This window comes from Camelus dromedarius, chromosome 17 (assembly GCF_036321535.1).
Source record: "Camelus dromedarius isolate mCamDro1 chromosome 17, mCamDro1.pat, whole genome shotgun sequence".
NCBI lineage: Eukaryota > Metazoa > Chordata > Mammalia > Artiodactyla > Camelidae > Camelus > Camelus dromedarius.
In genome coordinates, this window is record NC_087452.1 from 10131823 (window position 1) to 10203911 (window position 72089).

Sequence of the window (72089 nt, forward strand, 5' to 3'; positions counted from 1 at the left end):
TATTCCTTTTTATGGCTGAATAGTATTCCATTGTATAAATATACCAAAACTTCTTTATCCAGTCATCTGTTGATGGACATTTAGGTTGCTTCCATGTCTTGGCTATTGAAATTGGGCTGCTGTGAACATCGTGATGCATGCATCTTTTCAAATTAGAGCTCCCTCTGGATATATGTCCAGGAGTTGGATTGCTGGATCATATGGTAAGTCTATTTTTAGTTTTTTGAGGCATCTCCATACTGTTTTCCATAATGGATGTAGCAAACTACATTCCCAACAACAATGTCAAGGGGTTCCCTTTTCCAAGAGCTTATATATTGGGTCTATGCGTCTCATTCATTTTTTGTCTCATTGAAGCATGAAGGAAATTTCAGGTTTGTTCTCGAGTCTGCTTTGATCTTGAATCCTCGATGATATTAATTTGTTTTCAAGGGTGTACATGATAGGCTGAGTAGGGAGCAAGTTTAATCTTTTTAAAGCCTTGTAAACATGATTAGATGGGGGTAGGGAATGGGGAGTGATGGTAATGATGATCAAGAGTGTTATTTCCTTCTTGGAAGATGTCAGATTACATAGAGGCCTCAGACTTTGCATGTTCAGCCTACAGCTTAAAATGAAATGCGGATCTGCATCAATGTAGACATTTACTTTTCTTTTTTAACACCTCCCTCCCCGCCTTTTTTTTTAAACATTTTTTATTGAGTTATAGTCATTTTACAATGTTGTGTCAAATTCCAGTGTAGAGCACAGTTTTTCAGTTACACATGATCATACATACATTTATTGTCACATTTTTTTTCGCTGTGGGCTACCACAAGATCTTGTATATGTTTCCCTGTCTTTTTTTTTTTTTTTTAAATGGAGCATCTCTGTTGTCTATAGGACAAGAAAAAAAAGAAATGGAAGATGCTGTGTATTTTAATGACTGTTGATTTGGGCTAGGGTCTGGTGGGGTAGTGGCTCCAAACTAACGTGTTGGTAAATTCTGTTTTCCATGGATTATCTTCACTGAGAATTGTCTTATTGACATAATATAAGACAATGGACCTTTCATCCATGAGAATCTCATGTTTTCAAGCTACACATAGAATTGTTGTATATGATAAAATCCATAGTTGACTTAGTGAAAGGAGTATTTTGAAAACAAAACAAGACACCATGGAAAAGTGTTTTCTGTTCTGAGGTGTCAGGAATTTCATACAAGAGGCTAGTGTGGGATTTATTTTTTCTGTATACAATAATATTTTGCATGCATTTCTTCCTCCTTCCTTCCAGCACATACTAACCTTACCATTGCCAGTATTTCTCATCAGGGAGTTAACATGCAGGCTGGGTATTAGGAAGTAATTAGGTTTCTTTATGTATTCTTAATTAATTTTTTATTTTATTTTTTAGTGTAGGTACTGGAGATTGAACCCAGGACCTTGAGCATGCTGAGCTGTACCCTCCCCGCAGCTGTTAGGAGGAAGGCAGGCGGTGCAGATCCTGGCTCTGGTGGGAACACGGACCAGGCGAGAGGCAGGCTGAGTGTGAGTGACGCCCATTCTGCAGGCGCCGCCTCCGCCCTGCTCTCCCATGGCTGCCACGCGGAAGTGCGGGCCCAGACTTGCTTGGTCGCCTGGTTTCTGAGGGTAGCTGGCTATCAGCATCTTCATGTGAAGTCTTCTGAGTCTTCTGAGTTTTTAATATTGGCAACCCATTCAGATTAAAAAAAGCAAACACCATGAAGACCTAATAAATTGCTTCAGTAGCCAGATTCAGCCCATGAGGCGCCACTTTTCAACCCAGTATTATGAAAAGTTGATTCATTTCATGGAGCGCAAAATCTCATGTCTTTCTTTCTGAAAAGTGACTGAGTAGGTAACGTACCAGTCAGAAATGTCCAAGTGGGAGGAAGGGCAGCAGCTTGCGCACAGGCATCATCCTACCCAGAAATGCCTTAGGAGAGTCATCTCCTCCCACCTAAAATCACCTAAAATCATGTCACAGCCATAGGTCGTCTCAGCTGTGCTGTAAGCAGTTTATTTCCCCTAACTTTGGCACTGATTACTAAGTTTGAAGATTAATACCAGAGAATTGCATAAATGTCAGTTTCCTGATGGTTGGTTTCATTTATTTATTAAGACTTCATTCTCTGTAATACAAACCACCCCAGATTAGGCCTCATGTTTATAGGTTCTGCCAGAATCGGTCATGCCATTAGTGAAAGCTGGCCTTTGTTGTTTCAAATGCTTAAAAACACCATGGAAATTATTAACTCCAAGAGCCTCAGAGGGGCCCTGGCAGCAGGCCACAGCTCATTCCTTCCTTCAACTCTTGTGTTTAGACCATTAAAGCAGGAATTTAATTAATTTTTTGATTAAGCAAAATCATTACAGATAATATTCAGGTAGGTTGTAAAGTGAGAAAGGGCTCTTTACTGAAACTTGCCCTATTTAAGATCAGAAAGTTGAAGGGATTAGCACCAAGGGGTGGGATTTTTCAGGTTCGGATCAGATTTGAATCTACCCCCAAATGGTAATCGACGCCAGAGTCATCATTATGAGAAGGCTGGTTGGGCCTTTGGAATTCGTCACTGTTGTCAGGCAGGAAGGTGATTCCATTTCACAGTAATTGAAGGTCGGATAGGATTCTTTCCCACCCCTGGGTCTGGGCCACAGTTGACAAGCTCCTTGTTTTCTTTGCTGAGGAAATGGAAGAGCCATCAGCGCAACCCTCTTCCAGCACGTCAATTTGGCACCTCAACAGGGTAACATTAGAAGCTCTGAATCAACACTTAGCGGGAAAGTGAAACCAGCTAGCAGTCAGTCCAGGGAACTGAGATAAGCCCTTCCTTATCTGGTGGCCCTGATAAAAGCTTCACCTGCGTTTAGTTTGATGCCTGTGAAGAAGGGCCCTTTGTGGTAGCTTTTTTGGAAGCCCACAGTTTTTCTCTGCTCCAGACACTTGCCAAATAAAATTTTATTTATTTACTTTTCAATGGCATGGAAGGATGCCCCTTTAACCTCTTTTGTTATCTTCTTTAAAAGAAAGTTTAGCATCCTGTGAAGAGAGAGCTGGAATGAGATGATCTGGGATGTTTCCCTGCTTCTCCGCCTACTTACCTTGCGCCCTTTAGGCAAGTAACGTCCTCTCAGGTAAATTGCGGGGAATAATAGTACCTGCCTTTTGGGGTTGTGGGGAGATTTGAGATACTGCAAAAATAAAGAGTTGAGCACAAACTACTTGGGTAAGTGCTTACTAGGTGCTTGTTTCTGTTATGAGTATGATTGTTATGAGCAGAACGTACAACCAGACAGTCCTGTTCAGTCATGGGGTTCGGCTTAGAACACACAGCAGAGTGGGCTAAGAGGGAGAAAGGACAAAGAGGCTGAATTTAAAAGCAGAACTTGACCTCTGGCTCAAACAGAAAAAAAGAAATAACAACAACCAAAAAAATACCTGGTGTGATTGATCCCCAAACCTCTGTTAATACTTGAATTTGAAAATATGCTGATGCTATGTGTTCCATCGTTCCCACCAAGTTCTCTCTAAAGGAGAAAATTAGACCTGGTTATTGCTACGTATATTGTATCATTCTGAAGCTTCTCCTCTTCTGTCTACCTCACACAGAACCCCTGGCAGGTTTAATACCAATGAAAATGTCATTCGCGGGCATAACAATAATTAAAAAGAGAGAAAACAGAAGAGGGAGCACAGTCTGCTGGCCCATAATATGTGGATCAGCCTGTTAATGTTTTCTGTGGTGTTTTCAGTGCTAATTTGCGTTTCAGTTTTAGAAAGTCGTTGTTTAGGTAATTCTGCTAAATCATTTAAATAACTTCTTATTTAATTCTTCTCTGAGCTTATTGGTCCAGGATCTAGAGTCTAACTTGTAAATTAGTGGATTTAAAACTTAAAATGATATCCAGAAAGAATCATTTAGCACCTGGCAGCACTCAGAGGGACTGGTGTAATGGTTTTTGAGACAAGCAATTCTCAAAGTGTGGTCTGCAGACCCCATTCAGGGGGTTGAGTCAAAACTATTTTCATAATAATATTAAGATGTGATTTGCCTTTTTCATTCTCATTATCTCATGAGCATGTGGTGGGATTTTTCCAGAGGCTATGGGATATGCAGCCTGACACAGAATTTGAGCTTGTATATTTTTATATTTTAACATTTTTCAAGTCTTACTTTTTAAGATGCTAAATGTTAGCTATAACCCACATTACAAAAGCTATCTGGGGTCTTCAATAAGTTGTAGGCATGTAAAGGGGTCCTGAGAGCATAAAGTTTGGGGGCTGCTGATTTAGGAGTTTGATGGTGACTGAGCCCATCTTGGGAATAATGAGCAGCCCTTCTCCATCTCTTCAGAAGACAGTCAGGAAGAATTGAGTTTAGATGACCGCAGGAGAAAGTAAAATGATCCGTTAAGCATTTCCTTCCTGTTTGTTCTGGGAGACCTATTAAATGCCGCGGTGAATTTCCTTCCCTGGCCCCAAGAAGACCCGCCATTAATTTAGTTGAGGCAGTCACCGGGGAGGGTCAGAGAGAGGAGCCCTGGGGAGCCCTGGAGAGCAGCACAGGCAGGTGGCCCCGCCGTGGGTTGTCACGTTTCTCACAGAGGTAGTGATAGTGGAGTTGGGTCCTCTGAGAAACAGTTCTGCGCACGGACTGCCCTCAACAATCCTGTCTTTGGAGTCACTCCGATATAGAAGGACACCCCAGAAGGGCTTTGTACTATTAGGTACCATGGTGTAAGCTCCCGCACTGTTGCAGCCTGTGCTTGAGGTGGTGACCCTGCGTGTCCACTGTCTGCCCCCTCAGATGGTGGTTGTATCATAAAGCGAGTGAGAAAGGTCAAAGAGAAAGCTCACTTCCTCCTGGTGGAATTCGTCCTCATTGTGCTGTAAATTGCCATTGCTCCCTCTTTCTCTTTTCTGGTTTGTCTTCCAGTCAATAGCCTGAGGTACCCCCTAGCCAGACCCTATGCTGAATGCTTTATGTACATGATCTCATTTAATCTATAGGCATTCTTGTAAGGAACTGGTTATTTTTGGTTAGTGTTCCCAGTGTACACTCAGGAAACCAGGACTCCATGTTTGCAGGTGTCCAGGTGCCACAGCTGAATGAGGCAGAACCAGGACTCACACCATTTTTGTGACTTCTGTTCTCTCCACTGCATCACTAGATCCGCAGTTTTATTGTGGGTTTGGAGTGGGAGAGGTGGATTGAAGAGAGGAGAGTACTGGGGCAAGAGGTAGCCTCAAGGGAAATAAAAGGCAGAGAGCGAGGAGGTGGAATGGATTAGTGGTTGTGAACAGGGATTCTGGTGTCAGACCGACTCGGTTTAAATTCTTGTCCTACCACTTGCTTTGATGTTTGACTTTGGGCAAGTTACTTAATCAATTTGTTATTCAGATTTTGAAAGTTAAGTGGAATTACTTTCAGAAAAGGTAGAGCCAAGGCAGGAAAGTTACACTTGTATAGGGTGATCTGGGTATATCTGTTCTGTATTGTTCTCAGTGTGGCACTCAGATATCCAAGATTAGGATGACGCATTTTCAAAAGGTGTGTTTCATCCTTTTTTCCCCCCAGAAAGTGCCACTTCTTTTTACAAAACGGTCATGTTTCCATAAAGAAGTGATTTTTTTTTAAGGGATGAGGTGGGAGAAGGCTGTGTATATGGGAAACACTCATCTGCTGGAAATAATGATCAAAAGGTACATTATCAGTTCATCCATACTAGCACAAATTCATGAAAAAATTGCAGCTGGTAAGACAACTGAGGTCATGTGTGAGGAATGAAAGGAAAAGTGTCTTGCTTGTTGAATAGGGCTCTGAGAAAGCATGTGGGGGGTCTTTCTTGATAAAAGAGTAAATCCCCTGGTCTTCATAAAACTGGCTGAATTCTGTTTCTCGCTACCGCTCACTCTGCCGCGGGACTGCAAACTGGGCTTTGTTTCTTAAGATGCGGTTTCCAAAGAGCTTCCAACTCCACATCTGCCTCTGAGTATTTGTAAATACTCAGGTTGGTGGGGTGGGAAAAACCTCACTAATATGGGAACTGCATTCACATTTGTAATTTTATATTTATTAATGACATTTTTTGCTCCAGGAAATATTAGGCAAACCTAAGGGTGAATCATATTGATTACTGCTTGTGGGCTGTTAGCTTTGGACAGTTTCTTGGAACCAGCCCATGTACCTCCATCTGTGGCAACTTGTAGTGGTTTTATATGTAATGTTCTCCCTCTAGTGGTCAGATTGGTTCTGTTTTTTGCTGTTTTTGTACAAATGGTCTCCAGAGTTGGTAAACCTTTCATTCAGGGGCACTGTGGATTTGGGATGGCTAGGGGGAGGGGATGAATAAGGGGTTGCGTACCTTTATTCCATAGGAAAAATTGTTCTGAAGTATTTGTCTGTTCCAATATCTAGCTTTTTAAAGAGGAGATGGCGATGGAGACTGACCTGCAGAAGGGAGGAGGGGTTCTGGAATGATCTCTCATCTTTTTACTTGGATTATTTTCTGAATTTCTTCTGCCTTTATTAATAATTATCTTGTTAATAACTCTCCCTCAAGTTCCTTTAGAAAAATCTTTATTATTTTTTAATTATATGAGCAATTAAATATATAGGGTAAAACTAGAAACTCTAAAAAATATGCCAAGTGTCTTTAGAAGCCCTTCATTCTGTGAATTCTGGTCTTCTTCCAAATCTGTGCCAGTAGGTAACTCCTATCAACAGTAAGTGTATCTTTCCAGACTTTTTTTCTAGGCTCTTATAAACATATTCTGCGTTTGTCTGTTGGTATTATTGAATACAGATGATTTATCTATTTATGCACACAGAAATCATACACAATGTGTTCAACTTATATTTGGTTTATATGAAACCAAATGGAATCATACTATAAAAACTAGTCATTGAATACATTTTGTGCACCCCATGAAAGTACTATATAGGTCTAGCTCTTTTTAAGATAGCTGAATTAATTAAATTCACTTATTTAAGCATTCTCCTGTTGATGAATATTTGGGTTATTTTCAATTTTTATTGTTAAAAAATGTTCCAGTAAACCTATTTGTAGCTCCTTGTGTCTCTGCCAGCTTGTGCAGGTATTTTTCTGTACGATAAATTCCTGGGAGTCTAACTGCTATATCAGAGCTTATGGTTATTTTAAATTGTGATCGGTATTGACAGCTCTCCAAAAAGGCTGTACCAATTTATATTTCCACACAGAGAGAGAGAGAGAGGGAGAGAGAGATCCTTAATCCTAACACGAATCTGAGAACAACTAAGGTAGCTCCATGTAGGAAAATTCTTCTGTAGGAGATGGATGAAGTCACTCTGAGGTCTTCATCTGGCCTTCGGCCCTGGAGCATGCCTTGCTCCCTGTGGCTGAAATACAACCCTGGGGTATGCTAAGTGGTCCAATTTTGATTGCAAGTGACTCCAGTCTGCAAAAGTGATTCACTGTTAATGAAATCAGGCTTGAGGAGTAAATGGTTTCCACTCCCCACCCCTGCCCACAATCCCCAGTGACCCCTTCACTGCATGTAATTACCATGTTATTTTTCTCCCTGTGGTTTGGTGATCTGGATCCCCTTTCTGAGCTAATAGTTCTGACCTTTCCTGTGTATGGCTTGGTCGGGGAGGCTTCAGACCTCATGGCCCCTGAAAGTTAAGAAATCATAGTCTGAAGGTCAGAAACCTTGCATGTACTCTAGTCTCATCAGCTGCTTCTTCCCCTCTTCCTACTCCATCTGATCTCAGAGCTGGTCCCTGGGCCACGCCTGGCTTGTTGTGTTAGAAGTACTTGGGGGAGCTGTCACGCATGCACTTTCCTGAGCCCTCCCCCAGAAGACTGAGTGAATGGGGCTAAAAGGAGGCCTGGGATGTGCTACTTCCCAGTGTCCCCATTCTCACCCCCTAAGCTCTGGGCCTCTTACCCCTTGCGAGATTTAGTTGCATTATCTGTAAGATGAGGACTTGATTTATATCATACTCTCCTTTAAGGGGGAGGAGGAGAGGAACGTTGTCAGGAAAATTCTGCCCGAGACTTTAGGTTAGAATTGCTCCAGGGAGTCACTGGCGTGTCCATCTTTGTGGAAACATTGGCGGATGCTGCTTCTGCTGTGGGCTGTGTTTCGTGGCTTCCTTCTGGAATGACATAAACCAGTTGGAAGGCAAGACTGAAAAAATGTGTGCATAGAACCGTGGTAGACCCCTCATTTTTACAATCTTTAAGGACCCTACACTCTTGAATTCTGTGACTGGGGTACCTGGTGAAGTAAACCCAAAGGCGAGGCCAGCTGCACGAATCTAAGCAGCAGCTTTTGCTTTACAGGCCTTTAGAGAACAGCAGCAGAAGGCTTTCCGTGGTACCGAAGCAGGAGGAGGAAAGCTGGTGTGTAGCCAGTGCTTTGTAAACGTTTATGAATGAAAAGAGAGCTAGATGACCTGAGTTTTTGGTATTAGCCAGAATTGAGGGTGTCAAGCCAGCCTGCTAGCGTCTTCTCGATGGTGTGTGGGCTTTTGGTTACCCTTGGCACATGCTTTCTTTGTTGGGACCTGTGGGTTTGGCAGTATAAACCTGGAGCTTTGGCACATTTATGTCCCATAATGTCTGTAAGACTCTTATAATTAAGTTGGCTTTGTGAGAAGGGATAAATTATTACTTACTGCCTTGTATGTCCTCAGAGTGGCACTATTTATAAATGAAAAAGCTGAAACTTCTGTTGGAGAATTCCAACTGAATTTCTTCTTAGTTTAAAAAAAAAAGTGTGAATAGCATTTGGTATCACCCTAGATATTTTGTGGGAGTGTTGGGGGAGGTGGGCAAGGTGTCTAACCAGCCACAAAAGTATAGATGTATTGGGGGAAAAAAAAGAAAGAAAAAAAAGAGAATCTTTATAAAGGAAAATAAATAAATAAATAAAGTGAAGAGATCCATTTGATCTCTATCCAGTAACAAATGCCTAATGAAACCTATGTCTTAAGTCATTTCAAATGATCGGTGCCAAAAAGTCTCCCTTGCTTGGAGCCTTATAAATCTCCTAAATTAAGAAAAGATCCCTATTTTTTATCTGGCATCATAATAAAAAAAAGAAACAAAAGCTATATATTCATTCATAGCAGAGCAAGAAAGAGGCTCCTAAATCTTATAAGATAAAGTCTAGGGTTGGAAGATGAGTAAGTTCTGGGGATCTAATGCACAGCACTGTGATTACAGTCAACGATACTGTCTTATATACGTCAATGTTGCTAGGAGACTAGATCTTAAATGTGCTCACCACAGAGAAGAACTGGTAATTCTGTGACGTGACGGAGGTGTCCGCAGGCACTATGGTGGTAGTCATACTGCAGTACACAGATGTGTCAAATCAACACATTGTGCATCTAAAATTATCAATGCTACATGTCACATATATCTCAATTTTTTAAAAAAGGTAGAAAGAGGGAGAAAAGCGTAGATCTAAAAGGTCCTGCAGGATGTTACCCATGTTTTTGAAGTGAACACAAAGTTAACATGAGGCACATTCATTTTCTACAACCTTCTCATGTTAAAATATACTCCACAAAATACTAAACATTAAGTATTAAAATTATTTAAAGATACACTCTAAAAAAATAGTAAAAACTAATTTAAACGGGAAGAATCATAAAAACTGATTTAAGTGGTAAAAACTTTTAAAAATTTTATTATTGTTTTTTTGGTGGGGGGGGGTGGTAATTAGGTTTACTTATGCATTTATTCTTGGAGGAAATACTGGGGATTGAACCCAGGACCTCATGTAGGCTAAGCGTGTGCTCTACCACTTGAGCTATACCATCCCTGCTAAGTGGGAAAAACTTTTAAAACACCAAGATGCCCTTAATGTGCCAGAAGAATCATTATTCTAAGCACCTCTGCGTTGTGGTAGGAGGTAGCTTGGGTTGAACCACAATGTCTATATGATTCAATCATATTTTCCTTTATGTCACCCCTCCTGTTAGCCTCTCTCATATGTTGTCATCAGAATGGCCAGAGCACGTGTCTGAGGTGGGGGAACATCTTTGGCAGGATGCCGAGGTGCTTTCTGGTAACAGCGCCAGCCCATGCGATGTTCTTTGTTGCTGCTTTTGAATACAGCACTTCAGAACAAGGTGTTCTCTTATGAGACTTTAAATTGGTTTTTGATGGTCAAATAATCAAAGAAGCATTCCTAAAGAGAAAGGCTGCATCACATCTGTCCCCTTACACTGGGAATATTGTATGGAAAACTCATTTTTATATATTTATGTATATATTTTATATATTTATATATATATGTGGAAGAAGACAAAAAAAGAAGCATCTTAGTGAGTTTTTTTAAGCATGTGCAATTTTGGGAAATAAACAAACCCTCCATATTTGTAGAAGTTGTGTGTGTGAGAGCCTTGGCCCTGCATGCTGTTTCTCTTGTAGTGTTTAGGAAATGGTGCCTCAGTACATCCAGTTGCATATCCCAGAAACTGCACTGTCATTCTTTTTTTTTTTAATTTTAATTTAAAAATTTTTTTAATTATTTATTTTTGTATATATATATTTTTTATTGAAGTCTAGTCCGTTTACAATGTTGTGTCACTTTCTGGTGTACAGCATAATGCTTCAGCCATACATGAACATACACATACTCATTTTCATATTTTTCACCATAAGTTACTACAAGATATTGAATATAGTTCCCTGTGCTATACAGTATGAACTTGTTTATCTATTTTATATATATTAGTTAGTATCTGCAATCTTGAACTCCCAGTTTATCCCTTCCCACCCTCTTCTTCCCCTGCAGTGTCATTGTTGACCTCTCCCTGTCTCTCATCTCTCACGTCTAGACCCTCTCCAGCTCCTGTCATTTCTACCTCCTAAATATCCCTCTAATCTATTTTCCCCCATCTTCAGTAGTCCAAACTGCATATCTCCCCTGGACAACTCTAAACCGTCTCCTAAGTGGTCCACCTGAATCCTCTCTCAGAACACCCCTCCGTCCTCCAACCCAAGTCACTTCTCCCCATTACAGCCATTTCTTTTTGAAATATAAGTAATTCTGCTCACACTCTGCCAGTGGCTTTCCATTTACTTTCAGGAAGAATATTATCTTAGTCAGCTCAGGCTGCTCTAACAAAACACCACAGACTGGGTGGCTTAAACAACAGGGATGTCTCACAGTTCCGGAGGCCGGGAAGCCCCAGGTCAGGGTGCCCGCTGGTCAGTGCCTGCTGAGGCTCTCTTCCTGGCTTAATGGACAGTCGTCTTCCCTCTGTGTGTTCACATGGCCTTTCTGTGGTGTGTGCAGGTGGAGAGGGAGAGATGTGGATAGAGAGGGAGGGGGGGAGGAAGAGGGAGAGAGGAAGAGAGGGAGACAGAGAGAGAGAAATTCCTCTACGTATAAGGGCACTAATTCCATCCTGAGTGTCCCCCCCTTTGACCTTGTCTAAACCTAATTACCTCCCAAAGGGCTCCACTTCTAAATACCATCACGTTGGGACTTAAGGCTTTGATGTATGAATTTTTTTTGGGTGGGGGCATATTCAGTCCGTAATAAACATAAACAATAATATGGTCTTTAGAACTTGGTGTTCCCAAAAGGATGAGACTCAAAAAGATGACATGCAGAAATCACATAGCACAAGGCAGCAAGTGGAAAGAGCAGCGTGAATGGTCAGAAGTTATCTGGGTCACGGCTTTATGTGGTTACAGTGTGTTGTGTCGTGATCCTCAAAGTGTGGTCCCCAGCTTAGCATCACCAGCATCACCTGGAAACTTCTTAGAAATGCAGATTTTCAAGCCCTATCCTAGATCTACTAAATCAAAGACTCTGGGATTTGGGCCAAGCAATCTGTGTTTTAATAAGTCCTCTGGATAATTCTGATTGGTGCTGAAATTTGGGAATACTAGTGAATGCTGTGCATTCTGCCCACACCCCTCTGAAGGAGTGAAGAAGTTATTCCTCCAGCTGCTCAGAGTGCTGTCAGCCCTCTCACCCGGGACCATGCCCCTTTCCAGAGGCAGGTGGCATCCAGTGACTGGCTGATGCAGAACTATTAAGGCTCTACTTCTCACCACAACTAGTAGAGGCAACCCTGCAAGACCACCTCGGCTTCAGAGCTCTTCGTGGGTTGGCTGTGGTCTTTGTTGAGATTTCATTACAGCCCAAGTTCTCCTTTGCCTGGTCTGCTTTCTTTCCTTCCTTTCCGCAGGTGTTAATCCCAACAGCACCCTCTCTTAATCTCCCTGACTCCGACCTTCCTGAATCTCCTCCCAAGGAACCTAAACACATGCCTCCCAGGGGAAGAGGGGCTTGTGTTGAGACTTGAAAGAAGGATGGGAAAGAAGTCATTAAGCAATGAAGGGAGGGGTGGAAGTGTTGGAGGTGGGAGATGTCCTGAGGGAGGAAAGCAGCTTGAGCAGAACTTACCCTGAGGCCTGATTAGGAAGTGGGGAGCTAGCAGATTAGTCTTTGAGCCATTCTTGATTTCCACCCTCGAAAGAGTTGAGAATGCATTCTGATGAGTGTACAACTGGGGGTGGTATGGAAGAGGTAGGCTTGTTACTGGAGAGAAAAAGGGGAAGAGGTTGTTTTCAAGAGATGGGGAAGGCAGGAGAAACAGACTGGCAAGCAAGCAAACACTTCCAAAATAAACTACAAAAGCAAACCCATTTTGCCTTGAGGGTAAAAGGAAGCCCTGACTAAGGGGCTTCAATTATGTTCAAATACAGGGTAGGAGAAATACGTCTTAGCTTTGTTTGGAAGCACTTTACTGTGTCCACCTACTATGCACAAATGCTTTGAGGTGATGGTAGGTTAGAAAAAGAAGACAGAAGTGGTCCAAGGGTGGAGGAGGGAGGGTGGAGTGTGGGCTGGTCAGAGGGGGACATGGTGAGCAGAGGCCGTGGGACATGTTGGGCTGCAGTTAGTTGCATCAGCACTTTGTAACTGGCTCCCCTTATAAACAGGAAGCGCTGAGTATGCCTGGACCAGACGACTCACCTAAGTTAGCAAAGCAGTACACAGCAGGGATGGTATTACAGCATATCGAGTAATTTGTATTCTCCCAGTTCAACCATGGAGATTTGGCAGTGAGGGCTGGGCTGGGCAGGTGGCTGCAGGGAGATGAATGACAAGGAGACAGCAAGCTGATGGAAGTGATGGCCAGCCAGCTAGCAGCAAACAGAAACAGGAGAAGGAGGGAAGGAAGGAAGAAGAGACAGGGAAATAAAATAAGGTGTATTGCTGGCTCTCTTGTTATTTTAGCTGCCTAGTAGCCATGTAAACAAGCAGGTAGGAGATGGAGTGTAAGAATGCCTTAACATCCAAAAAGAAAATCCAGAGTATTCTGCAAAGAAGGCAAGGGTAAGAACAGTTTAAAATCACACACACACACACACACACACACACACACACACACACACCCCATCTTTTCTGGGGGGGGGGTGTTTAACAGCGTTTTATTGGGAGTCCTGTAGAATTACAGAAGTATTTTAGTGATGTTAATTTACACAACTTCTACCGACCATCAGATCTTTCCTTAAAACAAGATGAAGAGTTATGATTTGGGTCATAAAATAGAACCATATAAAATTGCCAGTATCTGACCATTTTGGACACACTGAACTGGAAATTTCTGTAATATTCACTTTAATGCAAATGAGTGCTTATTTGCACACACACACATCTTCTAATGCTCCCTGAAGGCAAAGTTAAGCAACCTGCTTCTTTAAGCTTCTTGCAGAAGGAAACACCTTTGTAAAGGTAAGGGTGAGAGAGTGGCTTTTCAAGCTGGAGTCAGAGTGAGAAGATGAGTGAGAGATGAAGTGGAGAGGTAGACGGGGCCTTCAGGTCATATTGAGAAGTTTGGGCTCCATCCTGAGTGTGATGAGCAGTGACTGAAGGGTATAAAGGCAGACGATGCTCTGTGGGGGTGGTGAGGCTAGATGTAGAGAAGCTGCTGCAGGGAAGAAATGATGGAAGCATGGTATAAAACAATAATGGGGCAAAATGAAAAAGATTTGAGAGATGTGTAGGGCAGGGAATTTATAGCAGTTGGTGACTAGTTATGGGAAGGAGGAGGAAGAGTCACAGATGACTCGTAGCTTTGGGCAGTGAGGCAAAAAGTAATGCAGTTAACTGAGTAACAAATGTAAAAATAGCAAGGATTGTTATCCCAGGGAAATCCCAAATGTTATAAAGTAGAAGGGACCTCTGAGGATGTTCTTCAGATTCTGCTTATAATCTGGCTCTAATTAAATCATCAAAGACAGGTGTCCTTTTATTTAAATGACTAACAGACCTCCTTTGGGAGCTTATTCTATTACTTCCATGACACTTACCACCAAGAAAAACTTATTATATGGAATCTAAATGAATCTTGATGTAACCAAAGACAACCTCTGTAATAATACAACATGTGTGTGTTCTGTTCTGGGTAGCACAGTGCAAACCGAGAAATATGCCTGTAATGATAACTAAATTTATATAGTACTTTAATAAATCCATTATTTTATGTGAGTCCCATAAGAGCCTTGCTAGGGAAGTTAGTTTCCTCCCTTATAAGCGTTGAGGCCAGGACAGCTTGTGGGAGAGCCGCAGGCAATATGTAGAAATATTTAAAAGTTATAAATCAAGTTCGACAAAAATGTCTTCACAACCACAAGAATGGAAAACATGTATAAAGTTACGGCTTTAAATGACTGATGTTGGCAAAATATCAAATATGATTAATTTAGTTATCCTTGCTCATTCCTGGGCATCCAGCTGAGTTGGCAATGTTTGGATGAATGATAAAATCATGACTTTTGTGAGTCATACTTTTTTACATATTTATTACAAAAAATCAATTTTTCTTATCTTTATTTCAGTAAAATCATAAATTGTGCTGTTGTAAACAAGATTTTCACATAGTTGGTGTTCTGTTCACAAAGCTCCCAAGTGAGACCATCTTTTTTGAGTCAGTGTAGCTTTCTGACATTTTTTATTAATTTCAATTTGAGAAAGCTTTACTGTGCTGAGACAGAGTTGAAAATAAATCATGAAATTTACTTATCATGTCCAAACATTGTAATGGGATCATATCCAATGAATTATTGCAGAAAATGTTAATTTCATCACATAAACTACTCACTTACATTGTCATTTTAACTATCTCTTAAATGTAGTGTAATGAGAACCAAGCAGTGTGAACTAACCAATATCAAACTTCTAGACCCACACATCTACAAATTTAAAAGTGATATGAATTGCTTAATATTGCAACATATTTCTGTCTCCATGGGCAATTGTAATGAATACTGTGCTAACTCAGGAGCACCTCTGGAAACACAAACTCCATCAGAAAGAGAAGCAAGAAAGTTGATATTCACTACGACAAGGAAACTGTACCTTGTTATTTAAGAATTGCATTCATGCTGAGAGGAAGGATCTGATAGATTAATTCAGCTATGTTCTTACCAGACTAAGCACTCCTCCTCTCACTGCCCTCCGAGGCAGGGTCCACCTCTGACCGTGATAATGGCTGCAAAAAAAATCACAGCATTAGGCGCGGTCATGTTTTGCTTTGAGGACGTAAAGCAAGTGGAGAAGCATTTCCCTGGGACCTGAGAGTGTTTATTCCTGAGAGGAATGTTCAGAGTTACAGGTTACCAGTTTCCAAGTGAGAGGCACCTGTATCTTCTTCTTATGACAGCTTTATGGAGATGTAATTCACATAACATAAAACTCACCTCTTGGAAGTAGTTTTTAGTATATTTACCCTAAAATGAATCTCCGAACCCATTAGCAATCACTATACCTCCCTCTCCACCAGGCCCTGGCAACCATGAATCTACTTTATGTCTCTCTGGAATTGCCTACTCTGGACATTGCACATAAATGGGATCATACAACATGCGCCTGTTTGTGCTGGCTTCTTTCATTTAACGTAATATTTTCAAGGTTCATTCATGTTGTGGCAGGTGTCAGTACTTCATTCCTTTTTATTAATGGCTGAATAACATCGTGTGATATGGCTACTACATTTGTTTATTCATCCATCTGTCGACGGACACTTGGGTTGTGTCTGCTTTTGGCTGTTATGAATAATTCCATTATGGATGTTTACATACAAGTTTTTGTGGGACATGTTTTCATTTCTCTTGGGTCTATACCTAGGGATGGAGTTACTGGGACATGGCCTACTGTGTGTATAACGTTTTAAGGAACTAACCAAATGGCTCTACAAAGTAGATGTGCAGTTTTACAGCTTCACCAGCAGTTTATGAAGGTTCCAGTTTCTCCACATCCTTCTCAACACTGGTAAGTTGTCTTTTTGATTCTTTCTCTCTTAATGCATGTCATTGTTTAAACCCTCTACAAAAGTTAGCTCATTTGATCCTCCCAATAATGCTATATCCAGAAAAGGGGATTCAGAGTCAGACAGGTTCTGTAACTTGCTGAATACTAACACACTGGAGAGTAGCAGAGCTGTAATAAGGAATGTATTACACAAAGAAAACACTATTTGAACACTCAAGGGAATGAAAACAATTTAGGGAGATACCCTTTTTAATGAGATCTTTCTGAGATTCCATACCCCCTCCCCTTTTTAATGAGATCTTTCTGAGTTTATGATAAAATCCTCTGTTCTGTGCAAGTTAGTCTCCTATTGATATAGTTAATCCACTCTCTGCCTTATACTTTAGAGCTAGCCAGTATTGGGGCTTAATATTGGAAACCAGAGGGAGAAAGAAATAATCTCTGAATATTCCTCTCAATTAAGGCAAAATTTTCCATTTAGCCAAGAATAAAATCTATCAGCCACTGATAGTTTGTGAATATTAATTTGAAATTTAAAAAAATAATTTTTTTAAAAAGCAGATTTGAAAAGCTTTGTTCTCCAAGTATGATCTTTATTATTCTTGGGCCAAAACAGTTTCTGAAGTACACATTTCCAGATTCTTAGTGAAGTCAGTGGAAACTGAATTCAGAGCTATTTTCTATGAATGTCTTAATTCCATGAAGACACATGATACCTTTTAAAATTCTAATTTTACAGTAATTTATAATTATAAAATTTTATGTATTTTTTATATTAGGATAATAGTCAAGCAGTAGTATATCTTTTAATGTTTGCTCTCAAAAGTAGAAGTGTCAGCTTTCTTAGGAACACAGCAAGAAACTAAATGCGGTTAACTCAGTGCCTAGAAAAGACTTGGAACAGAGTCTTCAGCTCTTACTTTAGGAGTCTGATTTCCAGGATTTCATGCGATTTAAGAATGAACTTGTGCATAAGTACCAAACAATCCTAAGGGTCAGTGAGTTCTCTCTCTGGAAGAGACGCTGCTCTTGTCCTCACTGGAGTGTCTCTGATTCACAGACGGTGACACTCAGTAGGCAAAGGGCTGAAGAAGGAAGGCGTATCTGCAGAATCCAGCAGTGAGCCTCTCATTTGCCTTCTGATCATTTCCTTATTGCTTCTGAAAGAACTCAGTTACTAGAAAAGCTTGAGAGGAGGAGAAAGGCCATTTTATTTTATTATTTTTTAAAAATTTTTTTAAAAGTTTTTTTATTGAGTTATAGTCATTTTACAATTTGTGTCAAGTTCCAGTGTAGAGCACAATTTTTCAGTTATACATGAACATACATATATTCATTGTCACATTTTTTTTTCACTGTGAGCTACCACAAGATCTTGTATATATTTCCCTGTGCTATACAGTATAATCTTGTTTATCTAGTCTATATATGCCTGTAAGTTATCTACAAATTTTGAACTCCCAGTCTGTCCCTTCCCACCCCCCCCACCAGCAACCACAAGTTTGTATTCTATGTCTATGAGTCTGTTTCTGTTTTGTATTTATGTTTTTTTTTCTTTTTTTTAGATTCCACATATGAGCGATGTCATATGGTATTTTTCTTTCTCTTTCTGGCTTACTTCATTTAGAATGACATTCTCCAGGAACATCCATGTTGCTGCAAATGGCGGTCAGTTTTTATGGCTGAATAGTATTCCATTGTATAAATATACCACATCTTCTTTATCCAGTCATCTGTTGATGGACATTTAGGCTGCTTCCATGTCTTGGCTATTGTAAATAGTGCTGCTATGAACACTGAGGTGCAGGTGTCTTTTTGAAGTAGGGTTCCTTCTGGATATATGCCTAGGAGTGGGATTCCTGGGTCATATGATAAGTCTATTCCTAGTCTTTTGAGGAATCTCTGTACTGTTTTCCATAGTGGCTGCACCAAACTGCATTCCCACCGGCAGTGTAGGAGGGTTCCCTTTTCTCCACAGCCTCTCCAGCATTTGTCATTTGTGGACTTTTGAATGATGGGAGAAAGGCCATTTTAAAATGAGGGATACAAGCTGCATCAAAAAAAGCAGGACTGCTTCAGAGGAATCAAAGTTAGAGAGGAAGGTTGGCAGGGAGGAATGATTAGTGTGGGGGAAAATCTGTTCTGTTTTAGATGTTGCACATTTGTAGCTTGGGGCACTTTTCTGTGTACTCTAGTATCACCTATTCACATGGAGCCATTCCTGATAATGTTATGTGAACACGCAAACCCTAACATACTTATTATTTTAACAGCTTTGGTGAGCTGTAATTCACACACCATACATTTCTTTCACTTGCAGGGTACAACTATCCTACTTAGGGTATCAGACAGGAATAGAGTGTTATCTATATAGTATGGGTCCCTGTAACTTTTTTTTTTAGTTTTTTTTTAATGGGGGGAGGTAATTAGGTTTATATTTATTTATTTTTGTAATGTAGGCACTGGGAATTGAACCCAGGACCTCATGCATTCTAGGCATGCATTCAACCACTGAGCTGTACCCTCCCCACTTGGGTCCCTGTACTTTTAAAGTGCAGAATCTCCTGGTGGTAGAGTTTAAATGTACTAGAAAAGAAATTATAGGGCCTAAGAAATAATAAGGCCTAAAGTAATTACTTTAGCTTTGAAAAAGTCTAATAAACTTCCACAGTAAGTTTGTTTTTGCAACATCCTTGCTTTGAGGAGGGAAGTTAGAGGTCTTTGCCTCTCCAGAAGTTTAAATAGAATTACAAAACTTCCACTCCCTTTGGTGATGCTCATAGGGTTATTTTCATGTTGTTAATAAAAGAAGTGAGGCTCTTTGATGTTTTGAAGCATAACCTCACAAGCCTTGGAGTACAGCCAAATATATAGCAAAAATTTTATAGTTTGTTTCTTTTTATGATTTTTGCTTATATACATGGAAGTCATTCTCATGGTTAAATTTTTCACTATTGGTGGTAATTATTAGGGTTTTACCAGGTGATAATTAATCATGCCCTTTTCCTTGATTCGTGTTTAGAAACAAGTGAGAAATAAAACGCAGGAGTCAGACAGAAATGAAAATATAAGCTTTATTCCTGATAAAGCTGATTGGAAAGCAAGACTTAGGTATACAGACACAAGGCTTTCCTTGGATCATTGATGAGGTTTGGTGCTAGTACTAGAAAATTCAAAATAATAGTGGCATAAGTGAGGAAGGGACTATTTCTCACCTAAAAGTCCAGACATGTCAGATCAGGGCTGCTAGAGTAGTCCACATATACAGCCCCAGACTCCTTTCCATTTTTTGCATTTGCTGTGCATGGTTTCCTTTTCCAAGGTTTTTCTGGGGTCTAGTATGGACCAGCTCTAGTTATCATGTGTACATTCCAGCCAAGAGGAAAAAAGAGGGGTTAAGGGAAGGATATCTCCATTTAAGGACACATCATTTTCCATTATGTCCCACGAGCTACAACACAGTCACTTAGCCACATCTAAGTAGGAAAAGTGAGTATTCTGGGCTGCCATGTAGCCAGCTAAAACCTGAGAATTCTCTGATAGAAGGGGAGTGAGAGTAACTGCTGGACGACCTGCCGTCTCTGCCACATTCCTGAGTTAAACTTACACAGCCAGGCAGCAGTAGAAGCTAGACCACCACTGGCGTCCCCTCTAGTGAGGGGCAAGCTGCTTACCACAGAGCAGAGACTCACCTCGAGGGTAAGCTGCTTGGAAGAGGGGAACCCAAAGAGGGCTGAGCCCAACATGCTCCATCCCTTCTCATTCTCTTCCACTGAGAGGTCAGACGTGTTTCTCCTATACACTTCCTTCCTCACTCACATCTGGCTTTTCTAAGGGACAATACAGTGAACTGTCATAAGGCAGGAACGCAGCACATGATTTGGCACCGCAATAACAAGGTTTCCTGAATTTCCTGTCTTCTAGCCTTTCTTTGTCTTCACAATCCACTAGATTAAGAAATCTTCCTGAATAGTCATAAGAGAGTTCTTCTTCTGGCAGAATGTCTCTGGCTGCAAAAAGTGCCAACTTTGGTACCATCGAATCAATTCGGACAGGAATCATCAACAGATTTGGCTCACAAGAGTGGTTAAGGAATCTTCCAATATTTCCTATAGAGGTAGGATCAATAAATGTTTCCATTACCTGCCCATTACAGACATGTTCCCTGATGGCTATGATGTAATTCGAATCGTGTATTGTTTGTAACTGAACTCTTCTCTGTACTTCAGAGAACCCTAAAACCTCGCCAGCATATTCACAGACAAACCGTCCTTTTGGTATAAAGTCCAAGGTGCGAAGTCCCCAGCCTTTCTGATCCGTCTTGAACACCTGGAGGTGGAACTGCAGACCCCGCTGGACCACTCTGTTCCTGCAGCGGTCACTGCACCGACACAGGACATTGCATTCGAAAACGGGCTCAGCATACTTTGCTTCCGATCCTGCATCTCGGAGGCATAAATCATCATCATAGTTCTTCTCACGACGGAGGCAGGAACAAGTACCAGGGAGGCAGGGGGTTTTGAGACAAATGCATCCGGGAAAGGTTATTTGAGTGGGATCAATGTCTGCTCCAGGTCCGGCTACATGGTCAGGAGTATACTACAAAAATAGAAATACTGTAAGTCAGCACCGCATGCCATATACTTCATCTGTATTTCAGCAGCTTTTGGCTGAGACACTTCTTAATTCTAACAAATGGAACAAGACAAAAATGACAGGATACATTAAAATATTTTCTAAAAATATCTCCCTCCAATTTGAAAAATAAATTCTTAGATTTAAAATTTGGTGGTTTCCTTTTAGGTATTGGAGTAACAGTAAGAAAAATTTATATACTTTTCCTCTTGTCAGATAACTGAAAATTTTGTAACCCATTTTGTTTCCCTCTTAGCTTTAGATGTCAGGACAATCAGTGATGAATTTCATTTTCAAATGAAGTTAAGTGTCTTCTCCTTGGCTTTTGACCTCTTATCTGATTATACAAATGCATATGTGTTTTTATCATGAGTTACCTCAGATCCTTTTTGGGAATAAGAAAGTCATAAATGACAAATCAATGAAAAATGGCCTTTGGGAGAGAGTCTTCCGTTGATTTTTTTTTACAGAATTTTTTAATTTGAAGATTATCTAAATTTTTATTCTCTCATGTTTTTAAAAAATGCTGCTACCTGATAGTTCTGTTTGAGTCTTCACAATGTTAAAAGCAGAAATTTGGCAAAAAAAAAAACCTTGCAGACAGAATTCTAAAACTTGTATTTATTACATATATTAATAGATACTTAAATTTATTGTAGATATACTATATACATGTAAAGAAATCCTGTTCTTATTAAATGAGAAAGGGATAATACCAAAAGGTTTCTCTGTCTTTTAAAGATACCTGTATTTTCAAAATGTCACATTAACAAAATCTTATGAAAAGTAAGTCCTAAGTCTAAAAAATCTATGTTATTTCCTGACCTCTGGTTATTTCCTCACTGGAAAAATAAAGCACATTCTCATACCCTGAAGATTAAACTCTCTCTCTTGCTTATATGGAACCTAATTCATTTATTTACACTCGCTTTGTTCCAAAAAAGGATTTAATGAGGCTTACAGAGAGGTAAGAGAAATGAAAAATAGGTAAGGTGAAGGGAAAAATAAGATCCAACTAGTTGAGCGAGCTTAGCCACACTGAATGTGTAGCAGAAGTGGATCTGGCTCTGCCTGAGAGCAGCCACATCTAAGTGGTTAATATGATTACATGAAGGGCTTGCACTCTCTGCAAGGAGCAATCTCACTGCTTAGAGGCGCTGACTTTTTCCAACATGGAGACGGGAGAGAAACTTCACCAAAGAGTCTGTCTAAACCGTTCTCTTCCAGGAAAGAGTTTCACTGGCTGTTTTTCACTTCGTTCATCCTGCCCCTCAGTAAAGGCTGTTGGCATGCTGCTGCAGTGAGTCAGTACGAGCAGTTCTGAAAGAGACCAGTCACAGAGCTTTGCTACAGAGATAGATTTTAGTGCATTTAGAGGAGCCTTTGAGCTGCGTATCTCCATTAATACTGTGTCTCCAGGCCAAACTTCAGGAAAAATACTGAGCAGCGGGTAGTTGTACTCCCTGTGGCGGCCTCGGTGGAGCTATGCAGTTAGGTGCAAAATCCTGTACTTTTAAAAACGCTGAGCTGGGGGGAAGGAATGACATTCTCCTGTGAAAGATGAGGATGGTGAGTGGGCGTACCTGCGGGGGAAGACCAATACTGCTTAAAAGGTGATTTGGGGGTGGACAGCAGAAATAGCTTCTCCTGTTTGTGTCAGTTCTTACAGCTTTAGCTTAGCAGAGATGTCCTAAAAGGATAAAGGATGGCTTGGTAAATGATGCTCCATCAGTCAAATTCCATGACTGCTGTCTTATATGGAAACTACTTCCAGATTTTAAGAGGCAACGTTGAAATGGTTACGGAGACATTTTAAGTACTTGCAAAATGAAGATTTTACTATCACTTTGTTAAACTTTTCATGAAGAATTCTTTTCAATTGATTTGTTCTTAAAGGTGCATATATTTTTAATGTACTACAGAAATCACTAAATTCTAAGGTGATTTTTTTTTTTAATGCTGAAAACATCTTTTAAAATCAAGTCTGACTTAACTACAGTTTTCTAACCAGGAGAGCATATTATTCCTTGTTGAACTTATTTGCATATGGATAAGTACTTTTTGGAAAAAATACTATTATTTGCTTATTTTTACTTATACATTTAAAATAAGATTTTGGAGAATCTAGCAATACATTTTTTAAAATTCTGCAATTTAAACTTTTTGCACAATCTAAGATCCTTTAAAGGCCTAGATTACAAATGGTAGCTGACTCCAAATAAGCTGAAAATACTTTCCGAAGGATAACAGAGACTTCTAGATAAACTTCCTGTTTAAATAGAATATATATATATATATATATATTTCCCTTTATGGATGTAATCATTGACCCTGATACTGATAATCATCACAAATTATTTTATCTCCATATGTTTCCATTTTCTCCTCGATAAAAGGTTGGTTAAATGCCATTACAGGATATTTTACCTGATTTAGAAAAATTGGCTATACTCAAGAAGTCTTTTGAAAACGGTAGTCTAGTTGAACATATCATTATGTAATTATCCATCTTTTCAGGTATCTGACTACATATTGAAAAGTTATTCTTTTCAGAAATAAACTGGTATCATTGGTCTGACATTTTATTCAAATATTTATAAGCCATGCAAATTGAAATTTTGAGTATCAGAAAGCTAATAATGTTAAATGTGTTACAAACTGGGAATGAGCTGACATGAGTTTAAATGCTCCCAATTTGTAACACTCTTTCCATAGTCTGTACCCTACTCCCTGGGACACAGCCCAGGACCAAACTGATCCAAAAGGGTGTCACCCTGAGGGTTTTTGTGCTTACCCTAAGCCAAGGAGAGACCAGAGCTTGTGGGATGTGGCCATACAGGACATATGTTTTTATGCATGCAGCATCCATTCTTTTTTTTCTGATAAAAGCACCTTGAGTCTTCCCAGGGGAACCCCGCTCACTATTGTCTTAATGCTTTGGATGGGGGTCCAGGTTGGGCAGGGGCCTAAACCTGGCTAATCAGAATATCACTTGCTCTTTTCAATAGTATTTGGTTCACGGATGGACATAGGACCTAAGCTAGATCAGTGGGATATAGTTCTGGGACTCCTGCTGAAACAACTAGGGAGGAGGCATTCTTTCTCCACTGGGGTGCTAAGCTGTAGTGTATCCACCAGGCCTCCCAAGTTCTACTGCACACGTAAGGCCTGAGTGTGCGACCGGGGATGTGAAGTGGGGAGATGGGAGACAGAAACATCTGATGACACCTTGAGAGTTCTTTGATCCAGACACACCTACAGTTACCACCCCTGGATTTTGCTGTTATGTGAGGCAATTACTTCCTTTTTTTTTTTTGGCCTGAGTCCGATTGTGTTGCATTTATGTTTCCCACAAACAAATGAGTCTTGACTGACAGACCCAGGGTGGAAGCTGAGAAATGGTTCCAGGAAATGGCTGGAAAATTTAGTCAAAGATAGAAATGGCTAATGAGCAATGAGGTCTCCAACTGGGAGGTGAGAATAGAGCAAAGTGTGCAGGAGGCCAGACAGAAAAACTGTGACCGTGTCCTGGAACCCTGGGCAAGCAGGTGAGAACTTCTTAATGCAGAGCATGGGATGTCCTAGAGGAGACACATACAGGACCAGGCTCTTGTTAGCACTGTGACTCACAGCAGGTGAGTTACTAATCTTTGGGTTAGAACTGTAAAACAAGGCCAAAACCTGTATCTGAGGCAGGGAAGATTCTTAAGAGATTTAATTAACGTAACACTGTACTGTGTCAGCCACTTTATACTTTTAAAATAGTTACTTCCTTAAATTATTCTAGATATTATTTGTAGACTTCATATTTAAAACATCATCTATTTCTGGCACATTACTTAAGCTTTCTAAATATTCTCTTTCTGTCTATCTTACAGGTTGCTGTGAAGGAAAAAATGAGAGGAAACCATGGAAAGAGCTGACTCCAGTGGCTGGCACATAAGTGTTCAGAATGAATTACACAGGCTGTCTAGTAGGGTGGTGGAAAAATCACGTTATGGAGTTAAACTTTCCAGGTTTAAACATACTCAAACCAAAATTATGTCTGGGAAACCATATGATTATATTCCTACCTCCATTACTTATCCATCTTGGGGGGGGGGGGGAACCAAGAGCTGACCCAGAAGATTGCTTTCATTCATCAGTAAACACTGCCTTATTGCCTATTGTATGCACATGCTGGGATTTAGAAAGAACCACTGAGAAAAACACAAAAGAGGACATGCAGAACGGGATTTTTTACCTTTCTGTGGTTGTTGCCATAACATACATTTTACTTTTTCCTGGTATGTATTGTAGTGCAAAATCGATCACACAAGAGTTGGCAATAAATAAAAAACTAACTGATCAGTGCAAAATGCATTAGAAACCAGATACTTGAAGAACTGGGTAGAGATTTCAACTTTTTTTGACAGAAAACTGGAATTTTTTTTTAATCAACGGTCACCCGAGAAGCCAAAATGTAAACAGGAGACATCCTCATACACAATTTCTCCCTTCTCTGGACTAGACCTGCACTTACTAACAGTATGAACTTTGGGGTCTAAGTGGCAGAGATTGTAGGGTTCTCTAGCTGTACTAATGTGTAGGTCTTACCTTTCCAACAAATGTACGTCTCAAGGAAAGGCATGGGCATGAGGTTTGGGGTGTGGACTGGTGGTGGGGGCTGGGGTCCTATCCATAGTACTAGGCACAGAGCACATAGCTCAGGAAATATTATTTGACTTTTAGTCTTAATATGAACAGTCTTAATAACTTTTGATTGGAAAACTTGACTTTTCTGAGTCACATTCTGTATCGAAGCCCCAGAAACTGAAACGTGACACCTCACAATATTCTGGGCTTAAAACCTAGGCCTTGATTCTGAATTTTAAGGAAGTGCTATGAAAGTCCTCACTCCTTTTTTGGTTGTTTTGCAACACCAGCTACAAGAATCTTTGTACTTGGCCTGTAGCCCCACGGGTTTGTTTTTGCTCCAAGCAGCTATTAGGAGACTGTGAGCCAGATAATTCCTGTCAAGGCCAAGTTGAGATCTTAAAAAGGATATTTTAAGCTGGTTTCAGAAACCTGAGAAAATGCCTAGATCCAACTCTTATTTCAGGAAAATCAGTTTATTTTCTACTTGGCTTTCAACACCGATGGCATTATGATGTGGTTGATTCCAATCTGAACATTTGAATGTTCTTTTTGCCTTTTCCAACAGTACTGCAAAGTAAACTAGATAAAATAATTCCTACCTTGAGTTTCCTTATGTGTGCATATGTCTGTGAAGGCAGGGTTTGGGGCAACCAAGCTATTTTGACCTTTTGTAAGAATGGTTTTGTGCTCCACAAATATATGGAAGCAAACTAGTTGAAGGCACTTTTCGGCTCATAATTTAAATGTTTCAAGGATGTTTTATCTTCTTGGTAAAACTATAAGCTCTTTAAGGAAGGGATCTTGTCTTCTTTCTGTAACTCTACCCAGAGCTGTGAATACAGCCAGGATGCTAGAATACTATGGGATTGAGTCTTAGCCTCCTGATTTCCATCAACTGTAGGTATAAGGACCAGTCACAACGCTTCCTCCATCACCACCTGCCTCTTTTGTAGCAACCAAGTGCTTTCTATCTGCTCTTGTAAGCTCAAGGGCAGGAATTATACTGTCACCGTTTTATCTTCTATACCTAGCCTAACACTGTGCCAGGCACATTTTAGGCACCCAATTATTTGTTGAAGAAAGAGAACGTATGTTTTTGACCAGGCATCCAGCAATGTTTGGTCTTGAACACGCTTTTAGGGATCAGTGTTTTAATATGGTGCTAGCCAACTGTATTATTAACCATAAACTGCCTGATGTACTTTGAGGAAAAATAACCATTTCTGACATTAATATCTTGCTCTTCCCTTTGAAAACATCTACTGAATTTTTTATCTTACTTGATTCTCACAACGTGCCTAGGAAGGACAGATGGAGTTTGATAATGATAATGGATGCGAAAAGGGCTATAAATTTTTAATTATTTTCATTGTGCAGATGAAAAATCTCAGGCTGTGAGAAGTGGCTAAGGTGGCTGAGCCCTGAACATAGCTCTCCTACCACCGAGTCCAGTGCTCCTTTCCGCTCCAACATCCTGATTTTTTTGTTTTTTGTTTTGTCATTTCTTGTTCCTTAGGCAGGCCAAGCTCAGAGGGGTGAGAAAGTTGGAGGAGAAAGGACTTTGAGGTAATAACTGTAGTGAACATTTATTGAGTTCTTTCAGCAACAGGAACTGTATTTTACTTGTAATTCTCAAAGCAGTCTGGAGAGAGGTACTATTATTTTAACTGCACAGGGGAGGACTCTAAGGCTTAGCTGAGGCTAGTTGATATTTGCCAGAACGCTCACATGAGGGAAACCTCAACTAAGTCTGACTCTAGGGGCTGAGTTTTTCATCATGTCACCAGGCTAAGATCCGTTAATAGGTCCCATGCCTTATTTTAGAGACACCTGAGACCAGAGAGGCAAGTGATTTGTCCTGGATCTCAGCGAGTTCTGGGGACAGAACCAGGACAAAGAACAAGATTCTCACGCCTCTTTCCAAGGGACCTCACGAAACCTCTGGTTTTGCCTTCAAGGAAATAACTGCTAGTTAAGGGCAGAAAAGAGAATACTCAAAGTTAAGGTCACTGCGGAACGCTAAGATAAAGATCGAAATCTGTGAATTTAAGAGTTATGCTCGAGCGCAAACAGCTGTGCAACTAGGTAAGAAAAAAGGTCGGGAAGTCTGGAACAACGTGACGCACGATAATCAACCGCGGATCTACGACCACGTAACCTAACCTCGCAACCACCTAGCCCCACACTCCCCCAGGAAGGACACCAGCCCCGCCCTCGGGGCTGCGCGCGCAGCGACCGCGACCGCGACCGCCCAGCCCCGCCTCGTGCAAAACGGCGCCGGCCACGACCCCTCCGGGGCCGCGCGCAGCCTCCGGGCCGGCCGAGCCCCGCCCCCTACCTGGAAGGGCTCTGGCCCCGCCTCTGGGGGCCACGCGCTCACAGGCAGATTCTCCAGGCCGCGCGCGACATCTAGCTGCTCTGTCAGGGGCTCAGGCTCCTCCTCAGTCGCTGCCATCCCGCAGGGCCACCTCTCCACGGCTTTAGTGTACGTTTCTCCCCGACGCGAGGCGCCTACCGCCTAGACTATCTTGAGCCTCGCAGAGGAAGCTGGGAGTCGTGGGTCCTGGGGCCCCACTGCCTCATGGGAGTCTTAGTTTTTCTCTCACAAGTGGCCTGTGAGGGCGTCTGCTCCCTCGACCCTCAGCGTTTCTTGACTTTTCGGTCTGGCTCGCTTTTTGTTTTGAGCCACACGCAACACAAAAAATAGAAAACCTTGTAAGGTACGGACAAAGCTTTGGGAACACACCACGGAGTGCTTGAATTTTTCTTGTGAGCCCAGGGAGGGCTTCTGAGGCGAGCGCGTTTGTCCGGGTCTCTGAGGGCGTGGGGGGAGGGGCGCGCTCTTACCCGAGGTGGGGGGTCACACTGGGGTTTCTGAAGATCTGGAACTTGCGGGGACGTTGGGTGGCGTGTGGTAGGGTTTCCGCGGCGGCGGCGGAGGAATAGCCCTACGGGGCGTGGGAAGGCTGTGTGTCGGCTGCGCGCCGGCTGCGCGCGCGCTCTCTGACTGGCCTCACGGTTCCCTGTCGGCTTCTCTGTCTCCGAGGAAACCACACCCCGCACCGGCAAAGGATTCTGAGAATCTCGAGATGGTAGAATCCAGTGGAACGTTTCCAACCTTCCCAAAGCTCTCTGACTCGATTGTCCTGCTGCTTCTACGTGAAACCCTGCCCCCTCGCAGCCTGTGGGGCCCCTGTCCCGGGTGCGTTTGAGTTGCGCAGACCGTCCTCTCCTCGCCACCTGTCCTTCTCTGGCTTGACTCTGAAACTGGGGCTTGTGTAGCTCAGCGTTTTGCCCCAGGCCGTTTCCTCACCTTCTGTGGGCTTCCTCAGTAGTGGTGTCTACTCCCTGGCTTCAAATACTGTTATAAAGTGTTGGGTCTTCAGTCTCCGGTGTAGACTGGAGATACGTATCCTGTTATGGATGGACTCGCAGGACTGTCATAAGCCACACATGTCATTAGGTACAGTAAGAAGGTCAGAGCCTGCCAGCAGAGAGGCTTTCGATGTTTTTCTTTGGGAATAGTGCATGCGGTTATCACACAGTAGGTTATCATACAGTAGGTTACAAAGCTGCCTTGGAATGTTCTTCTTTGTCTTCCCAAAGGATGACTCAAATCCAAGAGGAGAGCCTCATTAATAGTGTGTGGGGTCATCCTTAATTAGTCTTATACCACATAGGAACCATAGGCTTGAAGGTGGTCACCTAGTAAATATTTTATCAGACATGGCTGTGCAGTTGCTCTTACTTAGGAAATAGTTATTTATGTGATGCAACTGGCAATAGTATAATTAAGGGATATAAGGAAGGTTCAGGTAAAGTGGAACTTCGACAGAAGGAAAGATTACTTATAGCTGGGAAGATCAGAGAAAGCTTGGTAGAGAAAGGGCTACTTGCCAGAGGCCTTGAAAAATGAATAGGATTTAGGAGATTAGGAAAGGGCATTGCAGGCAGAAGGAACAGTAGGAGTAAAGGAATAGAGAAGTGTGTATAAAAAAAGAGTAATTTTAGATTGGATGGAGGTCAGGTTCATTTCATTTTTCAGGAACTGAAAACAAAAAAGGAATTTTGCAGATATCCGAAGAACATGCTGTTCTTTCATTTTAAGAAACATTTTGAACACTGATTATACGCATAGAGCTGTTTACCAATTTGGGGAATGTGCCCATGAAGGAGATATGGTGTCCAAGGAGAACTTCCAGTCCAGCAAACAAATGACTATACACCAGAAATTAGTAAGGACTATAAGAATATTATGAAGAAGAAATAGGAGTAGTGAGGAGAACTACACCCTTGTATTTGTAGATTATTATGCTGTTTTTCTTTTTGACTCTTTCTTGGTAATATTGTCTGCCCTTAGGGAAAATTTTTTGAAGGATCCTTTCTATTTTATTATTTTTTTTCTAAAGCTGTCAGTGATGGTGCTTCCAGAATAAGCTATTCAGTTCATGTCAGCCGTTCAGTTTAATTTATTTTTATCTTGTTGGCAAAGGATCTCAAAGTATTTCATATAATGTGAGATTAAAATAATGAGAGGATGTTTGCAGGCTGATACAGCCAATCTTCAGAATGCCAAGCGGTCAGTCTTTCATCTTTTCCATGTCTAAAAACCTATATTACTTTCTCTAGACACTGGTACTTCACTAACCAGGACCCTGAATCTTCAAAGTTTGTTCTTTAAACCATTATAGCTACATGGTGAAAAAAAAAAAAAAGTATCCTTGGACATTAAAGAGTTGCCCAAATTTACTATTATAAATAAGACTTGGACCTGAATATTATATTGATTATTCAAATTTCTTTTGACTTTTTCACTGGTAGAAGAGAAAATAATCTGATTAATAATAAGAAAAAAATTAAAGAAAAAGGAAATAATGTTATAGTAAAACTCTAACATTTTATACATTCAGTTATCTTTAATTATGGGGTATGATGATATGACCTCCCCCCACCCCCCCCTTTTTTTTTTAACAAGATTGGCCTTTAATTGAGATGTTTTCTTAGGCCTTTTGGCCAGTGTTTTGATGAAGTTATGCATGATTTTGAATTCAGAAGCCATTCTTTTATCAAAATTTCACTAGCATTATCTGACCTTAATCTCGGATATACTTTATAGCCAGTAATGAAAGGTCTGAAGTTAGCAGAAATTATATATTTGTTGGGATTATGACAGCATGAATAAAATAGTTTGGAACATCTTAGTTTTCTAATAATAACCATTAAATAGGCCTAGGGTAAACACTAGATACTCTCATCAAATAAAATTGTGTAAATGAAATCATTTTGAGGAGAATAAAACATAGTAGTTGATACTTTTGGGGATTTCTGCTAACTTGTTGAATACTTGCTTCCTGAGAACATGTCAGACCCTATACAGCTCATCCCATGGGGTGGGCTCACTGGCAGTCATATTTATATTACACAACCTCTAAGTTTTGCCACAAGCTTTTGACCTCTGGATACACACCTAATTCAAACTAGAACAGTCAGATTCTCCTAATGAGCAGTTGAGACCAAAAAACAGCTAAAACTGTGTTTATAATTTGGGAGCTGAGAGAAATCTTCATTCAGTATATTGAGAGAGAAGCAGAGAAAGTAAATCTTCCAAGAGAGAAAATGAAGGAGATGAGTGACAAGGAGAGAGGATTTTTTAGTTCCTGATGCTTATCCATTTCTTGTTCCAATTTATTTTTGATTGACACAACATATTTATATTCTTATAACAAATTATTCCTTTCAGTTTAGGTCAAGTCTGTGTATTTCCTGCTTCTTAGTAAAAATTTTTGACCAGTGAAAGTGATAGCATTATTACAGGCATACCTAGGAGATATTGTGGGTTCATATCCAGACCACTTCAATAAAGTGTATATTGCAATAAAGCAAGTCATACATTTTTGGCTTCCTAGTGCATATAAAAGTTACTTTTATACTATACTGTAGTCTATTAAGTGTGCAATAGCTTTATTTCTAAAAGATATACATGCTTTATTTTAAAAATACTTAATTGCTAAAAAATGTTAACCATCATTTGAGCCTTCAGCAATTCGTAATCTTTTAGCTGGTGGAGGGTCTTGCCTTGATGTTGATGGCTGTGATTGATCAGGGTGGTGGTTGCTGAAGGTTGGTGGCTATGGCAATTTCTTAAAATAAGAAAGTGATAAAGTGTGCTGCATCAATTGACTCTTTCTTTCTTGAATGATTTCTCCATAGCATGCGATGATGTTTGATAACATTTTACCCACAGCAGAACTTCTTTCAAAATTGAGGTAAAAAAGACAGTCACTTCAATAAGTGGTGCTGGAAAAGTTAGACAGCTACACGTAAAGAAATGAAATTAGAACTTCTCTAACACAGTATACAAAAATAAACTCAAAATGGATTAAAGACCTAAATGTAAGACCAGATACTATAAAACTCCAAGAGGAAAACAGGCAGAACACTCTTTGACATATAGTGCAGCAATATTTTTTTGTATCCATCTCCTAGAGTAATGGAAATAAAAATAAATGAATGAGACCTAATTGAACTTAAAAGCTTTTGCATAGCAAAGGAAACCATAAACAAAATGAAAAGACAATCTAATAGAATGGGAGAAAATATTTGCAAACGATGTGACTGACAAGATTGATTTCCAAAATATACAAGTAGCTCACACAGTTCGATATCCAAAACCCCCAAAGAACCCAATTACAAAAAAATGGACAGAAGACCTAAACAAACATTTCTCCAGTGAAGGCACACAAATGGCCAATAGGAACATGAAAAAATGCTCAATATCACTCATCAAAAAGTCTACAGGTAATGAATGCTGGAGAGAGTGTGGAGAAAAAGGAAACCACCTCAGAGTTGATGGGAATGCAAGTTGGTGCAGCCAGTACGGACAGCAGTCTGGAGGTTCCTTAAAAAACTAAAAAATAAAGTTACTGTATGATCCAGCAATCCCACTCCTGGGCATATATCTGGAAAAAACTCTAGTTCAAAAAGATACGTGCGCCCCTATGTTCATAGCAGCACTTCTTACAATAGCCAAGTTATGGAATCAACCTAAATGTCCACTGAATAAAGAAGTGGTATATACATATACAATGGAATACTACTCAGCCATAAAAAGGAATGGACCTAGAGATTATTGTGTTAAGTGAAGTAAGCCAGACAGAAAGACAAATCCCGTATGATATTACTTATATGCGGAATCTAAAAAAATGACACGAACTGATTTACAAAGCAGAAAGAGACTCACAGACATAGAAAACAAACATGATTATGGTGGGACGAGGGGAGGGAGGGATAAATTGGGAGTTTGGGATTGGCAGATACAAACTTCTATGTACAGAATGGATAAATAACAAGGTCCTACTGTATAGCATAGAGAACTATATTCAGTGGCTTGTAGTAACCTGTAATGAAAAAGAGTGTTTCTATATGTATAACTGAATCACTATGCTGTACACCAGAAACTAATATAACATTGTATATCAACTATGCTTCAGTTAAAAAAATGAAAAAAAAAATAGGAGTTAATTCTCTCAAACTCTCCAACTGCTTTATCAACTAAGTTTGTCATATTCTAAATCATTTGTTGTCATTTCAACAGTCTGTAAGCATCTTTACCAGGAGTAGATTCCATCTCAAGAGACCACTTTCTTTGCTCATCCAAAAGAAGAAACTCCTCATCCTTTTAAAATTTTATCATGAGATAGCAGCAATTCAGTCACACATTCAGGCTCCACTTCTAATTCTAGTTCTCTTGCTATTTCCACTGCATCGTCTTCCTTCACTGAAGTCTTGAACCCTTCAAAGTTATCCACGAGGTTTGGAATCAACTTCTTCCAAACTCCTATTGATGATGTTTTGACCTTTTCCCATGAACCAGGAATATTCTTAATGACATCCAGAATGGTGAATCCTTTATAGAAGTTTTCATCTTATTTTGCCCAGATTTATCAGAGAAATCACTATCTATGGCAGCTATGCTTTATGGAATGTGTCTCTTAAATAATAATATTTGAAAGTCAAAATTACTCCTTGATCTGTGGGCTGCAAAATGAATATTGTGTTAGGAAGCATGAAAACAACATTAATCTTATTGTACGTCTCCATCAGAGCTCTTGGGTGAACAGGTGCATTGTCAGTGAGCAGTAATATTTTGAAAGGAATCTTATTCTCTGAGCAGTAGGTCTCAACCATGGACTTAAAATATTCAGTAAACTATGTTGTAAACATGTGCTGTCACCCAGGCTTTATTATTCCATTTGTAGAGTACAGAGTATATTTAGCATATTTCTTAAGAGCCCTTGGATTTTGGGAATGGTAAATGATTATTGGCTTCAAATTCAACTCATCAGTTACATTAGCCCCTAACAAGAGAGTCAACCTGTCTTTTAATACTTTGAAGCTAGGCATGGACTTTTCCTCTCTAGTTTTGAAAGTCCTAGATGACATCTTCTTCCAATATAAGGCTGTTTTGTCTCCATTAAAAATCTGTTGTTTAGTGTAGCCACTTTCAGTGATTATCTTAGCTGGATCTTCCAAATAATTTACTGCAGCTTCTTCATCAGTGCTTGCTGCGTCACCTTGCACTTTTATGTTATGGACATGGCTTCTTTCTTTAAATCTCATGAACTGGTTTTGGCTAGCTTCATGCTTTTCTTCTGCAGCTTCCTCACCTCTGTCAACCTTCACAGAATTGAAGAGAATTAGGGCCTTACTCTGGATTAGGCTTTGACTTGAGGGGATGTCATGGCTGGCTTGATGTTTTATTTAAACCACTCAGACTTTTTCCATATTAGCACCAAGGCTGTTTTGCTTTCTTATCGTTTGTGTGTTTACTGGAGTAGCACTTTTGATTTCCTTCTAGAACTTTTCCTTTACATTAACAATTTAGCTAATTTTTTGGCACAAAAGGCTTAGCTTATCTCATCTTTCAACATGCCTTCCTGATTAAGTGTAATCATTTCTAGCTTTCTATTTAAAATGAGACATTTGAACTCTTAGAGGTCCATGTAAAGTTATAAACTGGCCTAATTTCAATATTGTTCTATCTCATGGAATAGGGAGGCCAGAGGAGAGGGAGAAAGGTGGAGGAATGGCTATTCGGTGGAGCAATCAGAACACACACATTTACCAGTTAAGTTCACTGTCTTACTTGAGTGCATTTCATGGCACCTCCAAACAATTATAGTAGTAACAGAAAAGACCACTGATCACAGATCACCATAAGAAATATAACAATATTGAAAAAGTTTGAAATACTGTGAGAATGACCAAAATGTAACATAGAGACACAATGTGAGCAAATGCTATTGGAAATATGGTGCCTGTAGACTTGCTTGATGCAGAGTTGTTACAAACCTTCACTTTGTGAACAGAGTATCTATGAAGCTCAATAAAGCAAAGTGCTCTAAAATGAGGTGTGCCTATATTACCATTCTTTTTAGAAAGGATGGGCCAGATAACTGGCTATTATTGCTCTGTGTAGAAGTTCATGTTTATGAATTTTTGTCCATTTAAAAATTTGGTAAGCTGTGTTCTTTTTAAAACACTTTGCCAATGTGTCATAACTGAAGAATATCTCCTAAAAATAATATGAATAGAAATTTACATAAAAAAGTAGCAAAAACATGAAATTTCTATTTAGTGGAAGGGATAATAATACTGTGGTAATTGCTAATAGTTATATTACTATTATATTCTCAATATTGTAAAAAGACAGTGAAATAGAAAGTAAATTGAACAGAAAAAGTCATTTTAGTAGCTGGAATTTTATATCCAAGTATACTGCATGTGGATCATTTTTCAATAAGAAAAAATATGACAATTGATTAAAAGAACTTGAGAGTTATATTTTACAAAATTATGGCCCTGTGTTATTTATGCTTTTCAAAAGATAATAGTTTATATTTTTGAATTTGAACTACTAATAAATACATGTTTTCAGCAGGATAACAAACTTGCATCTTGTCCTATATTTTCATCATTGCATTGTTGTTTAATGAAATCCATAATTTCCCTTGTTGATAACAAAAATCATCAACATATAATCATAATCAGAATGTTTTTAGTGTAAGTACTTTAGTTGTAAAGTAAATATCCAGGATTGATGATAATAGGATAATAACTAATAAGGGTATGCAATCAAATGGGAATTGTTTGATTATAGGCATAGAGGTGAAAGAAGATAATTATGTATTTAACCTAAAATGTGACCAGAAAGGAATCAATTTTAATCATAAAAGACCTATGATCCAATTCATTACCAGGTTTATTCAAATATTATTACCAAGGCTATGAGAACGGACTTGCTCTGTTTTCAACTTGATCTATGAAGGCATAGCCTTTCAAGGAGTTATGTTCACACATTTTCATTTGACTTGGGAAATAAGCTTTGCTAATTACCTAGAAGGATACCACTTATAAGCAGAACATTATGATTTTTAAAAAGCATTATATCTTCCTTCTTCTCATTTATAATGAAGCCCATAGGCCAGCCTCTTCTACTTGTACTTTTGAATGGAGAGATGTATATCTTTTGACGTTTAGTACCACAAATGTTCTATTATGGGGAAATCTACCCAGAACATTTAAGCCCAGATCTACAAGGTCCTACAGGATAACTTCACCAGATACTCCCAAGTATTATCTAAGATCAGAATTCTTATAGACCAGCTACTTATAATTACTCATTCTTGCAACTTTCTGGATCCCTGTCAGCATTTTCTCTCCGGCAGCTTCCTGGCTCCAATTCTGGTACTTGGAAGGAGAAAGGAAATGAAACCAAAGAACACAAAAGAATAATGCAAAGATGCTCAATATCACTAATTATCAGAGAAATGCAAATCAAAACTACAATGAGGTATCACCTCACACCAGTCAGAATGGCTGTCATTCAAAAATCCACAAATGACAAATGCTGGAGAGGCTGTGGAGAAAGGGGAACCCTCCTACACTGCTGGTGGGAATGCAGTTTGGTGCAGCCACTGTGGCAAACTGGAGATTCCTCAAAAGACTAGGAATAGACTTACCGTATGACCCAGGAATCCCATTCCTGGGCTTATATCCAGAAGGAACCCTACTTCAGGATGACACCTGCACCCCAGTGTTCATAGCAGCACTATACAATAGCCAAGACATGGAAACAGCCTAAATGTCCATCAACAGGTGACTGGATAAAGAAGAGGTGGTATATTTATACAATGGAATACTACTCAGCCATAAAAACTGACAGCATAACGCCATTTGCAGCAACATGGATGCTCCTGGAGAATGTCATTCTAAGTGAAGTAAGCCAGAAGGAGAAAGAAAAATACCATATGAGATCGCTCATATGTGGAATCTAAAAGACAAAAACAAACACAAACAAACAAACAAACAAAAAAGCGTAAATACAGGACAGAAATAGACTCATAGACATAGAATACAGACTTGTGGTTGCCAGGGGGGCAGAGGGTGGGAAGGGATAGACTGGGATTTCAAAATTGTAGAATAGATAAACAAGATTATACTGTATAGCACAGGGAATCACAGAGGAAAAAATGTGATAATGAGTGTGTAGATGTCCAGGTATGACTGAAAAATTGTGCTGAACACTAGAATTTGACACAACATTGTAAAATGATTATAAATCAATAAAAAATGTTTAAAAAAAAAAGAATAATGCAAAGAATTCTACTCAAGTGCCCAAGACTAACTTGGTTAAAGTATCTCTGGGGAAATGTTGATGATTCAAACTTAGTTTTAGTTATTTCAGCCAGGAAAAATTTGGTATGAAGAGTCCTACGGAGGAAAAAGCCCTTTTCTTTCCCATCATCTCAGTAAATGTTAATGTGTTAAGGTCAATGTTGCTGTGAGTAGTTGGATCTTTGGGTATGAACTGAGGGGGAACTGTGGAGACTCTTCCTCTCCTCACACTCATATTCCCAAAAGACCTTCCCCAGTGTCTGCTGTGAGGCCTGAAACCCCCGTCATTAGAATTTCTGCCATTTGTGGTAAGCATTGCTTTCTCCTTGCAGTGTTCTTTTAGAACTCCAATATTCCTGGGAGTGAAAAAAGTAATAAATACTTATATGTCTTATCATACGCCTGTCCTTCCTGATAAGGAGATACCTTGCGCAGCCTGAGAACTTAGAGAAATTGAGGAGGAGGAGGAAAAAAATGCCACACAGACCAAATGAACCCTTATTGAGCACTTACTACATTCTCTAACAATGTCCAAAGATTTCTGTGATGATGATAAAAATGTTCTGTACTGGCCACATGTGACTTGGTTACTGGAATATGTATGTTTTTAATAAGTAAATGGAGGGAACAAAATTCTCTATTTCTGTACCACTAAGGGAAGGCAAAATAAGTGATCCCTTGAATGCCAGAAATTTTCAGCTTCAGAAGAGAAGGCCAAAATGTTCTTTTTATGGGAGACCAAACCTTCTTTGTAATAGTAGGAGGGTTTTTCCAGTGTCATTCTAATCTTAACTCTTCTTTCAGTTATATATAATTACCCTACGTGGATAATGAGTGACTGGTCATTATCTTGCAGCTCTTAATTTTCTTCTCTAATCCTGATTCTAGTTTTAATCTTTTCAGCTGAAAAGTCTCACCTTTCATTTAGCTGTTCCCTTGTAATTTTAATTTGCAGTGTTTCTTTAACTCAAATATTCTTTTATACCTAGTTGCTTTACTAAAGTTTCAGCTGTAGAGGATTAAATTTTATGTCCTAGAATTCACCCGTGAGCTCAGCTCAGAATACTGAATATAATTTGCTTTTTTACAGAGCCTGGAAATTACAGAGTTGATGACAGAGGGAACTGCTTCTCAGTGAAGATGAAATACGTGAGTCTTCTCATCGCCTCTTAGCCAGTTAATTAACATTTTCTCCAAACGTGAGTTTTTTGTTTTCACTTGGTAAATTAAACAGGATGTTCAGATTGTGTTTTCTAGGCCCTAGATTTTTGAAGGTATTCGTTGCTGGGATTTCTGTCTTAGTGAAGTCTGGTAGTAGTACCTCTTTAGGTGAGACAACTAATGTTACCTTTGCCCTGGCACTGAGTCCAGCCATCTGCTCTAGGTCTGTCTTTCATACACAAAGGGAAAATACAAAGTATAGCCAACTTGGTGGTGACAGCTGGTGGGAAAAAGAATCATTGTGTTTGACAGTGTCCTTTGGAAACAAACCAGGTGGTGAATCAAATACGATATACTGCTTCATCTTATAGATGCCTGTAGATTAGTTGGAATTTTAATTTCTGACTCACCTACCTTCTTTTACTTCTTATAGAAAGCCCCTCCTGTCACACACTGTGTCATTTACATGTCCTTGGATAAGGGTACTGTGTAGACTAACATCGAAGTGATTATTTCACTAAACAAAGTGTTTGCATTAACCGATGCCTTGGGGATACGCTGTTTGTTTCAGCCTCTGTGTATTTTTAAACCAGAAGTGATCATGGGCAGAATGTGTAAATTCTAGGGCAAATGGTCATCTTAGAGATATTACTAAGCCAGTACTTTTTTTTTTTCTCCATTAAAAAAACTCTCTGTGCTAATTAATAATAACTAAGTGAGGAAAAATTTATTTTAGATGAATAAATTTACATTTGAACAATTGGAATTTTATTCCAAACCATCTGGAGTAAATCATATTCCAGTCTGTTTTTGCAACAAATTAGTTGTTTCAAGTTTTTGGTTTTGTTTTTCAGCGAGCAAGCGAAGCAACAGCAAATCCTTAAACATAGTTTCGGGAAACAGCTTTTTATATAAAGTAAAACCACATTAGGATTGTGGTGAGGTAGGTGAAGAGATACGAGCATGTTAAATGACAAGGACATTTCTTGCTTTCCTTTTTGGAAAGTGTCTGGAATTCATGGTAATTTGGTTTCCAGCTTTGTACTTGGAAACTTACTTTTATCTTTCCCCAAAGGTCAATGTATAAAACCCCTTTTCTGCCAAGGAACAATCAAACAGGAACACAGGATCAAGGAAAGAGGTGGTAAAAGGCTACTTCATTTTTTTTTTCCCCCTTTGGAGAAATATAAAAAGCTTATTCACTAAACATGAAACCAAGTTACCTATTATTCAGAACAAACCTTTTCTGGAACAATGTGAAGCATGAATTATATATTTTGCATTATGAAATAAAGTTAAAACAGCAAGGAGAAAGGCAGGCACTTAAGACCAAATCAGAACGGGAGAGAAATAAATGCACAAGGAAACAAAGATGTGTATCTAAATCCCTCTAGATCTGTATTTCTCTAGATAAATATATTTAGAATTTTTATCTAAATGAATATAACTAGAAATTTTAGAGATAAAATCTATCTATCTACTGACTGATTTACAACAAGAAGAGGTAAAGGATAAAAGCCTGGATTATTTGTAAGTGAAGAGCTTATGTCCCTGGTAATGATCTGCCATACTGTTAACCTGGGACTACTCTCAGTACTAACATGTCTTAAGAGATCTCATTGAAATTCTTGATTTTATTTGTCATTTGACAATTGAATATTTATTGAGGGATTTACTACTTGCAAGGTACTGTGGTGGGTTATGGGGAATGACTGTAATATTTGGTGAGCATACACTACATGTCAGACACTAGACAGAGCCTTCCATGTGGGTTATTTTGTTTAATCCTACAACAATCTTGTTAGGTAGAAGCTGTTCCACCTCTCCTCCCTACATATTATATTTATAGAAAATGAGATGGAGACATTAAAGCTGATTAAAAAAACTTTATAAGTATCTTGATTTGTGGTATTTTCGATTTCTGTTGTATAAATGTACCTACCATGACCAGTTTCAAGCTACCAACAGTTAAATAAATGGCTTTCAAAATTTCCAAGTATTAAACTATTGGTGAGAGCAGCTAAGAGGTGGTTTCAGTGCACCACTGAAGGTCATCATCTACATGTCCTCAAAATACTTACAGTAAGTATAAGATTATGCAATGCTAGCTAGAAAATAAGAGGAACTGGATAAGGTGGCATGGAAACTTAGAACAGAGACATATTTTCATTTAGCCATTTCTTATAATTTTAATTTTCAGTTAGAGATGGCTGTGTGATGGGGACATTTAAACTGCATTTTGAGGGACAGATAAGATTTGAAGATGTTGATTTAGGGGCAGAAGAGCTGGACAGGATGGGAAAGCATGAGTAACTACTGTTCAGTGTTTTCTGCCTTCTCATTCTTTCCTTTTTTAAACATTTTTTATTGATTTATAGTCATTTTTCAATGTTGTGTCAAATTCCAGTGTAGAGCACAGTTTTTCAGTTATATATAAACTTGTATATATTCATTGTCACATTTTTTTCTCTGTGAGCTACCATAAGATCTTGTATATATTTCCCTGTGCTATACAATATAATCTTTTTTTTAACAGTTTTTATTCATTTATAATCATTTTACAATGTTGTATCAAATTCCAGTGTAGAGCACAATTTTTCAGTTATATATGAGCATATATATATTCATTGTCACATTTTTTTCTCTGTGAGCTACCATAAGGTCTTGTGTATATTCCCCTGTGCTATACAGTATAACCTTGTTTATCTATTCTACAATTTTGAGATCCCATCTATCCCTTTCTGCCTTCTCATTCTTAACACGTGCTTTTGGCTCTAATGCAGCAATACTCTTAACAGTCCACAAGGTGGTGGGATAACTCCATCCTTTTCTCCATGTAACTACAAATGATAAAATACTCATTTTATGTAAGCTGGGCAGTAAGTTTTACTCTGTTGAAAATAAGGACAGAGTTTGCAAATGCTGGTAGGAATTGTGATGAGGAATTTCAGAGAAATGCTTTCTTATGCCATGATATGTTTAGAGTAACATTTATATACAATCTAAGAGAAATTCATGTTCAAAGTATAACTTGAGTGGGTATGGAATTCTAAGATTACTGAGTGAATATGACAAATAAAATAAAATACTATTCCGAGACACTAAAGTTGGGAACGTGTTTTATTTGTCTGACAGCTAAGAATTGGATATTTCTAAGTTTCGCTTTTATTATAAAAACAAACAAACAAAATCTAACATAATTTAAATTTATTCACCAGGTTTGAGTAGCTAAGTGTGCCAGTCATCATGCTATGTATGATTTTTATATCATGCTTATATCTGTATCTCATTATATCTAGATCTTACAATAGTTGTAAGAATGCAACTTAATTATAGTACAAATTTTAAAACATGTTGTTTTTATTGATAACACAACTTATCTGTTAGAATCATTTATAATAAAAAATAGTCATTTTTAACATTTGTTCATTTACCTATTCAGCACATTTTTGAACACCTGTTGTGTGTTGGCCATTGTGCTAGATGCTATTAAATTAATTAGTTAAGTTTTGGGTTAGGTTGTTTTATTTAATTAATTGTATGTATGTATGTATGTATTTATTTACTTATTTAATTGAGGTATAGTCAGTTTATAATGTTGTTGGTTGTTTTATTTTTTAAGTAAACTTTAGTGTTTAGACCAGTTACTAGTTTTACAGAAAAAAATGTGAAGATAGTGCAGAGTTCCCATAAACCCCACATACGGCTTCCCCTGTTACTAACACTTTACATTAGTAAGGTATGTTTATTACGACTAATGGACCAATGTTAACTCTGATCTTGAGGTGACGTTATGTAGATTTCCTGTGAGGCTTAGCAGCACACTCTCCTTTAGTCACCAGAGCTGTATATTCTAGGAGTGCCCACATGCTGACCCATGTTGTTGTGGGACCAACTACTGTGTATGCATTGGTAGGCAGGGCTGGCCCCCTGCCCAGTTGGCTGCCAGGCTTACTCGTGTGGTGGCTGCTGGTGCACTGTTGGTCAGGGCTGGGTCCTGGAGTTGCTGGCTTCAAGTCCTGGGGGAGAGGGGACGATGTTAGGTGTTATTTTTATGGTCATTTATTGCACATTGTGCTCCAGCTAGAAACTTTACAACTAGACATTTACCTTGTATAGTTGACAGCATCAAAGAAAATAGGTTTAAGTTAAGAGAGATGGTAATTCCAGTCTACAATAGCTTAGGAAGTACTAGCTATGGGTGATGGAGAGCGGGTGTTTGTGGAGGGCAGTGCTTCCCCGGAGATCTTCAAAAACAGATGAGATGTAATTAAGACATATACTTGCTTGAAGCCAAGGGTTTAGGCCCTGTCTTTTAGGTTCCTTCCAGCTTTGTTTCAAGTTTGTAAATGTTGGAGCAGTAATGTGAGGTACGTGCCCTCAACACATAATCTTTGAGTGACCAACATGCACCTCAGTGTCCCCGTGTGGTCCTTGGTCTTACAGATCTTTTCCTCAGTTTCATAGGTCAGACCTGATGATTTAATTAGGCAGGAAATGTGATATGTTTTGGGAACTGGAAACTGCTTTTTAAGTTCTAAGGTGGGAAGAAGAGCTTCGGATCCCTGACCCCCCGTCCCCAGGTAGGAGCGTCCTGGCCTCCAACTGCTCTTTCACCCCCAGTCTGAGTTTCACAGGCTTCTTTTATGTCGTTATTCTTTTCCCCATCTCCACCTTAATTCCCAGTCATTGTTTTTAATCTAGTTCGGTTCTGGCTTCACTGGGATAATGTTAAAATAGCCCTTACTCTGAATGTGATAGTATTACAGCCCACCAGGGGAAAATTATGCTATGTACTTTTTCTGCTACAGAGCTGAACAGCAGTGAATAATGGGATAGCATTGGTAGGAAGAGCAAAACCACTCTACGGGCCTGAGGTCCTTCTTGAGTCACGTAGCTAAATACTAAATAAGAAAGATGTAAAGTAAAGGAAGATTTGCAAAGTTCCCAAACCATTCTCCTTGGTAGGTGAAAATTAAGTCTTTTTAGAAATAGAAGGCTGCATATAACTTCTAGATTTTGAGTAAGATAGTATTGCAACACTAAGCTAGATTAGAAGGACTAACTAGATGCTAACATACAGGAATAGCTAACTGCTTTGGGATGGAGGTCTCTTATAGTACAGTTGACCTTTGAACAACATGGGTTTGAATTGCACAGGTCCACTTATCTGCAGACTTTTTTTTTCAGTAAATATGTGCTTCAGTACTACATGATCCCATCCACAGTTGTTTGACTCCTTGCATGTGGAACCACGGATACAGAGGGCACGCTGTACAGTCATATGTGGATTTTCAACTTTTTTGGGTGGGGTGGCACCTCTAACACCTGCAGTGTTCAAGAGTCAACTGTAATTCTTTCAGAATCTTTCCCAAAATCTTTAGAATATTTTTTTAAAGTGGAAAGACATACAGTAGAGTAATTTCTGCTTCTTAGTTCTTTGCCTGAAGCTGATGATATTTTTGTGCTATGCCAAGAGGGAACTTCTGTTCATGCATAGTTTCTCTACTTGTCAGTGTACTGTTTGTGTGCTGCTTAGATATATTTGCTGAGATAAGGAAATTGGCATTTATGCATCAGTGATGAAGCAATTAAGAACTTGGTTATCTCACTGTATATAACCTCAACTTCCCTAGGTGTTTTCTGGTGAGGTAGTTCTAAATGGGCACAGATCTGTACTGAAGATAGCAGGCACCTGAACTCTCAGGGGTCATTATTTTGCTTTGGCAAGGACTCATCTTTAAATTTTTCACATAGACTTGGGGAATGGACCTCAGAAGATGAGGAGAAAAGAAAGCATGTATGTCAGAGGAGCAGTATGAATTATCCTAATCCATTAACTTTCAGAAAGACTTAAAAAACACTCTATTTCCCTGTACTGGATGACTTGCTAATTTACTTTAAGCTATGCTTAGTTGGTAATAATGAAATTTTCTAACCACAAACTGAGTAATGTAGAGCTAACCCAAGTGACAAAGAAAAGCACTCTGTGCTTTAAATCTATTATTCCCAAACGCATGAGGCACTATAGGGTGCCTAAGGGAGCTCACAGGGGTTCTGCAGAGTATTTTAAATATTCAAGGGAAACACAGTGCTATTCAACATCTGTGCAAATGACTAGATCTGGGATAGTTCAGTTTCAACCTAGATCATGCTACGTTCCTTTTGATTAGGTCATATCTTTCTGAAGTTGGGTTTTGGTGATTACTGTGATTCAAAGCAAGTACCAGTGACAATCAGTGTGTAATAGGAAATGAGAGTGACAGTTTTCAACCTGATTCTAAGGTTTGAGGAGTTGCGTAGTGACCACTAGGCACAAACATCCTATTAGCAAGTAACTGTCATTAAGAGTAAAATAAAAAAATGTTCAATTTATGTGAATTATCCTTCTGAATGGCTACTATGTGGTTGGGTCATAAATAGTTACCAAGTTGTTTGGATCTAACAGAAGTCTTATGTACGTCTTCTGGCTTAGAGATGTCATGAAAAAATTAGTCAGGAACTAAGGTTACCATGAGTCAGAATAGTTTGGCAACCTACAGCTCAAATAATTTTTAAAAATCTGTTTTGGTTGTCTTTTTTCTTCTTATAAGCTTTTGTATTTTTTTCTCCATCATTTTATCTAAATGTACAAATGAAATCATATATCTATTTTTTAAGGTATCTTTTGTTTCCACTATTTTTTCTCTACTTCCTCCTTCTACCTCCCCACTTCCCTACTGGGTAGGGACCTGATATAAGTCATTAGCAACCTAGTATATATCCTTCTATAATTGTCAAGGATATGCTTCTATAAGACATGCACACATATTTATTTAAATATACAAGGCTGGGAGGGGTTACTGTTTTATGAAAATGAGAGAATGATAGTCACAAAAGGCAAATGATATCTGGGCATTAATATGAAAATAATTTTAACCCTGCAGACCCTCTGTAATGGTCTCAGAGATCCCAGGGGTTCCTAGGACACAGTTTGAGAACATTTGCAATGGATATATTTTTATAGCAAGTGAAAATCTAAATCTATATTGAAATGATACACCCATAGCAATGTTTTTGAAGTTTCATTTAATTATTTCATGTCTAAAGATGCTTGATGATTTTTATCTACAACACATAGTGTTATAAATGTATATTAATTGTCATGATATGATGGTTTTTTCTTAATATTTTTCATTTGCTTTATTGACACTGATAAAATATCTTTTGAACTTATAATTATTTAAAATGTTTAGGATGTGAAACTTATTTGTAATATTCTTTTATATTTTATTTTTAATTGGCATTGGCCTGATGGCTAACAATGTGAAACACCATTTCGTATGCTTCTCGATTATTTGTATTTCTTCTTTTGTGAATTTTGTTCATAGCTTTTGTGCATTTAAAAAATTGAGTTGTAGGATTTTTATTGTTAATTTGTAGTAGTTCTTTGTATATTTTGGATACTATCCCTTTGATATATGTGCTATGTTTTTTCCCAGTCTGTGTGTGTAGGATTGTTTGAGATTCAAGTGAAGAATTATATGTTAAGGACAGTGCCCAGCACATGGTGATTATCAAAATAGAGAGAACAGAGGCTACCAGGCTATGAACTCCTCTTTTATATTTTCCTCTTCGACTGAATTTTCTTTTTGGGACCATGGACTTAACATAATTGCTATTCTGATGAAAATGAATTATAAACAATAACACAGCTGAGCATCTTTTTTATTTAATGTTTTGTTAAGAAAATAGGTCAATCATATTTTTTGTTCAAATAAGTCACTTTTCATCCCAGAAATAAAATTTATTTAACTTTGCACTGTTTCCTGCTCAGCATCAAAAGACATTCTAGGCTGTTATCACTTTGTACAGTATTAGAAAATTTTCCCAGCCTTGTTTCTTTATTTATGTAGTTTCTGCTTTGTTTTCCTCTAGATGCATAAAATTCATGTTTATAACATTTAAAAAGAACATTAAGAAACCATCGTAACTTTATAATCTTTTTATTCTGAGTACTTATTTTTAATACTGTATTTATAAATGTATTTATATTTATAACTGCCAAAAAACTACACTTACTCCTTTCATAAGAATTGTAATGCACTGACAGCAAAACCAAAGAAAAAAAGTAAACAATTTAGAAATAGAAGTGATCATGTAATTCAGGGTTATTATAAACTGGTGATACTCTTAAGGTGTCTTGTAAAGAATATGCAGTATATTCTTTCTGTGATGTAAGCCAAACAGATGGAGACTGCAAATATTTCTTATCTCCCACTAGTATGAAATGCCCATTTAGGATTTATTTTCATGATATGCCCTAACAATTATCTTGAATTAATGAACTGAAGTTAAAAATTTTTATTTTTAGTTAATTTTCTGCTCATTGCATTACTAGTATAGTATTTACCAATAGTTATGGAAGTATTTCAACATTTTAATAGTTCTGGTGCATGTCACATGAACATATCAGCTCTAACCTTTGCATTCTTGGAAGTATCATTCATTCCTCAAACAGCTACTGATCACTTTTCCACGTATGAGGGACTGTGAGTCACCGTGGCAGAATATTAATGTGTAGTAAGAGCCAGAATGTGTCCTCAGAGAGCTTGTAATCTAGGGCTTATCTTTACAAGTAAATAGAACATATGGAAGAAAATGCTAAATACTGGGAAAGAAGTATTAATAATATATAATTTGCAGTCATGGAGAGATACTAGTTTTGTTTGAGAAATTTCATTGTCAAAGTATATAGTATTTTTTCTTATTATAATCATGTATCCTCATTGTGAAGAATTTGGAAACTAGGCAGTCACAAAGAAGAAAAATTGCTTGTAATTTCACGTAAAAATTAGCATCATTAGTATTTTGGTACTTGGCTTTAAAGTGATTTATAAGATTACTCATTCTGGGTACAGTTCTGGGAGTAATGCAGATATTTTATACAGCCTTTGGTGTTGGTGGTTCTGGAAGAGGAAATGCTATTAGGTCAAGTTTTACACACAAGTTGTTTAATGGACAGTAGTTATTTGGCCATAGTTACGGGTATAACTTCACAGTTGTGCCCCGGAGATCTGAAAGAGATAATGCAGCTCCCTCACTTGATGACTTAGGGGCAGAAGAATCTCACTCGTGTAATTCTAAGAATGTGATACTCAGAAACAGAAACAAGCCACATTTTACTTCAGAGATGAGAAAGGCTCTCAGGTGATTCTTAGAGACAGTGTTATACTTACATGAGAGGTAGAAGCTTAGCGAATCCACTATCAAAAGTGTGTCTACATAACAGTTATCTGTTAAATCTTTGTATTTAAATTAACATTTGCTTATTAATACATTTATTCCATTTACAGGAAAAGTAATACATTAAATATATTTCTCTTACCTTTTTTTCATATAAAAGCACCATTCTCAGATAACCTAAAATAACAAATGACCCATGCTTCTTTATGTTTTGTGTTGAAATCTATTTTTCTCCAGTAGAGTTTATTAATCTTTCACTCTTGTTTGCATTTTGACAGTTTTTAGAAAGGCAAAGTTTTAACCAAGAAAGAACAAATACTTAATGTTAACGTTTCAGATGGGTTGGAGCAGGTATTTGGAGACAGGGTTAACATTATACACCCCTCAGTTCATCCTATAGACTACCAGACAATTCCAGTTGAATATATATTTCTGTTGTGTCAAGAATAGAAGGGAAAAGTCCTGTTTGTGTCTTTTGATGCAAATAGGCATGTGGAAATTTCTTTTCCACAAAGAAATTTTATAAGACTTTATTGTTGCCTTCAGAGGTTGAATGTGGGGACAATTTTCTTGAGGAGATTTAAACTAATAGGAGCACAGTTGTAGTAGATTTGCAAGTCTTCTCTCTTTAGTGATTTCTCTATTTCTGAGAGTCTAAAGATCCTCAAGGGAAAGGCAGCACACGCAGAGCATCAATTCCTTTCAGACCCACAGTCTGAGCTCCTAGAATGGTATAATATGCAATCTGAGAAAGAGAGGCAGTCATCTAATTCATTTTGTTCTTGAAGTAGAGAAGTGTAGTACATCATTACAGGTTGAGCCTTTAGGAGAGCACTAGAAAGAGCTTTGATAGCCATTTCCAATAAAAAGTAATTTTTCATTGGGCAGAGTATCCAATCAATAAAGACATTTTTAGAGTTCTCGTTTGACACTATGTTTGAAGATATAATTATGTTTCCAAAAGCAGTCATGGAAAAGAAAGATACATGATTGATGCAGGACAAAAAACCAGATACCTTATTTTAAGAGAAATGCTTTTTGACCTTTAAGTTTTAAAATAAGTTTTCCTTTTAAGATCTTTTTCTAAATAAGAAACTATTGACTGAGCAATAGTTCTCTCTTGTGTCGGTATAGTTATTTTCACTGAAAGTGCCATTTAGTATAAAAGGGTTGAAATTGTAATAACTGTGACTAGGAGCCATTCATGTTGACATAAAGATTTCCCCCCCTTTTGGGACCAAGTAGTTCTGTTTGTTTACTTTGAAAAGGCAGAAATTGAGGAGTAGAGAAATTGTAGAAGATTTGTATGAAATGATTTCTGATTCTAATTAATGACTGTAGAAATTAAATAGAAATAGCAGTCCATTAACTCTACGTCATTTCCCCTTGTATGTTTCCTCTCTTTAAAAAGCAAGATTTAAAATTGTTAGCATTGTATATTATTAATGGCTGAGTTAACTTCTGGCAAAACTGTGAAAAAGCTTCCCCCAGCTCCCCATTTGTTTGAATATGATTTCTTTCTATGGCTAGCTAGGTACATAGATTTTATGTTTCATGGAGATTAGCAGTTTAACAAAATGATAATAGAGATTATTGATTCTAATTTTTCTACATTATTATTGGATATAGCAGTCTTTCTAACACATGTAGAATCTTTAAAGATGTTTTCTCTTTGCTCTAAAAAACATTAAATACAGCATACACAATGATAGTACAAATCAGGCATGTTAAGTAAACAAAATTAGAATTGTGAGTTTTTACCAAAAAGTCTAACCAGCTTCTAAGTGCCTATAAGATCTGCATTCTGGCTCATTTTTGCTGTTCTACTGAATTGTTCTTTCTTTATAAAGTGTTTTATGCTGCTTTTTGAAAAGGAAGTATGTTCAAATGGGTAAAAGAAAATCAAAATATTGTAAAAACTTTGTGGTAAAAATTCTCATTCCTACTCCTGTTCCTACTTTTCTTCTTTCTCTGTTCCCTATGATCTGTTCTCCAGGTAACAACTTTTACTAGTTTATTTAAGTCCTTCCAACTTTTCTTTATTTAAATGCATGTATTTATTCTCCCCACCTCCTATTTTTCCCCAAAGTTCACTTAATATATAGACTATTCTGAATCTTTCTAAGTGTTATTTCTTCTAATTATTTTCTCTCACCCCTGCACTATAAACATTTCCCCCAGGCTTTTTGGCTTTCTGTTCAGACAAACCTGTATTTGAATGCTGACTCTTCTTACTAAGTATGTGACTCTCTTCTCTCCTGCCCTTTCTCTTGCCTTTTGAGAAAGCCTGCACTCTGTCTATGGAGTGTGTATCTCTCTGAATAAATCTACCTTACGTCAAAAAAAAATTTTAAATGGTGGAACTAAAATCTTAGACAATAATAACATGAAAAGTGAAAGGGGAATATTTTAGGATAAAATGAAAGGTTTCCAAGGCCTTGGTCTTTTTAGTCTAATTTTGTATGTTTGAGAGTTTTCAAAATGAAGCATTGTTTAAAAATTCCTCTCTTAATTACCATGCCCAGTCCTCTGTTCCCTTATTTGACTCCTTTCTTTACAATAAAACTTATTGAAAGAATGGTCAATACTTGGTATTTCTAGTTTTTCTCTCCCATTCCTTTTTCGAATAATTTCAAAGTTACAGAAATTTACAAGGATATACAGAGACTTTTCCCTCTGAGTCATTTGAGAGTAAATTACCAACAGGGAACCTCATTACCCTCTACTTCTTTAGGATGTTTTTCCTACAAAGGAAGACATTCTTCTTTATAACTATCATATAACCATTTAAATGTGAATGTTACTCTCCAACCCACAAACTCAATTTAAGTTTTCCTACTTTTTCTAATATGCCCTTTATAGCAAACAGATCACATCTAATATCCACACTATGTTTAGTTGTCATGTGTTTTTAGTCTCTTTTAATCTGGAGCAGTTCATTAGTCTTTCCTTGACTTTCATGATGTTGATACTTTTGAAGGGTCAAGATCAATTATTTAGTACAATGTCCTTCAATTTGGGTTTGTCTGATGTTTTCTCATTCTTATAGTCAGGTTATGCATTTTGCTCAGAAATATCACAAAAGGGATACTGTGTTCTTGCTGCATCAACTTTGTGGTGCTTGACTTTCATTTTCTTGATTATTGGTGCTATGAACCTTGGTCACTTGGTTAAGATAGTATTTGCCAAGTTTCTCCACTGGAAAGTTACTAATTTTTCACTTGTAATCAGTAAATATTTGTGGGGAGGTACTTTTAGACTGTAAAATTTTGTTTATTCATCAACTTTTATCCACTGGTTTCAGCAACCATGAATATTTTTGGCTGAATTATTTCTGATTGAAAAATTGGGATTTTTCAATGACATTTCATCGAGATTCATAAGTTGGAAAAAGCTGTCTAAAATGCTGATTTATTCATTGCTATTTATATAAGTATAATATCATGAGTTCTTATTTTTAAATTATTACCATCATGATTTATATTGATGCTCAGATTATCTCAGATTTGGCCTGTAGGAGACCACTTCAGACTGGCTTCTGGATTCTATTGACATGTCCCTATCACTCTTTGAGCTCTTATTTATTTTATAGCACAAAAAAAGAAGTTGCAGGTTTATGTAGTATTTTTCCTTCCACAGCCCTGTAATTAGCCACTCCTCTGAGGAGTCTTGGTTCCTTTTAGTGGAGAAAGATATTTAGAAGCCAAAATATTAACTCCAGATGGGATCATTGCTTTCGGGATACCACTGCTCCCAGGGCGTCTAAGTGGACAGAGACAGCAAATATATACTTGAATATATTTATTTGTCTGTCTGTCTCTATCAGTCTTAAAAACCATTGGCTTATACAGATACTTCCAATTCCAGTCCATAAGAAGTTTTATTACTTTTCTGTCTTTTCATATTTGTAATTCCCTTCTTCAACAGTGTGAAACTTGCCTCTCATTGTCTTCCATGTATTTACTTACTTGATCAATCCTTCCTGTATGTAACCAGTCCCCTAGTGCTGCTGCTGCCCTCTACCACACCCATGAGGATTCCTTTCTGATCCCTTTTTGGCTCCATACCCATGCTGGATCACTGCTATTTCTTCTTCCTCGAACACCTCACATGTTATTGCTCAGTCAGTTCCATCTAATGGTTGGAAGATATATGATTGCTCATTCAGTTATATCTAATGGTTTTTATACCAAATTATGAAGGATGAAAGAAAGGCTCTCTCTTTCTCCCAAGTTTTTGTTCTGAAAAATTCAAGCTTATGGAAATTATGTACCTTTACCCAGATTAAATACTTGTTAACAGTTTTTTGCTTTACTAGTTTTATTTCTCTTTCTCTTTCATATATGTGTATATACACATTTATACATCTATATATGTATGATACATGCATTTTTTTTCTGCTATAAATGAATCATTTGAGATAATTTAGGTATCATCACTATATCCCTAAATACGTCAGCTAAGCACTTCATCTCCTAAAAACAAGACCACTCTTCCATCTAACCACGGTACAGTTATCACGTTCAGGAAATTTAACATTGGAGCAATATTCTTATCAGATATACAGTCCATATGCGTATTTCCCCAGTTTTCCTAACATTGTTCTTAAAGAGGATTTTTTTTGATCCAGGATTAACTCAAGGACCATACGTGGCCTTTAGTAGTTACAACTTTTACACAGTACTATCATCCAACCTTGACAACAGTATCTGACATATGGAAGGTCCCGGGAGGATGTTTGTGCTCTCATTAAGGGGCCGTTCATTTATCAGCATTTTCTCACAAATTCTAACTTGTCCTTTTTTTTTTTTAAGGTTAGGCAATTCATTTTATAAAATTAGCTTTTTAAAAAAATCAAATGCATATGCTAAGCATATGGAACAAAGAAGCATACAGTAAAAGTAAGTCTTCTTCGTGGTCTAACGCCTTACTTCCCAGTCTTTTAGAAGGCCCCCACAGCCCAGAAAATCTTGTGAATCCTTCCAGAAAAATCTCTTCATGTAAGTGTGGAGTTGCATATATACATTCCCAGTGTTTTTTCTTATACAAATGACATTACAGCACTTTCCTGCACTTTCTAATATATCTTGGCGATAGTTGTACATGAGCACGCATAGAGCTACCCCATTCTTCCTCATGGCTCTATATATTCTGTTATATAATGTGTTATAATATACTTAATTGTTGATGGACAGGTAGGTTTCCATCCTTTTAGCTATTAAAAAAACATATTTGACCTCTTAAGGGGACAAGACTTTTTTTAATCGAAATCATGAATTAACAGAATAAAAGATTAAGAGCATTTAGATGATTTTCTTCACATGTCTGTTTTTAAATAAGCTATTTTAAGTAATCAGGACTTTCATACAGTACTTCATTGTAATACTAATAAACTTAATCTGTCAAATGAAGTGGTTGATGAATCATTCAGTGTTAAAATAGAAATGTCTAACTTAGTTCAGTCATGAACTAAGGGTTGAATTAGAGCAATTCTTTTTAAACTATCTGTGATGAAAAATTTAGGTTTAAAAAATTTTCCAAATTGTCAGAAAATTTGTAAAATGCAGTAAAAACAAGTTATCAGAAAAATAAAATTTAATAAGGCATACAAAATTCAAAGTCTAGGTGATTGATATAGAGCAGTGGTTCTTAAAGTGTAGTCCAGGATCCTCAATCATTTTTCAGATACAAAAGGAACCAAAAAGTTTCAGAACAGCTGACATAGAGAATTTCTTTTACATTTATACATTTTTGTTTTTCTCCATCATAACTACACAATGTTATAAGTGAAGCAGTGTTTCCTTGTATTAAAAGCCTATATATTCATTTGAAAGAATACCATGTATATAAAAATTTAACATTTTCCTTGTGACAAATGTCATATTGAAATTCAGTGTGACTTATTTTTTGTTCTCTAATTAATTTAATCTCAGTTAGATAGATGATAATGCTACTTGCAGGTGATAATGTGTATCTAAACTGTTTATTTTTTATATATGGTCTGTGTTAACAACATTTTAATGGAGAAATCAGTATCAAAAAGTATTTGATGATTACTTAAGAAGAGATTCTTAAAACAAATTCAGCAAGCCCAAGATATTTATTTTTAAAATTTTTATTAAAAATTAAGCAAGTAATTCTGTATTCTCAAAATTGATCTTTAACTTTTTAGCAGTATTTAATTCTAACAATTTATCCTTTAAAGTTATAGCTAAATTTAAATGACCTTTCAATGAAAGTCATAGATCCCAAATACATGAATTTTCTATGAGTGGATCTCCTTTCAATGGAAACTAAAACTTAGAGATTTTATCAAATTAAGAAGGTGTTTGGTATAATATCAAGGTCATCACCTATTTCATTAATAATTATTGATAAGTTATAGAACATATTATAATATATTTTTCTAAGCTTTCAAATTTTGTTTTTGCCCTTTGATCTTAACTGCAATAAAAAGATGTTGCACTCCTTTTTTCTGTGGAAATATTAAGAAAATTAAAAATATAAAAAATATTGAGAAATAAAGTCTGGTTGTTCAGTTTATATGTTTAAAAAATTAGGATCAACCTTTCTTATCCTGCAGCACACAAGTTCATTTTGAATTCAAACATTTTTATAGACTTTTTCCTGTTAATAATCACTGTACTTCCACATACAGTTTTTCCCAGTTTTACTGAGAAATTATTGGCATACATTGCTGCGTAAGTTTAAGGCATACAGTTACATATACTGTGAATTGATTACCACAATACATTCAGCTAACACATCTATCTTCTCATATAGATACGATAAAAAGAAAAGAGGGAAGAAAAGAATAAAGGAAAAAAATTTTTCCTTGTGATGAGAACTCTTAGAATTTACTTTCTTAACAACTTTCCTATATATCATATAGCAGTGTTAGCTATAGTCATCGTTTATACATTACATCCCTAGTACTTAGTTATCCTATAAATGGAAGATTGTATCCTTTGACCACCTTCCTCTAATTCCCTCTCATCCCACCATCCACCTCCGGTAGCCACAATTTCTATGAGTTTATTTGTTTGTTTTTTAGATTGAACATATAAGTGAGATTATACAGTATTGGTCTTTCTCTGACTTACTGTACTTAGGATAATGCCTTCAAAGTCCATCCACGTGGTTGCAAATGGTAGGATATTGTTATTTTTTAATGGTTGAATAATATTTCATTGTGTATATGTACCACAAATTCTTTATCCATTCATCCATCAATGGACACTTCCATTGTTTCCAGCCTTGGCTTTTGTAAATAATGTTGTTACAAATGTGAAAGTGCAAATATCTTTTTGAGTTAGTGTTTTTGTTATCTCTCGATATATTGCCAGGAGTGGAATAACTGGATCATATAGTAATTATATTTTAATATTTTGAAGATCTCCATATTGTTTTTAATAGTGGCTGTTCCAATTTACAATCCTGCTGATAGTGCACAAGTGTTGCCCTTTCTCTATATCCATGCTAGGGCTAGCATTTGTTAGCTCTTGTCTTTTGATGATAGCCGTTCTAACAGGCATGAGGTGATATCTCATTGTGGCTTTAATTTGCATTTCCCTAATGACTAGTGATAGTGAGCATATCTTTATGTATCTGTTGGCCTTTACTATGTCTTCTTTGGAGAAATGTCTATTCAGGTCCATTGCCCATTTAAAAATAAATTAATTTATTATTTTTTGGGGGGGGGAGGTAATTAAGTTTGTTTGTTTGTTTGTTTATTCTTTTTTTATTTATTTAATGGAGGTACTGGGGATTGAACCCAGGACCTCCCTTTGCCCATTTTTAATTGGGTTATTTACTTTTTTGCTTTTGAGTTGTATGAGTTATTTATGTGTTTTATACTAATCCCTTATCAGATGTATGGTTTGCAAATATTCCATTCCATAGATTATCTTTTTACTGTGTTGATGGTTTCTTTTTCTGAGCAGAAACTTTTTCGTTTCATGTAGTCCCATTTGTTTTCTTCTGATTTTGTTGTTTATGCTTTAGGTGTCATATCCAAAGAATAATTACCAAGACCCATGTCTAGGAGTTTTTCTTCAAGGAGGTATGTGGTTTCAGGTCTTACGTTTAAGTCTTCAATCCATTTCAAGTTTATTTTTGTGAATGGTGTAAGATAGGGGTCCAGTTTCATTCTTTCACATTTGAATATCCAATTATCCTGGAACCAGGTGTTTAAGGGGTTGTCTTTTCTCCATTTAGTATACTTGGCTCCTTTATCAAATACTAGTTAACTGTATACCCTTGGGTTTATTTCTGGAGTCTTGATTCTATTCCATTGATTTATTTGTCTGTTTTTATGCCAAGGCCATACTATTTTAATGACTACAGCTTTATAGCTTGAAATCAGAAAGTGTGATACCTCCTGCTTTCTCAGGATTTACTTGGCTATTTGAGGTCTTTTGTAGTTCCATGTAATTTTAGGAGTATTTCTATTTCTGTAGAAAAATGCTATTAGAATCTTGATAGGAGTTGCATTGAATCTATAGATGGCTTTTGATAGTACTAACATTTTAACAATATTAATTTGTCCAATCTATGAACACAAGATATCTTTCCATTTATTTGTGTCTTCTTTGATTTTTTCATCAGTGTCCTGTAGTGTTCAGTGTAGAGATCTTTTACCTTCTTAGTTAAATTTATTTCTGAGTATTTTAGTATTCTATTGTAAATGGGATCAATTCCTTTATTTCTTTTCAGAAAACTCACTGTTAAAAATTTAATTTAATTTTTTTTTGTGTGGGGAGGTAATTAGATTTATTTATTTAACACTATTAATTTTTATACATTAATTTTGTACCCTGAAACTTACTGAGTTCATTTCTTAGTTCTATTTTTTTTTTTTTTTGGTGGCATTTTTAGGGTTTTCTACATATAGGATCTTGTCACCTGTAAACAGTGATGGTTTAACTTCTTCCTTTCCAATTTGAATTTCTTTTGCTTTTTTTTCTTGTCTGATTGCTGTGGCTAGGATTTCTGACATTATGTTGAATAAAATGGTGAAAGTGAGCATCCTTGTATTGTTTCTGATCTTGTGGGAAATGCTTTCAGCTTTTCACTGTTGAGTGTGGTGTTAGCTATGGGTTTGTCATATATGTTGAGGTATTTTCCCTCTGTACACAATTCATTGAGCGTTTTTATCATAAACAAAAGTTGAATTTTGACAAAATCTTTTCTGCATCTATTAAAATCATTATGTGATTTTTATACTTTGTTTTGTTAACATTGTGTTAGCTTTGATTGATCTGTGAATATATAAACATCCTTGCATCCTGGGATAAATCTCACTTAATTTTGGTGGGTGATCTGTTTCATGTATTGTTGAATTCAGTTTACAAATATTGAGGATTTTTGCATCTATGTTCATCAGTGTTATTAGCATATAATTTACTTTTTGTGTGTGTCTTTGTGTGGTTTTGGTGTGCTGTCCTTGTCGAATGTGTTTGGAAGTGTTACTTACCCTAAATTTTTTGAATAGTTTTGAGAAGAATAGGTGTTAACTCTTCTTTAAAAATGTTTCAAAGAATTCACCCATGAAACCACCTGGTCCGGGACTTTTGTTTTTTGGTAGTTTTTAAAACTTACTGATTCAATTGCATTACTGGTAAGTGGTCTGTTAATATTTTCTATTTATTTCTGATTCAGTCTAGGAAGACTGTATGTGTTTAGGAATTTATCCATTTCTTCTGTGTTGTCCAATTTGTTGTATATAATTGTTTGTAGTAATTTCTTAGGATCTTGTGTATTTCTGTTGGTATTGGTTGTAACTTCTCTTTCATTTCTGATTCATCTATTTGAGCCACTTTTCTTTTTCTTTTTTTTTTTTTTTTTGATGAGTCTGGCTAAAGGTTTATCAAGTTTATTTTTTAAAGAATCAGCACTTGGTTTCACTGCACTTTTCTATTGTTTTTCAGTCTCTATTTCACTTATTTCCTCTCTGATCTTTATTATTTCCTTCCTTCTATTAATTGAGTTTTGTTTGTTCTTCTTTTTATAGTTTCTTTAGGTGTAAGTTTAGATTGTCTGAGATTTTTCTTGATTCCTGATATAGGCCCATATGACTACAAAATTTTGTCTTGAACTGCTTTTGCTGCATCCCATAGATTCTGGAACATTGTGTTTCTGTTTTCATTTGTCTCCAGGTATTTTAAATTTCTTTCTTTGATTTCTTCAGTGGCCCAATGGTTGTTTAGTAGTAAATTGTTTAGACTTCATGCACTTGTGTTTTTTGCAGTTTTTTTTCTTATAGTTGATTTCTGTTTTCATACTGTTGTGGTTGGAAAAGATGCTTGATACAATTACAGTCTTCTTAAATTTATTGAGATTTATTTTGTGGCCTAATATGTGATCGATCTATCCTGGAGAATGTTCCATGTGCATTTGAAAAAAAATATGTATTGTGATATTTTTGAATGAAATGTTCTGTATATGTCTATTAAATATCTGGTCTAATGTGTCATGTAAGGCCAATATTTCCATATTGATTTTCCTTCTGGATCATCTATACAGTGATGTAAGTGAGGTTTAAAGTCCCTTACTATTATTTCATTACTGTCAATTACTTCCTCTTAAAACTAGCTTTATGTATTTAGGTGCTCCAATGTTGAGTGCATCTATATTTACAAGTATTATATCATCTTGTTGGATTTATCCCTTTATCATTTTGTATGTCTTTCTTTTTCTCTTGATACAGGATTTGTTTTAAAAGTCTATTTTGTGTGGTACAAGTATTGCTACCCCAGATTTATTTCTGTTTCCATTTTCCTGGAATAGCATGTTCTATCCTTTTTTTACAGACTGTTTGTGTTTTTAGAGCTGGTCAGTCTCTTATAGGCAGCATATACATGGGTCTTTTTAAAGTCCATTCAGCCACCCTATTTCTTTAATTGAAGCATTTAGTCCATTTAGATTTAAAGTAACTATTGAAAGTTGTGTTCTCATTGCCATTTTGTTGTTTTCTGGATGTTTTTTGTAGTTCTTCTCTGTTCTTTTCTTCTCTTGCTTTTTTACTTTGTGATTTGATGACTATTTAAAGATAGTTATAACACAAAAGTGTTGTATTTGGATTCCTTTCTCTCTTTTTTTCTGTATGTCTGTTACAGGTTTTGGTTTGTGGTTACCATAGGTTTATATATAAGAATCTATGTATTTAGATGTATATTTTAAGTTGATGATTTCTTAATTTCTAACACATCCTAAAGCCTTACAGTTAGGTGATAGTCTATGAGAGTTTCCTGGTTTATAACCACTTGCTTTCTCTTGCTGCTTTTAAGATTCTCTCTTTAATTTTTCTCTTCTCCTTCTGGAATTCCTGTAATGATAATACTGTTTCTTTTCATTGTGTCCCCTAATTCCAATAGGCTTTCTTCAATCTTTGTTCTTTTTCCTTTTTGCTCCTCTGATTTGGTAATTTCCAGCATCCTATCCACCAGGTTACTGATTCTTCTTCCTACGTGGTCAAGTCTACTTTTGAAATTCTCTCTTGAGTTCTTCATTCAGTTATTGTATTTTTCAACTTTAGGATTTCTGTTTGTTTTTTGAAAATTGTATTTCCTTGTCAAACTTCTCATTTTGTTCATGCATTATTTTCCTAATTTTGCTTAGTTGTCTGTGTTTTCTTAAAATTCACTAAACTTTCTTAAGAATATATTCTGAATTCTTTGTTTGACAGTTCATAGATTCTATTTCTTTAGGGTCAGTTACTAGAGCGTTATTAGTTTCCTTTGGTTGTGTTATATTTACTCGATTTTTCGTGGTCCTTGGTTTCTTATGTTGGTATCTGTACGTTTCAGTAATAGGGCTCTTCTTCCAGACATTGCAGATTTGCTTTGCAGAGACAGTTCTTCACCAGTCAGCTTAGTTTGGGTTTCTGGGTGTGTCCATTGGTAATATCTTTGGGCAGATGGTCTGTTTTTGGGTGAGTCAATTGTTCGAGCTTTGAGGATGGGATCGTGGGGGTGATGTGCCACTAGCTGACAACATTCAGTTAAGACTGCTGGCTTGGTTCCCTACCCACATGAGGTTTAAGGCTGATCTCTGCGGTTGCTTGAATTCTCTGCGTCAGGCTTACTAGATGGTCAGGACTGGGTACTATACTCAGTAGTAGATGGGACTGTGACTTCCTTTCTCTTGCCTGAGGGGGCAACAGGCCAGGGCTCAAGGCCTGTAGAGATATACAGTTTGGGGTCCCGATTCAGGCTTGAGTGCACTGGATTCCCTGGTCATGTGTAGCCATTGGTTTCAGTCTCCAAACAAAGGAAGTCACAGGCTATGCTCTGTGTTCAAGTGCCACTCTATGTAGGGCTATTGAATGGACTATGCAGCTCCTGGTATGCTCTGGTTAGATTCTCTGGTCAGATAGCTGAAGGCCATATTCAGTAATGAGCTGGGCTACAAATTAAATTCCCTGCCTGAGTGCAGTGAAAGAAGAAGCTCTGAAATTGGTAAAGCTCTTTCTTGTCTTAACTTAGACCATCCCACAACCCACATCCCCTGGCTGAACAGGTCCTTTGGCTTTGCTCTACAGACCACTGGCTCTGTCTGCCCTTTTCTCATCTTAAGTGCTGCTGGCCTGCACAGTTTCTAGGAGTTGTCACCAGGCTCTCTGGTTAGGTGGGGCCAGAAGACTCTCTTCAGTGAAGATGGGGCTATGTCTGAGTACCATTGTCTGAACAGGAGTGGGAGGGATTGCTCCAGACTTTTCTGAATTTCCTCAACAGGATCTCCAGTTGGGAAGGGCAGGGAGCTACTCTCAGCCTTGACTATGAAGTAATCTCCCTGCTTGTGCATAGCAAGGGAAGCCTCTGCATCTGGTACTGGATTTTGCTCTGGGGGCTTTGGCTCTGCCTGCTGACCTCTTGGCTTGAGCACTGCTGGACCACATAGCTTCCAGAAATTATCATCAGCCTTTCTGGTCAGATGTGGCTGGAAGGCACTCTCTTTAGCAGGTGGAGGTGTGACTCAGCACCTTTCCTGAGTGTGGGAAGCTGAGGTCTAGGGCTGGCAAAACTCCTCATTTGAGGATCTGAATGAAGTAGATCTGTATCCTCCCCAGTTCCCTGGTCAGAATCCACCCCTGACTTTGTTCTGCAGATGAACAAAGCCACCTGTTGGAATTACTCCTTGGAAACTACAAGGTTAGAACTTGGTCTGACATGATCCTTGTGCTGGTTGTTGCAATTCTCTCCTCACTTCTCTGTCATGATCAGATTTCCAGTGATTGAGCCCCACTGATTCCCCTGTGATCCCTCTGATGGGAAATCAGAATAAAGGTCCCCACAAAGTGACCCACAATGCTGTGGAAAGTTGGTTGTCTCCCCTAGATTCTCTTTTCCCACTGGAGGAACCAGAAACTCAGGGGAGACCCTCTGCGTGGCTTTGCACTGGCCTGGGGAAGGGCAATGTGGTCAACATGGAGCCGCTTCTCTCACCCTTCTAGTGTAGTCTGTCTTGGTACCTGAGGTGGAGGGGTACTTCAGCCTCACTGCTGTGTTCTGGGGTTCTTTCAGTGGTGTTTTGGTCTTGAATAGATGTGAATTGTTTTTGTGAGGGGGCATGAAGTCAGGAATGACCTATTTTGCCATTTAGTCCATGTACTTTTTTTTTTATTATCAATTTTTTCTCATTACATAAAAAAGAGATTGCTAAAAGATTTAAGTGAATTAGCTTTTATGGTGACTCACAATTTTTATTATGTCACTAAACTCACTGTTTAATTCTACTGACTTTTTTTTTTTCATAATAACAAGACTTTTTCAATGAAGGAAGCTGGTGCAATGATTTACATTTTGGCTTAAACTCCTTAATCTGATAATTATTCCAGAAACATTTCCTGTCATTGGAGCTGTGCCATCTGAATACACTTGTATACAAAATTTAAATTCCGAATCATGTGCTGACAATGTTGACAACTTAGAGTTTTATACAGTTCAGAACTAGTTGTTTGTCAGCTGTGTAATTGGAAATATATATATATATATAAAATATATATAATATATATATACTAAAAATTGTCATATTAACAATGAAAAATACTTTACTGGTTGTATTTGTTCTGTGAGTTGGGCTTTGAAATCATTAGCCAATGCCTAGCTATGTTGGGCTATGGTGTCACTGAAAAGTAATTTTTGGTTTACTTTCTTTGCCCTAGATTCATGTACATTTCCAAGAAAACATTTATGTGTGTGTTTTAAGTCTTAGCAACCTGAAGTGCTACATAAAAAAAGGCTGAGAAGCATTCATATTTGTATGTGAGACATTGAATATCTGCTTGTATTAGCTTTTTAATTCAGTCCCATTTCTTTCAAAGAATTCTTTGGCCTATTGAACTTTTTAAAAATGATTTATGTATAAGACCCGCTTAAGTATTGATTGGTCGGCTTATCTCCACAAGTAACACTTTGGATTTTAGTACTTCACCCTCAATTATGGCTACACAACTAAAGTCAATATACAAGGTATCATATTCCTAACAGAATTAGTACAAACTTGTGTGGTCCTCATTTATTTGGAATAACTTCCATTATTATCATCTGATTTACTACTATGGCTGCATTCAGAAAAATGAGTGTCTATTCTTGATAAAAAAAAAAAGTTTAGTGAGGTTTATCTTGTCATATATAAATTAGAATTTAAAATAAAATAATTTTATATTCCTAATTCATGTTGTTGAAGTATAATTTTAAAAAATAAGCTTGATCTAAAAATCATAATAATTGTAAAAAGAGCAAGTTTTAAAAATAAGCGGACACCTGTATTTTATCAGGTTTTCATTCCCCTTTGGGTTACAGATGACAAACTCACCTGAAATGCCACTGCTGTAAGTGGTCTTACTGTGCTTAACTAGCACACAGTTGGTGCCCCATGCTGCTCACTGCTGGAGTTTGACAGCATCCAAACTTGTTCATACTTTACTTACCAAAACAAGTCCACTGATTCCGTGCTTGGATGTTGTGGCAATTGCCAAATTGTTAGAGAGGTTTCTAAACACTTCCTGTCATATTCTTCAGTCTTCCTGTCAAGGACTGGTAACCAACAGCACTGGTTCACAGATCACACTTCGAGCAGCACTGGCCTGGCCGATATTAAAATGCCATAATAATAACAGCTCATGCATATTGAATTTGTGTTGTATGCCAGGCTCTTTGGCAAGTAGTTTACATGTTTATCTCATTTAATTCTCACCACAATCCAGAAAGATATAAGTAGTATTATCGTTTCCACTTTATAGATAATAAAAATAAGGCCCAGAGTAATTCAGTACCTTTCCAGGGTCACACAGTCTTCCCATGTTGGAGTTGGGATTTGAGCCCAGGCCTGTGGGCTCTAAAATCTGAGTTCTCAATCTCTAAATTCAAATGCTGTAAAGCATTGTCTTAGAGCTTACATGGTGAGTTACAATGGAAAAAAACAAGGAAGTGGGTTCTGTTCCTAGCTTTGATATAACCTAGTTGTATGGCCTTTGACTAGTCTCTAAGCAAAAGAAGCCAAAAGAGACTGCATATTACATGATTCCCTTTATATGAAGTGTCTAGAAAAGGCAAAACTAGAGACCAAAAGTAAATCAAGGATTGCGTGAAGCTGGAGGTGGAACCAGGGAATGCCTGCAAATGGGCACCAGCAATGTGTTGGAAGCAATAGAAATGCCCTAAATTAGATCGTGGCAATGACAGCACTCTGTAAATTTACTAAAAATATTTGAACTGTATACTTAAAAGTACTTGTAGTAAGTAAATTATACTCAATAAAAAAGAAGGAAAGAAGGAAGGAAGGGAGGGAGGGAGGGACTGAGTCCTCATTCATCACACACTAAGTGATGAGACCTGATCAATGTTTTCAATTATTCATAAACACAGATCAAGTCTGGGGTCTCTTCCTAGGTGTGGTACACACAGAGATCTGACATAACTGTGATGTGCAGTATTGCTCCAGAGATTCTCACCAGGTTGGTCAGGACTTTATCAGGCCTGTATCACAGTTGAATTTCTTTTGTACAGTCCTGCCTCCTTGTTCTTTCTTTCAGTGATGTTTTCCCTAATAAACTTCTTGTACTCCCAAAATCATCTCAGCATCTGAGTCTGGAGAATCCAACCTGTGATTCCAGGCCAGCTTCTTATTCACTGCATTCCTGTCTCTATGTAGCCAGGAGCTCGTTTCCCATAATTATTCCAAGTCTCTCCGAACTTTGATGTCCAGGTAGATTAACCAGAGAGAAGTTTTGTTCTGTTCTGTTTTGTTTTTTTAAATTTACAGCAGCAGGAAAAACTTTTCTCCAGGATATTTTATAGTGGGGAATTCAGTTTTTTTCCAGGGGAAATCCCATTCCTATTCATAGGGGCAGAGTCTTGCTGCATAGCTCCAAAAAGACAACTGCAAAGTAGTCTGATATTCATATATTGTCTGCTTTATACAGTCTTATCCATAGTTGTTTTTTTTTTTTTACCATGCTGGATGACTTAAGATGAATTGTTTAATCTTCTGAACCTCAGCTTTCTCATTCATTAAGTTAGAATAACCATCCCTCTCACAGAATTGTAGTTAAACTAAATGACATAATATATGGAGAGTACCTAGGACAGTGTTGAATATAGTGTGCTCTCAATGCGGATTAGATTTATCGTTGTTTTCTCTCTCCATTCTCACTCCTGCCTTTGCTCTCTGTGACTTTGGCATCTTGGTGAAATTAAGTTAAAATGAACACCAAGGGCAATCTTCAAGGGAGAAATAAGCCAAGCGTGGTAGTATTACACGTGTGTGTGTATGTGTGTGTGTGTGTATACAGTTGTCCCTTGGTATCCACAGGGGATTGGACCCAAGACTCTTCTTGGATAGCAAAATCCAAGGATCTTCAAGTCCCTCATTTAAAATGGCATAGTATGGTCAGCCCTCTGTATCCACTGGTTTCTACATCCATGCGTGTAGAGAGCTTAGTGTAATTATGTCTCTATATATGTCTCTTTCTGTAAGTGGAGGAACAGTGCCATTTGTCAGTCTGGGTGAAGATGGATATTTTAGAGATACACTGAATGTATGTATCTTAGGGTGGTTTGTTCCTTTATTTGTTTGTTTGTTTTTAATATGACTGACAGGCCAGGCTCCTACTAGCTTCCTTAGGGAGGTGTCTGTCATACTGTGTATGAACCCTGGTCTATGTTGAGCCTTCCCCAAAATGAATTTAGTTACTAATGTTGAGGTTCATGGATCTGTTGATCTGACACACTCTGACAGATGCAGACTACGCTGTTATTTTAACCCCATGGTTCTACGTTCAAAGAAAAAAACATCGATCAGGTCTTATCACTTGGTGCGCGATGAATGAGGACTCCCTCCCTCCCTCCCTCCCTTCCTTCTTTCCTTCTTCTTTATTGAGTATAATTTACTTACTATACGTACTTTCAAGTATACAGTTCAAAGATTTTTAGTAAATTTACAGAGTGCTGCCATTGCCACAATCTAATTTTAGAGCATTTCTATTGCTTCCAACACATTGCTGGTGCCCATTTGAAGGCATTCCCTGTTTCCACCTCCAGCTTCAGGCAATCCTTGATTTACTTTTGGTCTCTAGTTTTGCCTTTTCTAGACACTTCATATAAAGGGAATCATGTAATATGCAGTCTGTTTTGGCTTTTTTGCTTAGTGTAATGTTTTTGAAGTTGATCCATGTAGTAGCATGTATGTGTCAGTACTTCCTTTTTATTACTGAATATTATTCCATTCTATGACTCTAACACATTTTGTTATATCATATCCATTTACCAGTTGATAGACATTGAATCGTTTCAACTTTTTCATCTATTTTGAATAATGCTATTATGAACATTTCTGCATAAGTCTTCTTGCCCTAACTCAGGACGACTCTGAGGGGACCATCCAGCTTCAGAGTTCTTTGTGGAGCCAACTGAGGCCCTTGTTGAAACTGTTTTACAGCCCTAGCCCCTGCTGTCTTTCTTCTCTTCCTCCAGAAGATGAATTGCTCCTTAGACCACTCTTTAATGAAACTTCTGCACATTACTCTCCATCTGAGTTGGCTCTTGGAGAAAACAAGCAACAAATTGCTACCTCTTAGATAATATAGATTACACTTATACTTGTCTTATTATTAAGTAGATCCCTCTGCTGGCAAGAATCAGAAAATCTTAGCGAAGGTGAAGCCAAGTTCCAATCCCTGCATGGAAATCAGTCTCTGTTATCATAGTATCCACCAAAAGAGGGCAGTGGGATGCTAGTGAAACTAGCAGCCCTGTGGTATGGTGAGAATAAAGCAGAATTTAATTATCACAGAAATTTCCAGCACATGTTCTCAAAAGAAATTTCTTTTGTTCGTTCTTCCTATATTATCCAGAGATCTGTAGGATATATAGGAATAAACTTCATTTAGTATGCTCTGAAAAAAGCAGAATTCCAATGAACTTTTTAAGGACACTTCTGAGCACAGACTGTGGTTTTAATTTTTAATTAATTAATGTTTCAATTGAAGAATTTAAACAAAGTGGGTTATTTTTTAAAATCAAGTCATGAATGACTTAGAAAATCAAAGGATACTAGATTCCAGAGTTTATCTAGTTCGACCTGAAATAACATGGCATCAAAGACTTGAAGTGGTTGGTTCAAGAGCAAGGAGAACCAGGACTAAAATTTGGTTACAAAATTATTTTTCACTGTAGCTTACTCCCTTTCTTCTTTTATAGGACTTTGGTTATTTCTAGTTTTTCAGGGAGTTAAAAACATTTATTCACAAAGAAAAACACTACAGAGATCCTCATGAATGTGATTGGTGATGGGTGCTAGCATTAGAGAATCAGGCTGACTTTTTCAGTGATTTTAAGTTTGACATATTCCAGGATTTGTTTTCTTTCTCTGCATTTCCAGTCATTTAAAATATTGCTGTTATAAATATTTTTGATATGTGTAATTCTTCAGATTTAAAAATATTTTCTAGTTGCTATCTTGACAAGTTTGTTGATCAGTTACCATTTTGCATGATTTAGTTTCACTTTATGGTGTCCAAAACTCTTCTCCTGGGTGAAATGGTATTGTTCAAGAATAGAAAACCCTCTAGGGAAGTTGTTAACAAAGTGAAAATTAAGTAATCATCTTTGTTAATGTCATTATTAAGTTATGTAACATCCTTGCTTGGCAAAACCAGAATCTACCCTGTTACCAGATCTGATTCATTTTTAATACTAGTTATATTTAGGGAGCTTCCCACATGCTGCTGTCCTTTGTTAAAATCTGAGACAAAGTTCAGGCCCTTTATTTTTTGATGACTTTCTTTTTGCCATGAATTAAAATTCCCCTTATACTCAATTCCTTTTGTCTCTGTAAATATGTACCCTTATTATGACAGAATCCTAAAGAATTAGGAAGTGTAATTATAAATGCATTGCTTATTAGATGGTTTAAGTTTTCTATCTCTTTATCAGTGTGCTTTGAATTGAAATGATGTGTGCGTTTGAGAGAGAGAAGGGTGAGAGAGAGGAGGTAGGGGAAGTTCAGGGAAGGGGAGAAGGAAGGGTTGGTCTCCCTGGTTTTCTTCTAGATATGGACCTGGGGCCCCTTTATCACCCACAGAGTTGGTCATGCTTCAGCTGTTTGTTTCCATACTGAGGTTTCTTTTTAAGGAGCCCGAAGCCTTTGACTCAGGTTTGGTTTAGCATCAATTTAGCTTTTCTGATAGTACAGCTCTGACCTCAGGTTTCTTCATTTGTTTTCCCTGAACTTTGAGTAAATGATCTAACTTTTCTGAGCCTTGTTTTCCTTACATATATAATGTAATTTAGGATACCTAACTCACACATGGGTGTGGGAATTAAATGAGATGGGGTAGCTATGAAATGCTTGGCACACAACACAACACTCAATCATATGTGATATCATTACTTCGTTGTCAGCTCTTCACCTTCAAAGGTTTCCCTCTTTTAGACTTACAGTTACACAGAGTGTAGTTAACCAAGAGCAGCTTATATTGTATGCCCTTTGTTTTCCATTCCATCCCCCAAAGGGTGGAACTCTGATAGGGCCAATTCCTCAGACCGAAGAGACATGTCTGGCAGAATTTCAGGCATTAACCAATCAAATGGAAGAATCTGATGGAGTGTCTTTGTTAGCTTCTTCATGGCTTCCAAAATTAATCCACGTTAGGAATTTTCCTGTTTTGCCTTTTGGCATGACTGTTTTATTTTTGATTGTCAGGATGACTACCGCATTCATTCTTCCTTTCCCTCACTTCTGGCCATTGTCTACTGTCTTCTCTCCTGTGTGTGATGCCCTGTCTTCTGCATATACCACCCGATCTTAAATATGGCACTTTTGTTAAGATCGCTTTATATTTGCATGTATCTACTAAACATCCTTTCATTATGATACATGACTAAATTAAAATTATATTTCTGCATTTAAGTCTTGAAAATTTGAAGGCTATAATTCTAATATGTTGTTTGTATGGTTTGATAAATGTTTGCTGCTAAAAATGAACTAGTTAAGCCCTCAGGGTTCTAAAATATGATCTTATCATTCTTCCATTCCTAAAAGAAAAAAAACCCCAATATTTTACTACTTAGAAATAATTTGAGAAGATTAAAAATTTTTTTCTTTATATATGTAGATATATATATGTAAATAAAGTACTATATTTAGGGACAGTTAGGTAAGCTTGGGGCTTTTAACAGAGACTATGAGAATTGTGGGAATTTAAATAATATCATTTGTGAAAAAGTGTTTTGTAAGCTATGAAGTGTTATTTATATGAGGAATCATAATCATTATTGCCAAAGAAACTGACAAGCCACACTTGAAATCACTGTTGTAACTATAGGAGTTTTGGAGGTACAAAAACATCGCCCACGAGTTTGTATCTCTGGGTTCAAGGTTTGGCTACATTGTCTTTAAGATAATCATCCTTGAGATTCTCTGAAAACACAAGCAGAAATTCAGAAGTGAAAAAGAAAATTAACACAATCAGTGTTATTCATGCTGCTGCCAGATGCAGAACACACATTTTTGTCCTATTAACTGATGAGCATGGAGGTCAGATGTGTTAGAAATTGCTGTTGTAATGATGTCTGATACTGGTTAAGTATCACTTTTATAGTCTGAGAGTCAGGGTGCTCGTCCTGTGAAGTATCCCTTCCACTTACAGTGAGCCTACTTTCTGAAGATATACTTTTAAACAGTATCCATTTTATCACCCAATTAATCAAGCTTGATGGAAAACCTAAATGGAATGTTATTTTTCTTAGAGGAAAAGCACTTAAAAGGTAGTCAAAGGGCAGCAGAGTTAGACATTTGCAAGTCACATCTATGGAGAAATAAAATATGTGCCTTTCCCTATTGTCCTTCCTTTATGAAAGTGTTCTGATGCTGCAAAGTATAAAAACACTTATGGCTTATGAAATTTTCATTATCCCAAACTCCCCTTTCCCCTGTTTGTTAGTGTGGTAGTGCTTGATGGCAGGAAAGGGGCTCTGGCATTTTGAAGAGGCATGGTACCAATATGATGGTGGCTCTTTTATTAAAAGTCTCACTGTTCCTTTCCAGAGTTTCCCTAATTAGCTCAGGTTCTGGCCCAGAGGACTGTGCATGGCTGTATTTAACTGCCTGGGAAGTGGCTCTGGAAAGATGCTGGCTCAGCGTAAGTAACTGAGTTGTATCCTGGCTGCCTTTTGGATGAGAGCTGTATTTTTAACTCTACTCCCTATTTCAGATGAATGCTGAAGTCAGATCATAGTGAGGAGAGCTTGGTTTCATTCTTAGACCTTTGTTTCCTGTTTGGTAGGGTTCATAACTGTTTTCTTCATCTCTTTTGCCACTGGGAATGGGAAATAAAATAATAGGCTTCTCTGGAAAATGTTATGTGCATAATACTAAAGATTTGCTATATATTCTCTTGCCTATAGCTTTCTTGGGAGCAACTATATCTTTGTCCCTTTGGGTCATCTATCACTTAATGATATAATAGATAAATAAAATAAAATAAGCAATTCAGTTGCAATTTCAAGGTGGAAAGAAGCTATAAATATGTACAAAATGATACAGCTTAGCCTACTAAGAGTGCATGACTAAGTATAACATAAAGCAGACTGAAATAATGGTCCGAGAGGAGTATTAATAATGTGCTTTGTGAGCTCAGAGAACTTAATAAGGGCATCAAGGAATGCTCCCTAGAAAATACAGTATCTGAGTGGGGGTATTTAAAGATGAGAATGGTTTTTAAGGCAAAGTCTAAGCTGAGGGCATTTTGCAGTCAGTGAACTGAGTGGAATATGACAGGAGTCATGAGAATGCTTGATGGGTTGCTGGAATAGAAACAGACCAGTGTTGATCAGTGTGGGTACATGGTTGGATGTACTAGGAGACAAAGCTAGAGAGATGGGTTGGGGCTGGATCAAGGAGGCTCTTGAATCTGCTAGGCTAAGGAATTTTCCAGTACTAGATCTCTCTCCATGTATTTGGAATTGGTTGAAAATTTTTTTTTTTTTTTTTGCTTTTTGAAGAATATCATGCACTTTTTCCTCAAATTATTTTGGAGTCATGTTCTTGGTTCCAGAACAATACATTTTAGTAAAGCAGAAACCATTTGGAAGACAAGTTCATGATGTCATTTGTCTTATTTAGTCATCTTCAGAAGGAATGATTTTTATTTTTATTTTATTTTTTTAACATTTTTTATTGATTTATAATCATTTTACAATGTTGTGTCAAATTCCAGTGTAGAGCATAATTTTTCAGTTATACGTGAACATATATATATTCATAGTCACATTTTTTTTCTCTGTGAGCTTCCATAAGATCTTGTGTATATTTCCCTGTACTATACAGTATAATCTTGTTTATCTATCCTACAATTTTGAAATCCTGTCTATCCCTTCCCACCCTCTGCCCCCTTGGCAACCACAAGTTTGTATTCTATGTCTATGAGTCTATTTCTGTTTTGTATTTGTGCTTGGTTTTTTTTGTTTTTGTTTTTTTAGATTCCACATATGAGTGATCTCATATGGTATTTTTCTTTCTCTTTCTGGCTTACTTCACTTAGAATGACATTCTTCAGGAACATCCACGTTGCTGCAAATGGCGTTATGTTGTCGGTTTTTATGGCTGAATAGTATTCCATGGTATAAATATACCACATCTTCTTTATCCAGTCATCCGTTGATGGACATTTAGGCTGTTTCCATGTCTTGGCTATTGTAAATAGTGCTGCTATGAACATTGGGGTGCAGGTGTCATCCTGAAGTAGGGTTCCAGAAGGAATGATTTTTAAACTGATCAAATGAGACTGTATATGTAGAGGCTTTAAGAAGAATAAAATCTATTGCAGATGGTAGATTCTTTTATTCTGAAGGAAACCTTTGACTTTTACATTATCATATCTACATTTATTTAAAGCTTAGCACTATTTTTCCTTTCCTTTATTCCATGTCTTCTACCTTCATTTCAAAAATAAAGAGAATATAATAATATTAAAGAAAATTTGGAAACAGAGGGGAAACATACCCACAAGTCCCCTCTTCTCATTGAATTACTGCTATCACTCTGGCTCTGGGTAGAGCAAAGTTGAACGTTGTTTTTGCCAGCTTGGCATTCATTCTTTTTTCCCCTTGAGTAACACTCTCATTTTCCCTGGAGCAACAAACTGCTCTTGGACCACGTGGTTGGGGTGGAACTGACCTATTTGCCACATCTGGAAGGGTTCTGACATGGCCAAATGGTCAGTAACATCCTCCTGGTTATGAGGATTGGTTTAGGGATGGGCATGTGGTCAAGCTAGGCTTTTCAGAGCCACAGGCTCAATTCTATGACTTCTTTTTGAGACTTTTGGGAAAGAAGCATGCTTTTCCAGTAGAGTTGCTGAGAAAATAGAATATAAGCCTGAAGCTGCTGGTATTCATCTTGCTACCACTTGAGTAAGAATGAGGCCAGCTTGGAGGAAAGCAGGACCAAGAGCCAGAAAGAGAAGGCTTTCTGACAGCATTGCTTGAGAATCATCCATGCCATAAATTGGCATTATAGTCGTGGATATATTTTAGTATGTCTGCCAATAATTTTCTTTTTCGCTTTGGCAGCTTTGAACTTCTGTTACTGATGAACATCTGGAGAAATACTGAAGGGTTAGGGTTTTGAACTCATAGGAAGAAGGTTATTAAATGGAATTAAGTGGTCTGGGAAGTCATAATGTTGGAGATGGTATTTATAAAAGCTTTGAAGGCTGGCTAAGATTTTTTTTTTTTTTTATCAGGCTCAGCTCTCTCTATCACGCTGTGTGGGTTGTGTGAACAGTATGCTTCCTCCTACCTGGCCCAAGGAAAGGGCACTTCCATGTACCCTTAAGATCTGTTTTTAGGAAAGGAGGGGCAGTTACCCCATCTTTCAGCCATCTGCCTGGGATGAGATATGGCATAGACATACTTTTGCTTATAGCAGTTCTGAGTGCACAGAGAAGACTG

The 72089-nt window shown here is 37.6% G+C and overlaps 1 protein-coding gene and 1 long non-coding RNA gene across 3 annotated transcripts; one reads left to right on the plus strand and one right to left on the minus strand.

Moving 5' to 3' along the window:
- Positions 1 to 949: 949 nt before the first annotated feature.
- Positions 950 to 25281, plus strand: LOC135323336 (uncharacterized). Of its 2 annotated transcripts, none has more exons than XR_010384793.1 (5): positions 950 to 3137; positions 16156 to 16299; positions 17865 to 20416; positions 20529 to 20917; positions 24813 to 25281. It is a non-coding gene; the product is annotated as an uncharacterized LOC135323336 (long non-coding RNA). The 2 variants fall into 2 exon arrangements; XR_010384792.1 differs by lacking the exon at positions 24813 to 25281 and having other exon boundaries at positions 950 to 2749; positions 3030 to 3137; positions 20529 to 20635.
- Positions 19356 to 28119, minus strand: LOC105093158 (histone-lysine N-methyltransferase SETMAR). Its single transcript, XM_031470766.2, has 2 exons — positions 27911 to 28119; positions 19356 to 20898 (listed from the first exon to the last, which is right to left on the minus strand). The coding sequence occupies exons 1-2, from the start codon at positions 28025 to 28027 to the stop codon at positions 20095 to 20097; spliced, it is 921 nt and encodes a 306-aa protein (XP_031326626.2). The 5' UTR covers positions 28028 to 28119; the 3' UTR covers positions 19356 to 20094.
- Between the last annotated feature and the right edge of the window lie 43970 nt (positions 28120 to 72089).

Excerpts from the sequence above, each read along its gene's own strand:
- LOC105093158 (XM_031470766.2), bottom strand. The coding sequence starts at position 28,027 with ATGGCAGCGACTGAGGAGGAGCCTGAGCCCCTGACAGAGCAGCTAGAT. Across the intron at positions 20,899-27,910 it reads CGGGGCCAGAGCCCTTCCAG|TATACTCCTGACCATGTAGC; the intron begins GTAGGGGGCGGG and ends CTATTTTTGTAG.